Source organism: Cannabis sativa, chromosome X (assembly GCF_029168945.1).
Source record: "Cannabis sativa cultivar Pink pepper isolate KNU-18-1 chromosome X, ASM2916894v1, whole genome shotgun sequence".
Taxonomy (NCBI): domain Eukaryota; kingdom Viridiplantae; phylum Streptophyta; class Magnoliopsida; order Rosales; family Cannabaceae; genus Cannabis; species Cannabis sativa.
In genome coordinates, this window is record NC_083610.1 from 79,813,687 (window position 1) to 79,885,775 (window position 72,089).

Sequence of the window (72,089 nt, forward strand, 5' to 3'; positions counted from 1 at the left end):
GTCCTCAACAAAGTTGTAATTTTTCTAGATAACTCGAAAATGATCTAACGAACGAGATTCAAAGTCTTAAAATTAACGATTTTTACCAAGAATCAATTTTCACTATCAGGTCATCATAAATCATCATTAATGGCCAAGATCAGCGCAAAATAATTTTTCATATTTTTCATATTTTTTGTATTTTTAATTTTTATTTTAATAGAATCTCATTCCCTATAAAAGGAGAGCTCTTCTAGCTCATTTTTCACATTCTTCGAAGTCCCTTAAGGTCAGAGCTTCTCTCTCTCTCTCCTTTCTCTCTCTAGAATTTCGAGCCCCACGCTTAGCCAATTCTTTGTAATTCTCACAAGGAGTGAACTATTATAAATTTATTGTGTCTCTCTTATATATCCTTAACTCTCAATACATTCTCTCCAATCTAACAAGAGAGTATGGCTAGATATCTATGTCCAGATTTATTCGTCAATAAAAACAAAAACAAAAAAGATAAGACAAAAAGATGAAATTGAGATGAAGCCAAAATGGGCAATTCAAATACCGCTAAGCATTTCCAATATCTCTTTTAAATAGATATTTTTTTAAAAAAAAAATTAAAGAATAAATGAGCAAATACTCCTTCCAACAAATTATGTATGTTCATTCTCTATTTTAAGGTATTTTTATATTAATCAAAATATATTATTTAAATGATATAGAAAAGATATAAAGAAAAGATAAAGAAGCTAATTGATGGTGTGATGTAAAAATTTGATGTAAAATAGAAAAAATAGCATTGATATATTTTAGAATTTAAAAGATAAAGTAGAAAAATTATTGGAAGTGTTTTTATATATATACTACTAGGCTTTGAATTCTTTTTTTACTTTGAAAAAAAAAATCTATATTATTAAAATTTTCTTCAATTTTAAAAAAATTAATAATATTATTGGTAAAATCTACAAGTATTTTTTCACCACTTTTTTTCCCTTAATGATATTTTAACACATGTTTTACTTGCTGCCAAATAATCAAAAACAAAACATGTTTTACTATTTTATTGATATTGTTACTGACATGATAGGATTAGGAGTGTTCATAAAATATTAAATTTAAAATAATTAATTTAATCTTTACTTTTGTGAATTAAATTGAATTAAATTTGAGTTATAATACAAATTAGATTAGATTCAAAATATAAAATTTACATTTAGCACGAATTAAATATACAATGAGTAAAATAATGCGAATTGAATCGAATGAATAATCCTAGATAGAATGAATGGAAGAAGCCTTTAATGTCTCATTATTAGCAGTGGCGGACCCAGAATTTAATTTGAGGGTGGGCGTAAATTTTTTTCATGTATAAAAATATTCCAAAAAAATAAGTAAATATAAAGAAAAACACAATTCAATATTTCAATTCTCAACTAAAAAGATATTACATATCAAGCACTAAAAATCTTCTAATAGGAAAAAAAAAAAAAAAACAATCTAAAACGATCTTCAAAATATATAACATACTCAATATCCTAAAACTTTAGCAAATATATCAATTTTTGAGCTCATATCTTTAGACTTGTCATCGACGAGTTTTTATATTTTAAAAACGACGAATAATAAGCTCGTTGTCAATAACATTGAATATATTCTTTTTAAAATATACTGTCAAAGTATCATTCAACTATTGATCTCCTATTCTGTTGCGCATTTGTTGTGGGCAACTAAAATAATTAAAAGATTTTTTTTAATTAAGATGTAAAAGAAATATTTTTTTTCAGCATGGGCTTAAGCCCACACTGGTCTTTCATTGGGTCCGCCAGTGCTTATCACCACCGCAAGTTATGAGGAGTACCCAAAAATACATGTCGAAATATTTTTTTCATAGTGGTGTTTGTTGTACTTACGACATTATTCTTATAAATTTTTGAAATTTTTTGAATAATTTACAGTATCGAAAAGACGTTTGAAGTTTCTTGAACACTCGTGCTAAACTAAAATTAATATCTGAAATTTTATTTTCAGTACTGTAAATTATTCAAAATTTTAAAAATTTACAAAAATAATACTATAATTATAGTTTGCTTTCAAAAAAATATTCTAATAACTTTAAATATAAAAATGAATTAAAATATTATAAAAGGAGATTTTAATTAAATAAAGTTTTCAGCTCACATACAAGTAAATATATGTTAAAAAAGAAAAGGTAGGCTCTTGTGAAAAGATGTAAAGACAAATTAAGACAAGTTTATGGTGTACAGTTGGATGGGTGGTGTTCTTTTTAGAATACCACGTATTCAAAAAGAAAAATTGGGGGGTTTAGGCTTTAGCCACGTATAACAGGGCTCAATGCACTGCATTATCAAAAGAGTGCTGTTACTACCGTTTTTTAATAAAATTACATATCCAAATAATAATGAATAATTTGGATGCATTTTGCCAGGCAGGTACTACTCCTTCATTCCAAGATTAGTGTCCACCTGCAGCATTTGGACAACGTTTGCAGTTAGAACGTTTTACTATCTTCTATAAAACAAAACAATTTTATATATAATATATGAATATATGAATAACTTCAAGTTTTGTCTTAACACTACTATCAATGTATGTTCAAAATGCATTATTAATTCAATTTGAACATGTTATATATATATATGTTAGGTGATTGTTACGTGCCAAGCCACGCAGTGTTAGTTTTATTTAATATTTTAGTTTTTTATTTTAATTAATAATTAAAATAGTATAATTATTTGAACAATTTGTTTTATAAAAATAAAATATGTGTCAGTATATTTAGTAAGTAAAACATAGTTGTGTTATAATAATGTATGTTATTAATAGTAAAATGTACATTAATCTTCTAATTGAAAAAAAGTTCTATTATCTCATTTCATATATAATAATAGCTACACAACTATATATTTATAGACTTTTACATTCTTTGCAAATTACTAATAAGTTTCAATAATATTTTCATATTCTAATATTTTTCAACCTTCTCCTCTCGGTGGTAAAATTAAAAATAAAACTAAAAATAAGCACAAACATATAAGGTAAATATTCATATAAAGTCTCACATTTATATTATCTTTTCTAGACATTTTATCTATATTTTTCTTTTTTAAAAGATAAATAAAAAAAATTATTAATATTCTCTCGATATAGGTTTGTTAGAGAGAGATGGGGTAAGATGATTTTTTTAATTTAAAAAGAGATTATTAATATTTAAAAGATTGTTTAATTTTTTGAGTTTAATTATTGGGTTTATTTATTAACGGGAGATCGATCAAACATAATCGTTAAATTTAACAGAATATTCTTCTATTTTTTAAGTATATTCTGTTAAACCAAAAAATACCGTTAAATAGGCACTTTTAATATATAAAGATATATATATGTTATGAGTTTGATTTCCCCAGCTCCTATCAAAATCATATGATCATACATACAATCGCATGGGACAAAGTAATAACTAGCTAGGTGATCCTAAAAGGTTGTGGCTACTCAAAAGTGGTGTATTAATTAAACATGAAGAAATTTTCAACATACTCTCTCAGCTAGCTCCTATTTTACATACATGCTTAAAATGCTAAGGATAAAACATCATGTGCAATTTTCAAAAGCATACCATGTTTAATTGTTTACCCAACTAAACAACAAACAACAAACATTTATTGAATATAATAAATGCTTAGAAAATTAAGTCCGATGCCTGCAAAATGATCAACATATTATTAACTAACAATCGAGGAATTTCTACATGATTTCAGTACAGAAAATAAAAATACGATAAGTACATATTGATATGTCATCATATTTTCAACAGGGATAGCAAAATATCTATTTCAAAAACATTGCAATAATATAGTGCAGTAAAAGGATTATATACTAATATATATTAAGTTAATATTACGTGCAATATTAATTATATTCTTAATTTTTATTTTAATTATGTATATTTTTAATTGTATAATTAGTTTTTTTTAATGTTAAATCAATAAACAACTTTATAACACTATTTTTATTAAAAATATTTAATTTAAGTGATATTTATAAAAAAGAATATAATAATATTTAAAATTTATTATTAATTATAATTATAGTTTAATCATAATGCTTTTAATTTTATAATACTTTTTATTTTTATAGAAATATCACTTTTTTTAAATAATAAAAAGATATTTTTTTAGTAATTGCAAAATGTAACATTACAATAGTGATTTTTTAAAAAACATAAACATTTTTTCTATTTTATTGTTTAAAAATAAAATAATAAAGATATATTTTTTAATATATGTTGATTGGGTAAAAAAATTAATAAAAATATATATTTTAGATATGTGCAATAAGTTGACAACAATGAGTAGATGATGAGATTTCTAATTGTAATGGAGATAATGCTATGAAGGTGATGAACTCTATATGATTTGTGTGCTTATTAACTTTTGATTAATGACTGCTTAAGCTTGATTTTTAAAATTTAGCACGTTAATTAAATCATCATATTTTCTAGTATTTGAAAGATGAATGCATGTATTTGACTGTTGATATTTGATCTCAATCACTCTAGAACTTATTTGAAAATTATTTAAGGCGAATTTGATAAATTACACATGATTTTGAGATATGATGTAAGCAATTTTTTTGGATCGATTGAGCTTTTTAAGCCTACCCTATTTGTGAATTCTCTAGTTTTACCCAATTTAAGCCTAAATATTGAAATCTTATTTTTCTTTTGATCTTATAAAATAACCTTTTGAGCTATAAATAAATCCTTTTTCCTCCTTTTATACACAATAGTATATTGATATTTATGTTTGTCTAAAGGTGTGAGAGTTTTGTTGAGAAAAATATATTAATGAGTATGTATAAGCAGCGAAAAAGAATACTATTCCCTCAAAATAAATATTTGTAAGTTGCAAGTATTTTGCAAAAAGAATGAGAAATATGTTGAGAAATATGTTGAGAAATATATGAATACTTGCAAAAATTTAAGTGTGGAAGAATAGTAAATTTTATTCTGAAATGGGAAAAATACAAGGTTGAATTATTGTGGGAAATGATTGGGGAATACAAATAAAAATTATTTGAAAGAATATTGTATATGTATGCTATGGTTTGATTTGAGTCTAAATTAACCTTCTCATCTCTACCTTTCACCCTAGCTTACATTATAAGTTTATAAAGTCTATTGTTATTGAGATTGTGTGTAATTACATTAGTGGAAAATGATTCCATAATTAAGCTTGTGACGTAGATTTTTATTGAAATACGCATTTTTTTGAGATAAACATTGATTGTTGGCATGCGTGAATTGATTTGAATGTTAGTAATATGATAATTTGATTGAGCACACATACACAAAAAAATTGAGCTTGAAAAATTATTATGTTGAGTTAAAACTCTAAAGATTGTAGAGTTAAGAATCTTCATAGTATTATTTGACTAACTAAATTTTGTGACTAAAATTATTGTCAGCGAAACTATATATTATTTGATTATTTATTTGTTTGGTCGGTTTATTTGTATGTTAAGTTTAATTAGTATTTTGTTAAGGGACTAGCAAAATCTAAGTGTGGGGGAATTTGATAAGAGCATTTTAGGTTCTAAAATTGTTAAATTTTCCATATTTAAAGGGTGTTGTTTCTTGACATTTTTAATATTTTTCATATTGTTTTATAAATTTTTTGGGTTTTGAAGGTAAATTGAATTTTATGAGTAAAAGTTAGTGGATTTGTTGGTTTTATGACTAGGTGATGTTGGAGGATGACAAGACTCACCAAATAATATTTTCCTAGTGCTCGTTTTGTACGCAGGATTAGACTGGATTAGACATGCTAATTTGTCTAGTCTAGTGTTTGGACATGTTGGAAGTCTGGATAACTAATCCAACTAATCTCATTTGTTTGGGATTATTTATCCCATCTAACAGGTGGGATAAATAATCCCATAAAAGTGAGATTTTTTTTTATTATTTTAATTTTGTTAATATATTTTAAATTTAATAAGAATTCTAACGAAAGAATTATTACAAATTTATTTATAGATTTTTTTATCAAAAACTTATTTATGAAAATTAGTGAAAATGTATAATTTTGAATTATCATACATAAGCTTTCAAAATTTAAAATAAAATTAATTAAACAATTGCTACTTAAATTAATTATAGAAGAATAATATGATAATAAAATTATATATTCTTTTTAAATTACTAAAAAATTTATATTATCAATTTAGAAAACTAATATTTGTATTAAATTAGTTAAATTATTATTTAGCATAAATAAATATATATTATTGTAATTATTTATTAAATATAAATATGATAAATTATTTTATTATATATTTATGATATATATTTAATATATTATTTTATTTTATAATTTAATTATTTTTGCTATTTCTTTTTATTTTTTTGATGGGAATTATTTATTTTTATTTTAATATAAGTTTTTTTAAAAATAAAATAAATAAAATAGTCAAGTCTAAACCAAACACATGATTACTTTTAACATAATCCAATCTTGTCCTGTTCAGTCCAATCCAATCCTTTTATGTCCAATCCAGTGTTCCAAACGGGCCCCTAGAGTTTTGAAAATCTATGAAGACCCAAAACTCGAGATTTTTGCAGCAGCGAAGGCTGGAGTTTTGTTGCAGCAAGAAAATAAGAAGCTCCCTGACAGGGGTTATGGCCGCGACGAATGGAGAAGCTCGTCGCGGTGAGAGTGTGATTCCTTTTTTTTTTTTTCAAACTTATTTTTTAATCAAATATTTTTGAGGGAATATATATAGGACCTTTAGGGTTCAATTTTTAGCACCTTTGAATTGTGTTTTTGAGAGAAAACCCAAATAGAAAGAAAGAAGAAGAAGGAGATTACGACACCAATAGTTCTACATCATTGTTCCTTTTCTTCTCCTTAATCTCATACTTTTTATTATGATTTATATTATAATGTCTAGTTCAGATTAGTTTCTTTTTAGTTAAGGGTTATATTAAAACCCAAGACATGAATTTTTAATTTCTACGATTAATGTTAATTTTTTAGTTTCTATTATATCAAATTACTTCTATTCTTCTATTTTCAATTGTCATGATTATTACTTTAATTTTGTTTAGATGATCACTAAATTAAGTTTTATTTTAATCTATTATCATCTTAGTATTGATATTCACCTAATAGTCAAAGGTTTAAGTGTTTGTGATAAATTATAATTTTTAATATTGTCAAATATATTTTTAAGAGAAATTTGCGGCATAAATACTCATTTTGTTCATTTTGTTGCTAATATGTACCCAATTTTTAAAAATTGCGGCATTAATACTCAAAATCTCACTTCTTAAACTCTGCCGTTGGTACCACTTAACAGAGTTACTACTAAAGACACGTGTAGTGTCCTGATAATTCTTCCTTTTCTTTTTACCTAATTAATCAAGTAAATACATAAAACTAATTAAAATAAAAATAAACAAATTAATAATCATTTAAAACATATATTATCAAAAAAAAAACCTAAATTAGTAAATCTAAAAGCACTGTTCTAGCCACCCTCCCACGCACTCCTTCACTACCACCACATGAGAGATCAGAATTGCATTTCACACCTTCTTTCTTCTTAAACCCAGTTTCCAAGCGAACACCTTCCAATCGCCCATCACTATCACACCACACGAAAGACCTTGGGAGAGCCATCAATGGAGGAGGATGATTACTGTGGTATGGGTTCATAATCCATCAATTAGCCCTCTCTGCACCTCACACAACATTCCATGTCCACCCATTCAAAGAAATCACACACCCCTCAACTTGAAATTACAACATAAAATCCCAAAAATCAACATAAATGAATTAGTGCAAATCACATCCCCTCCAAAAGCCTCTATTTTAGAAAAAAAAGAAGACAAACTCCCTTTGCTACACCATACCACCTCTTCCTTTTACTTTCCTTTTTTTTTTCAACTTATAAATGGCGTTTCAAGCTGCTCATCACTCGTTATCGTCGGAAAGGATTACATTTCTGGGTTTAAGGTGTGATTACTTAGGTACAATGGGTTTAGGGAGAGAGATGTTGCGATTGGGTTTCTTCTCCTTTTTGGTGGTGCGAATAGCTTGATCGATTCCCATGTGGTGGGGTGATGGTGGAGGAGTGTGTAGGTGGGTGGCTAGGTCAGATGCAATTAGATTTAGTGATTTATGTTTTTTTTTTATCATATATGTTTTAAATGATTATTGATTTGTTTATTTTTATTTTAATTAGTTTTATGTATTTTCTTCATTAATTAGGCGAAGAAAAAAAGAGTGGAATTATCAGGACAGTTACGTGTCCTTAGTAGTAACTCTGTTAAGTGGTACCAACGGCAGAGTTTAAGAAGTGAGATTTTGAGTATTAATGCCGCAATTTTTAAAAATTGGGTACTTATTAGCAACAAAAATGAATAAAATGGGTATTTATGCCGCAAATTTCCCTATTTTTAATTGTGATGAAGAATAGAAACTAAGCTAAATGAATTATATGCTTCATTAATTTATTGTCTAGATTAATCTATCTCCATTGAATGTAATGCTTTATCTAAGTTAAATAAATTGTATGTTTCATATATTTACTATTTAGGTAAAAAAATTAATTATTGAGCGCTTCGCCTTGGTTAATTACAATAAGGAGATTGAGATAATTGACTGCTTCATCGTTATTTGCAGGATTAATAATTTAATTAGAATAATGCAGAATTGTTTTTTTGTTGTAAAAATGGTTTCATAAGATAGAGAATGGTTTCATAAGTTGTAAAAATGTAGAATTGTTTTTTTGTTGAGGTCTTTATATGTAAAGGCGCTCTTTCATTGTAATTGTCTTGAAATAGTTTGTGGATCAATAATAATCTTGCTGATTTATCAAAAAAAAAAAAAAATAATAATTAGAATACTAAAATAACATTCATTATTAGGAACTAAAGATAATTGTTGAGGGTAGAGATTAACCTTTAATTATTCATTGAATATCGTAGTATCACATTTTATTTGCTTTCTAATTTATGTTATTTAATTTTCATAATTAAAACTCTTTTTTTAATTCCTGTCTTTAATTTTTGAATAATCAAATAAGTATAGTCCTCGTGGGATCGATCCTTACTTACTATTATATTGAAATAACTAGAAGTATTGGAATCAAAATAATTAGTAAATTTGATACGGCATACAACACGCATCAATTATCTCAAATTTCACACAAGATGACGTGACACCTCACAAGGTAACACATGGAAAATATGTTAAAACCTGATTGGAGCATATCTCTCAAATAAGCTGACCAAATTCATCCTAAAGTTGGATTTATCCAAGTAAAGCTATCCTGCAATTAGAGGTGTTTGCGGTGCGGCTTGTAATATTTTTCTCAAACCAAACTGCATATGCGGTTTTTGTAATTTCTTAAACCACAACCACACTACGAGATCTTAAAACTGTAAAAACCACACTGCAAAAATATTATATGGTGCAGTGCGTTTGAGCGGTTTACACTATCATCATTATCGAACATTATAATAAAAATTTAAAAATCAATCTATAAAATTTTAACAATACAAAAAAATATTATTAATATTTTAACATCAGAATATATATATATACTAATTATCAAGTCATTATATTGAATTGTCTCGAAAAAAATAATGTAATATATACTTATATTACATATATTTGTTCTTATATGAAAAAAAGAATAAAAATCATATTGTAAAAATTGGCAACTTTGTAATATATAGTGCCATGCGGTTTAAACCGCAATTATTAAATTCAAAACCACAAACTGCACCGCACCACGCGGTTTGAAAAAATTACAAACCACAACCGTATCGTAAAGAATTTCAAACCACATTTTTTACTCGGTGTGGACAATTTTATGAACACCCCTACCTGCAACCATTCTTTGAACGGAGCTAGTATCTCGTGATGTGTCGTGCAACTAAGCATGCCAGGTTGAATATATTGTCCGTATAGATAAATACGATGGGAAGAGATCTTCTTTAGATTCTTTCCTTAATTGCTTCTACGAAAATAGCAACTAGAATTTCTATTCATTCGAGATTAACTCGCCAGATCAAAATTCGTGAGATTACCAACCTAGCGTTGGAGCTAGAGCTAATTTTCAACTGATTCTACCAGAATGGGGAATTTGATTTACTACTTCTATTTTTCAAGGACTTAAATAGTGAAACCATTCACTATGAAAGGAACTGCTTTTTAAGCTCTTAATTAGCGATTACCCTGTAAAAATAATTGTACACTCTCGAGGCTATTAAGAAATTTATTTGGGCAGATCCTGTGATCTTAGTAGTTTTCTTTAAGTAATATAACTAAAAGAGGAATATCGTGTGTCGTTTTATTTTATCGTTTTTACTATTATTTTATTATTATTCTTGTCGCTTTAATTAACTCTATATCGTTGACTAGAAGGGAGATCAACAGGTAAAAATAAAAGTTTCAATGTATTTTTATAATTTTTTGGTGTATTATGTGAGAATTTGTATTTATTACTCGTAATGGTAGTAGAGTAGAATACCCGTCAATCACCGGCTAATTGAGAAGCCTTAATTAATAGATATGAGGGCGGCAACCGTTTGGCTTTTAAAGTAGGGAACTGTACGGGTTAGGATCCGATCCGGACAAGTCTACCCGTCATACTCATATCCCGGACCCTCTTTTTCCTCCTCTAACTCTTAACTTTCTCGGAAGAGAAAGAGCGAGAAAGAGCGAGAAAATTTGTCTATATCCATTACCCAGTTCAACACCTACTTCCTCCCTTCTACTCTACTCCCGCCCAATCCCTTTTTACTATCATTATGTCTTCGTTTTTCTAGGGCTGGGGTTTATACGAATTTTATGTTGCTCGCATCTTAATTCTCGAATCTTCGATCCCCAAATACCCTAGAATTCTCTGTAGCCCTGAAACTTTCATTTCAAATGGAGGAAGAGAAGCGCGGCGGTGAATCAATATGCAGGGTTTCGTCGTCTTTTTTCAAGTCCGGTGACCGTCAAATGTTCACGATGGAGCTTCGTCCTGGTGAGACTACTATAGTCTCGTGGAAGAAGCTCATGAAGGACGCTAATAAGGTCAATGGGTCTTCTTCTACTACCGTTCTCGAGCTTCCTGTCAATGCTCATCCCCGTCTCGAGTCTCGTATCGCTCCTGTGGCGGTGAGACATTATGATTCTATATTTGCGTCGTTTTAATTGATTTTTGGGTTGTTGTCAAGAACTGAATTCGCTTTTATTTTGTTTTTGTTAATATGTTTTGAATTTCATGTGTTGGGTTGGTATATGTTATTGTAGTTTTTCATTATAGTTCTCTACCGTTACGTGAAAAATGTTGTGAGAAAATCATTGGTGTGACTAACCATTAGTTTCGTTTATTTGAAGGACCAAATTTAGTCAGATGACGAAGGCTGATGATGTTTATCTTTCTTCACGTCTCACACTTTAAGTTTGACATGCCATTAAACTGAACAGTTCAATTCAATTGCTACAAACTAGATTTGTTTCCTTGGTTTTTTGTTACTTATGTAGTTTGACTATGTTTGAAATAACTAGCTAGAAAATTTATTGTGCACATTTTTGAAGAGGGCAAAGCTGTTCAACTTATGCTGATTTACACCATATGCTATTTACATTATGTTTTTTGTGGTCACTCTTTAAATCTATAATTATTTTGGGGGAAAATGAGCCATTTGGAATTTTCTTTGAGTTCTTAATTAATTATGAGTTTAGGTTTATGACATAATATGCTATTTCCCTTTCTGTGCATGCTAGTCAATCTGTAGTTTGTTTTCTTACTAATGACATGTTTATAGGTTGTAGCTGAAAATGTTAATTGCATGTGTTATGCATAATATTACTGCAATATTCATCACCTTAAAAAAGTTCTATTCCATCATATAACTATAAGCTTGTTTACTGAGCTGATTCATAGAGATTTGAAAAATCAAGCACAAAATGATTATTATTCATTAATTTTTAAATTTTGCTTCACTTTAGGCGCAACCGGATGGTGAAGAAGTTAAAGATGAGACTGCTCCCAGTCGTTTTAGTGCTGTTATTGAGAAGATTGAACGACTTTATATGGTATGTAATTTCATTGAAAAACTTGTCTTGCTAGCAACGTTTTCTTATATCACTATTTCTCACATCAAAATATTGTGTATGTTATGCTAATGCGTAATATAATTTATGTCAGGGGAAAGACAGTAGTGACGAGGAAGATCACAATGACATCCCTGATGATGATCAGTATGATACAGAAGACTCTTTCATCGATGATGCTGAGTTGGTTAGTCTACACATCTATTTTATCACATCTATATTGATTTTTTTTTCTTGCTGCACTAGCAACTTAATGTTGTAGCATATATTATTTTAACAACAACGATCTCTCATTTTATTTTGTTTTTGCAGGATGAATACTTTGAAGTTGATAATTCAGCCATAAAGCATGGCGGTTTTTTTGTTAACAGAGGACAATTAGAACGCATGTGAGTTTGTTTAAATTTTCTACTGTGTTGTGTCTTTCTTCTTCTTTATTTAAGTGGTTTTTTAGTTTCTTTGTGGCTATCTTATCTTCTAAACCTTAACAAACATTGCAGTTAAAAAAAAAACCTTAACAAACATTGAATATTCCTGTTTCTGTATGAAGGAATTGTTTTAGAAATTTTAAATCAATATTAATTGCTTGAATAATGAATATCTACCATTGTTTTATTTTTGTAAGAGTAGAATGATATAAATTTAGCCACACGATGACACAAGCACTAGAATTTTATGTAGACACTATCTAAATATCATGCACAAAACAAGCTAACAATTTTTAGGTCACTATAATATGTTTATATTTTATAATTTTTTAAGTAATTTCAGTAATTTCTGTTGTATGGATGTATAGATATTTTTTTTTTCTAAATGATGGAGAGAAATTGATTCCTTGGTATAATAACTAGTCAATGCTTTCGATATTTTCATTTGGACTTTTTTTCTTTCTTATTTTGTTCTCTTTTCTATGAAAAAGTGAATCCACTGCACTACCTAGCCAGCAACCAAAGAAAAGGCGAAGAAAGGATTTGGCAAAGGGTAATGGTGAAAATGATGATGGTTGTTTGCAAAATAAACATGCAAAACCAGGCAAAATGGCTAGTGGTAAGAATACATCAGCACTTGCAAAGACTTTGTCTACCACTACTCAAGCAGTAGCTGTATCCGGTGAAGATATACAATTTCAGAGTCAGTTGAATTCTACAGTAGTTTGCCCTAAGAAGAAATCTTCAGATTCAAAAACAATAATAGATCCTTCTGTTCTGAAAGTTTCAAATGGAGATGCTACTATGATATTAGCTGAGGTAAAGGATATTGAAAAGCAGAAGACAGGATCCCTCTTATCTAAAGATCCAAGTAGCAAGTTCAAAGAAATGGCTGTATCCTCTGATTCTTCACATTCTAAACATCATGATAAAAATGTCTATGTACAATCCAAATCCCAATCTGGGAGACCATCTAGTGGTGCTGATGAATTGGATTCATCAATTCGTGTGAGGGAAAAAAATGGCAACCGTGAACTTTCTGATGTTAACACCTTTGAGGGAAAGTACTCTGCACCAACAACTGTTAGTATTTCTTGTTCTCAATCTCTTTGTTAATTTCCATTGTTAAAGTAATGTGTAGTTCAAACCATTGATTCTGTACATCAGATGGAGTCATCAAATAGGTTGCAAGATACTGCAACTCTGAACATCAATTAGGTTATTAACAACCTGTGTTTCATCAAAAGATTACATTCTATAGGTTGCAAGATATTGCAACTCTGAACATTTAGCGCTTGTGAAGATGTAATAGACATAGTTTGTTAGTCTTCTGTCATTGTTGTTGAACAACTAATTTTCCTTCCCTTCCATTTATAACAAATGGTAAGCATTGTAATAAGCATCTCAAGTCAAATCAGTCACATAATATGTGAGAAGCTGCCTGTACCATGGAATTAAAAACTGTTAAACGTGGGCTTGAATTGCTTGTAACCAGCCACACAGCCATATATTTGCTTCAACCTTAGTCTTCTGGCTTGTTCCTATTTTCTTATGGCTTCTTGGTAAGATGTACGTTTCCGAAAGCAGTTTAGTTTATCGGGATAAATAAAGCATTATTTCTTGGTGTTATCTGAGAGTGAGTTGAGTGCCACAGAGAGGGAAGATAGCTTCCTTTATCCCCATAATTCTCTATGTATTACTATTTGGAATGTGTCTGAGTGTATTTGAGGATGAGCAGATAAGTTAATTATTGTGGAAAATTTGAAGGTTCTTGTTATGATCTCTGTATTTCATGGTTTTACAGAAATCTATGACAATTGTCTCATCTCATATGTTTTATCTATGATGCTTGATGAATCTTTTAATTTTGAATTTATTGATGCAGAAAACACCGCACATGCACAAAAAGGATGGTTCTAATGCAAGGCCGAAAGGTTCAATACTTGAAAAGGCTATAAGGGAGTTAGAGAAAATGGTTGCAGAATGTAAGTGTTAATGTTCTCCCAACATTTATTTTTATTTTGATGGTATATTGGGCTAGTTATTTTAGGATGATATTTCTTCTGGACTAGTATTTATGTACAATATTACAGCAAGGCCGCCTAATGTGGAAAATCAAGAGGCAGATAATTCGTCACAGGCTATTAAAAGGAGATTGCCTAGAGAAATAAAAATGAAGCTTGCCAAAGTTGCGAGATTAGCGGTACTTCAGAAAACTTGACTGAAATTGCACAATTGAGTTCTTCTATACTTCAATAAATTTTAACATTCCTAAATGAGACTCTCATAGTGGTCCTACACTTTTTAAAATTTCTAAAGGAATTTGCATTTTCATGCAGCAGGCTAGCCATGGAAAAGTTTCGAAAGAACTACTCAACCGCCTTATGAGTATTCTTGGTCACTTAATTCAACTGAGAACATTGAAGGTATGAAAGTATCATTAAGATGTACTTAACTGCCTTATGAGTATAATGGGCTGCTTACTTTCAATTGACTAGTATTTTCTTAGGGCTGCAATTATTATGTCACTTATCTTTCGGTAATGTAATTTTGCTGCAGAGAAATTTGAAAGTCATGATTAGCATGGGTTTGTCAGCTAAACAGGAGACAAATGATAGGTTTCAACGTGTAAAGAAGGAAGTCATAGAGATGCTTAAAGTGCGAGCACCCTCTATGGAGTCAAAGGTATGATTTCTACTTGTTAAAAGTGCTACATCATTTATTTTTGTTCTCTTTTCTAGTTTTTACTTCTTCTAGATATGAGAAACCTTTCACAATTCTTATCAAAAGCTAACTCTAGAAAGTTGACTTTGTATACATAATATGTATTTCAGGCCTTGGAGAAACAAGCTGGAGCATCAGACGATTTTCAAGAAATTCCTACTGAACAAAAAGAAGTTTCTAAAAGAAAGTATAGTATGGATGCTGCATTGGAGGACAAGATCTGTGATCTCTATGACCTTTATGTTGATGTACTGTTATGTGCTTGCAATGCTTGCTCTGATATTCTCTCTTTTGGAACTTCTTGTTGTTATATGTTATTCTTTGATCTTTATTGGTTTGATGGTTTCAGGGTCTGGATGATGACGCAGGTCCTCAAGTAAGAAGGCTGTACGCAGAGGTATTTCCTCGATGTTTTTTTTTCTTTTAATTTGTTTTACTTAGGGCTTTTGAGCACTTCCTAAGCTGTTTGATCATTAAAGCAGCCTAATCTATTCTTTTGTTTCTGAATGGTTTGCTTTTGAATTCCCAAATACAAATTTTAGGATCCTATGCTTCTTTATTCTTCTTCCCCTTTTATACATCTCGTCCCCTCTATTTATTTAAAGTAGATTTTGGAAGCTCTCAATTTTACCCAGGAAAAGCTGCGTCACACACTCTAGTTAATTTTCATGAATGTGGTGCTATAAAACTTTTCTTTCCATTTTTTGTAAAGGTTATCTGTGTGAAGAGCTTTGTATCAAACTTCTGTGGTTAGTCAAACTTCTTTCAACATCATGGAGCTTTCATAACATGTCCAATCTCATGTAAATACAGCTTGCAGAATTATGGCCTAATGGTTTCATGGACAACCATGGGATCAAGCGTGCAATATGCCGGGCAAAAGAGAGGCGAAGAGAACTATATGGCAGGAAAAAGGTATGTTCCTATCCTGTACACATTGAGTGTGTAGCATGCTGTGTCCTTTTTTGCGGAGTTAATTCTTGCTAGAAGCATTTTTTTTTTCTTTTGCCCTTTCTGATCTTGACACATTTAGAAGTCCTATTTTTAATACAATGAATCCCATTGTATTTATATGTTATGTATTCGTCTGCATTTCTTGACAATATAAGGTCTTAAATTTATTTCCAAGTTCCTAGTTCCTACCCATTTGAAGTCTTTTCTGTTAAATGGTTTGCATGGTAATTTAAGACTTCTACAACTTAAAAGAAAAAGAGAAAAAGGAAAAAACTGTTGCAGGTAATAAATTTTCCGTGACAGCTAAATTCTTGCTTGAAAGGAGTGTTTGTTTTTGTTAACAGGAACCTTAGTAGGGAAAGAAATTAGTTTGTTTTCTAGTACAACTGATTAATTCTAGTTTCTTGTATCTTTTGTAATAATATCTTTGTTCAGGATCAGGAGAAAATGAAGAGGAAAAAGATGTTAGCCTCTAAAACTGAGGAGGGTGTTCGAGTTGAGGGTGGTTCCATTTTGCAGCCTCAATACACACGAGAAAGTTCGGCTACTTTATCTGGTGGTCATTGTTCAGCAAACAAGTCAGTTCCTGCTTCAACAGTGGTCATGCAGCCACCCAGTCCAATAAATGTTCAGAGCTTCGACAAGGTTAAACAAGAAAAGTTCAAGGGAACTTCAAGCCACTCCCCAGAAGATGCTAGGGTGGGAGACAGTATAGTGGTGACAAAGAAGAAGGTGAGAAGAAAGCCAGAAGTAGAGTTGGATGAAACTCATCTCCGGTCAGAGGAAAGACAGAAGTCGCTTAAACAATCCGCAACTCCACCACTTAAACCAAACCTTCAGTCCACGGCCCTCTCAAGCCTCGAACAATCAAGCTGACATGATATTATTTCCACACTTAGAAAAGTAATTTTCATCATCAAAGCTCTTGTAAGAAAGTCTTCATTTTTTTTTGTTTCAGTAGTTCTCTCATGGGTTGGCTTCATTCTTTTGTGACCAACTTCTTGTTACCATTTTTGTAATTAAGTGTCGTTTCTTGCTACCTTTTCTATGGCTTAGATGTATGCGTTTATATAGAGTTATCAGAAAGCTGTACTGTAATTCCTTAATGCCTGGTGCAGTTTTATAAACTCTTCACTTAACATGTTTCTTTCTTCATTGGTGGTCACATCTTTCATTAAAGTAAAGTTGTGCCTTTTTCATTTTATTATTATTATTTCAAAAAATCCATAGTTCCTTGGTAAAAGAAAGTTTTGAGGATAGATTTCCTACTTGGTTTAGATAGTAATGTCCTTACATCAAGATCCACTAATGAAGCTTTTGTTAAGATCTTTTTTTTTGGTTGTATAAATGTATAAGTAAGATTTGTATAAATGTCTATTTTAAAATTAAGATATTGTTTTGATAGTGAAATGTGAAAGTGTGAAGTTGCACTCCTATACGAGAAAGTTAAAATATATTTGGTGTCTAAAATTAAAATGTATATATTTGAGACATGTTTGGTATTTTAAAATAAAGTGTAATTTAGATATGTTTTATCCATAGTGTTTAATTTTGATATGTTTGGTATCAAAATTAGTGAAATTTGAGTTGTGTAAAAATTAATCTTTTATGATTAAATTTTCAAAGCTTAAGTACTTAAGGAAGAAAGTGATTACAAAGTGAACACTATATTTTGGCATGATTCACGTATAATCAATAGTGAGAGGTTATAACAAATTGTTTAATTTCCGTACAAGATTAAAGTATGAATTTTCGAGAGATGAGATCTAAACTCTCTTAGTATTTTGCTCATTGATGGTAACCTATCTTAACACTACTAAAAATCTTATCTTAAGTTCAATACTTAATAACAAGCCAATAGAGTGAATGTGGTACTCAATTGTCCCATCTTTAGATGAGTACATGTGATGAAAATTGAGAGTTAAAATCGAAAGGTTTTTTTAATAGAGCTTAAGCTTAAGAAGTGTCTAAAGAGTGATGAGACACTAAAACTCTACCCATATGGACTAGAGGTGGTGTCGCCTTTTATGAGAATTTGGAGTATTTTCTACAGAGTCCATAAATTGGAATTTTGCACATGACTATTAACGATGCAAGAGTGAGACATGTGGTCTCAAATGAGCATTAGTAAGGGTGTGCGTGTTGTCACCGGATTGAACTAAAGGAATAGCGGTTCAATGCTACGACAACTAAAATTTTATCAACTTTGTGGTAATTAGGTAAAATTCAAGTCGAAAGACATCTTACCTAATGCACCTAAACAAGACTTCTTAAAAGTGTATATTTATTCAATCAAAGTGAGGAAATATTATATTTTGATATAATATTTGTTTGATTAAATAAATGTTATAAGTGTGTCACACATTTTAATCTAGTGGGGGATTGTTATATTATTTGATAATGTAATAAGTATAGATTAAAATGTGATAAATATATTATTATGTGAATAATATATATTAAGTGTATTATAAATAAATGTGTAACATATAATTTTAACCTATACTTTGTAACCTACATGTTGTAACTTGGAAAGGAGTTACAATTTATTGTCACTTAGTAACTCTTGTATTGATCACACATAATTAGTGTTATAAAAGGTTTATTTCACAATTTGATTTAAGGAATTCAAAACTATGATGATATAGTTGTTACAAAATAGATTAATACTCATTTATGTGAGAAAAATAAGGTGTGGTGTGTGAATTCTATGTGTGATCACCTCACACTATAAAAAAAGGTCTTTGATGCTCATTTGGATAGAGAATTTTTCTATCAAAAAAATAATTTGCTAGAAAACTCTAAGGTTTGATAATTCCCAAAATTATTTCCATGATAATTTTCTTAGTGCTTAGAGTTATGAAAAAATAAATGTGTAATACCTTGTTCAAATGATGATGATTCTCACTATTCTACTCTCAATGTTGTAAGTAAGTGATTTTCTTTTTCTTTTTCATATTATATAATATTATGTAGCCTAGGTCTCTTTTCCTTTTATATATATAAATATGTAATATAATTCTGTGTTGTAACATTTATATAATTATAATGTTTTAATCTTTCGTAATATATTAATTCCATTCATATATATAAATTCTCTAACAATAATATATATTGTGACAGTGATTATTTTAAAATAGGTGTGCTTATTTAAGCTTGTAAAGTGATTTTATTAGGGAAATTTGATATTATATGCTTAAAATTAATTTATCCACTAAAAATATGGTAGCTTACACTATTTTTCTCATCTAATTTTACCCCTAAACAAATAAAAACCAAACATCTATCTCTCTATCTAGGATACTCACACCACATACACGCACACACTCTACCAGTCGGACGACCCATCACCGGAGCTAATGTTGTTCGGCCTCCTTACATTTCAAAAAAACTTCTCTCGTTTTTTGCGTTTTTTTCTTCTAGTTTACTAGTTTTTTGTGATATTTTGCGATATTTAACGATGTTATTTGCAATGATAGAACAAATCTGAGGTCAGAGATGAAGTTTAGTGATGATTTGCGATATTTAGCGATGTTTCGCGATGACGTTTCCGATGTGTTTTGCGACATCTAGCGATATTTTGCGACATCGTTAAAAATTAGAAAAAAAATGCACAAAATAAGCATTGTTTTGAACTGGAGACATTTAGAGATGTTTCAAGATTTCGCGATGTTTCGCGACATCGTCAAAAACCAGAAAAAAAATGCAGAAAACAAGCGCTAGATGGGTCAGAAACCAGAAAAAAATGCTGTGGTCGTGGGTTGTCTTGGGTGCTTCTCGTGGGTCGTCGCGAGTCGTCATGAGTCTTCTCGGTCGTGGGTCGTCTTGGTCGGTCGGAGCTCGTGAACAGTCGGGGCTTGAAAGGTTTGGGGCTGGATGGGAATAACAGAGAGAGAGAGAGGGGGGAAGTTAGACAGAGAGAGAGAGTGGGAGAAGAGAGCTTTTGAATTATAAGGGTAATTTTGGGATTTTAAGATGTTTGGAGAATATTTAGAGTATTTATTTAAAGATAGTATATTAAAAGAATAGTCTAAATTTCTAAGAATATTTTAACAAATTTTCCTTTTATTATTATTATTTTCCTAAAACAAAGTCCTTTATTGAAAAACCAAGCTCAAAACATGTTAGCAAAACCGCTCAAACCGCCCGCACCGCAAAAAAAATGCGGTTTGAAATTCTTCGCGGTGCGGTTACGGTTTGAATTTTTCCCAAACCGCGCGGTGCGGTGCGGTTTGCGGTTTGGAATTATTAAACCGCGATTCAAACCGCACCGCACCGCATGTTTTAAAATTTTAATTGTTATATTTATTTAATTAAGCCCATACATTGAGCCCAACCCAAGCCCATAAATCTTAGGACAAAATCCATAACTCTTTACAAACCATCTCTTCTTAGCAACAAACCCAAGCCCATACATGTGTATTAAAATTTGGAGTTAGAAGTTTGTGTTTGTACATTTATATTGTTGTTGGAATTTAATTAGTTTCAAGTTTATTATTTTGATTTAGGTGTGTTGTTGAAACTTTAAAAAGATTATTAACTTATTGTTGTTGTTATAACTTTTATTAGTCTCAAGTTTGTTGTATTTTCTTAAGTGTTTTGGAATAATTATATTAATGATAGTTTAATTATTTTGTGATGACTTCAAAAAAAAAATTGTGATAGTTCAAACCGCATAAACCGCAGAAACCGCACCGCACCGCATCATTTTTTGCGGTGCGGTTTTTGCGGTTTTTTAGTATCGCGGTGCGGGTGCGGTTTGGAAAATTAGAAAAACCGCATGTGCGGATTAGTTTGAAAAAATGGTTAAAAACCGCACCACCCGCACCGCGAACACCCCTATTAGCAACAACGAGTTTAGAGTTATAGAAGGAAAACTTGCCAAAGCATCTGTAGCCCCATTCTCAAACCGAGGGATCCATCGGAAAACACCACCTACAGAATCCAAAAGATCAAAGAGGATCAATGTCCACACCCCAGATTTCGACGCAATGTGAAAGGAACACAAGATTACAGAACTTCTTGTCTCATAACACTAATACTTGCTCTAATCTCAGCTTCCAATGTAGAAGAGGCCAAACAACTCTCAGTTTGAATGCCTAAAAAAAAGCATCGACAACCACCACTCCAGCTGTCCTCCTTACCGTTGCCACTTGATCACGATCCAACAAAGACACCGATAGCTTAGCTTCTTCTTTGAAAACATTAGCAAACTGTTTCATAGACAATCACGCCAATTTCCCTTGTGTACTTTATTTCTATTTTCAAATAGTTATAATCTTAACATTTTTAAATATATATATTTTTTTAAAAAAATAAAAATAAAAAATGGTCGGTCCACCCACGGCCACGGGTACCACCGAAGAAATTAAAGAAAAGGAAAAAAAGAAAAGCAAGTGCTTTAGAGAGTGTTCCCGCGCTTTCTTCTTGGTCGCTAACCCTCGTTCCGGTCGACCAGTCGTCAGTTACTGATAAAAATCTCCAAACCAAAGCAGCTTCATAGGAGAACTGAAGATGTTGAAGGCGAAGACGTTTTACGGAGCCAACGTTTTCATGTCGCCCAAACTCGTGCCTCCTGAAATCTTCGATGCTCTTCACGATGCTCTCAAGAACAATGGTGCCGAGGTCTTCCTTTCCTCCGATCTTTCTCGTTCCGGCCCTGACGATTTTCACATCATCTCTTCTCCCGATCATGTTAAGAAGCTTCCTAACTTTTACCTCCAAATTTCGTTTCTTTTTGCCTTTTTTTTTTGCTCTCTGATTTCTCTCTTGGAATTAATATTTTACAGGAGAAGTTTGAAGATCTCAGAGCCAAAGGTTATAATTTAATCGGTAAGGTTTCGAAATTTGTTTGTGCTCACTCTTTGTTTACTTTATTTATTTCCTTAAATGCTTATCTTATTTTGAAGCAGTGACTGGCTTTCCAATTTGAGTGTTTTGGATCATATAGCCATGTTGTGTGACTTTATACTTGAAATGACATAGTAATAGAGCTACATGAGTTTGTTCTATTCAATCTTTGATACTCATTGTCTAGGAGGTCAAGATTATTTATCAGTTTATTTTTCTAATTGTATTGTTGGGCAGGTCCGCAATGTGTATTTTCGTGTGCGGAAGAGCATAGAGCTCTTCCGAAACAAGGGTTCACCTGTTGCCTTGCAATGGATGGTGTCAAAGTTCTCGCCTCTGGTTTTGACGCGAATGAAAAGGTAAAGATATGCTTGTTTTAACATCTAAACCGCTCCCTACAAGATGGTGTAAATATATTTCAGTTTTCATTACTTTTGCATTGACCTAAGTTATTGTTTATAGTTGTGAATACATGTGAGTTTCCTGTTACATTTCCCATCCTTCATTATCTGAGAGGTTGTTATTACCTGAAATTATAATTACAACAGATGTGCATAAGCATACAGCGTAATATTTTAATCCAAGAGTATAGGTTCTTAGGGATTTTATATTACTTACTCAACCTTCTTTATTTATTCTGCTGTTTAATAACTTTTCATTGCAGGGTAAGATGGAAAAGTTGGTAACAGCAATGGGGGGAGTATTCCATTCTAAAGCATCTTTGGACGTTAGCTTTGTCATTGCAAAGAATGTTCTGGCTTCGAAATACAAGGTTGGTTAACTTTAAGTGCATGTTTTTCTTTAAGAAGTTTACAATGTTCCTGGTTAACATTTATACCATAACAATATACTGTTGTGTAAGGCTCTAAGAAATTTGTTTCATAATAGAATTACAAGGTAGGAAATATTTTCTTGCTTTTCTTGTAGTTCATTTTAGACTTTGTAGTTGAGAATAAATTGCTTACTCTATAAATTTGTTCATGTTAGAAAATATTCAAAAGACGATTAGCCAATGCAAGTCTTTTATATCCTTTTGCATTATAAATAATTGGACATCGAAGAGGAAGCTAGTATGAGGCAACCATTTTTGAGGTGGTTGGTGAGTTTTATATTTGTGTTACATGTTTTTCATTATGAAATGGAAACGATGAACATCTTGAAGTTTGTTGATTAGTGAACATTTAAAATTCATATGAAAGAAAAGATAAAGCATAAAAAAAAATCAAAACAAATGGGAAAGTGCAAACCAAGACCTAAAAACCTCAAGTGTTCTCAAGACAGGAAAATATAGTAGATCCTTATTGTTATAGAATAGTGGATATCTTATTAGTAGGTGTTTTGACTTATCTTTCCCGGTCTATGCAGTGGGCTGTACACATCTTGAAGAAACCAATTGTTACAGTGGATTGGTTGTATCAGTGCTGGAATGAGCATCGAATTGTTCCCCAGGAATCATTTAGACTCCTCCCTTTTTCTGGATTGAATATTTGTGTCACCGGGATTCCAGGAGGTATTTAAACTATGCTTTCTGGTCAGTGTGTCGTGTTGCAGTGTGTATGTGTGTGTGCTGCTAAGTGGGTGTACCTAACCTTTTTAGATTTGTGTAGAGAATGGAAAACTATTGTATAGGGGTTGTAGATGGTTGTACCTAACCTTTTTTTCTGAGGCAAAGTGGGTGTACTTTGGCCTAGAAGTCATGTTTTGTTAATAATTGTAACCATGGTTTTCTCCCACCACAAGGGAGGCTTCTAATATTTATCGGGATGGATCCTGTCAATGACAAAAGGATCCTCTCTTTTTCAAAAAAAATGTGTGTGTGCTGCTAAGTTGTATTGTTTTTTCAGATGAAAGGAAGAAAATGGAAAAAGTTATTATACAACAGGGTGGGAAATATTCTGCTGAACTTACCAAGAAGTGCACGCACCTAATTTGTGATATATCCTTTTGTTGCTCCCTTTGAGAAGTGGTTTTAAATACATGCAAATTTTCTAAATCTGTTATGATTTAATGTACACCCAATTGTATGTGATTTAACTATGGGCTGCACAGATCTGTTTTCTGTTTGTTTCTGTATGTTTTCTTTTTTAGATTATTATTCAAGTAACCGACAAAGTGCAATAAGATTCTCGTCAAATTTTGTATTTCTGTACGATGACTTGTGTGATTATTATTATTATTATTAATATTATTCTACAAAGTAGTTATGAAATCTAATCCTGGCGCTCTTACTTGATGTCATGTTTGCTCATCTTGTAATTGTGTTTTCTTCATTATTACTTTATGATCACTTCTCTTTAGCACCTATTTTCTCTTTGAGCTATCTCTTATGAATATATTCAAGCATACATGGATTTGTACTCTTGACTGTTTGTAAGCTCCTGAAGGCGACAAATATAAGGTGGCCCGGAGATGGGGCCACATTCATGTTATTACTCGGAAGTGGTTTGATCAGTCTGTAGTCAGAAGAGGTAATCCTTGCTATATATTTTGATAGAATTTGAATTCACATGTTTTGGATAATTAATCTATGTACTTATTTTTACGAGATTTTATTATTTGCATCTGACGTTAGATATGTTTTCTTTCTCCTGGTGATTAGCACGTCTAAATGAGGAGTCCTATCCTGTTCAGGGTGTTTCTGTATCTTCAAATAAAGGTATAAGAGGTGTAAAAGTGCAGCTTAGCCATAGCAAGGATATTAGCAATTTGCAATCTGCACCATCATCAGTGGCTACGGACTCCAATTCGTCAGTGATTCTTAGTGCTGGGTTTATGGATCCAGATGTAGAAGCTACCCTCTCACAAAGGATGTGCTCTAAATTCCCTGTTGCTCCAGTCAATGTAAAACAGAGTGACAGTGAACAACCTAGTTTGCATTCTCAAATAAGTGAAATAAATACGATAAACCTTGATGATTGTGTAGCCAATGATTCTCAATCTGATGACAGTGAGCTCTACTTGTCTGAGTGTAGAATATTACTTGTTGGTTTTGAAGCTTCAGAAATGCGCAAACTAGTTAATATGATTCGAAGAGGAGGGGGCTCACGATATGCTATATTCGATGATAAATTGACACATGTAGTGGTTGGATTCCCTTCGGAGATGTAAGTTTTCTTATGCTACCTTTCTGTGTGTTTGTCTTGTTGGGCGCTATTTCCTTTGGTGCTAGTACAAGAACATAGCATATCGTGAAGGTTTGTGTAACTTATTTATTTTTTAATTATCCTTACAAGCTTATGCAATTTCCCAGTGAAAAGAAGGAGGCAAGGAGTCTTGCAGCTTTTGGTACCATTCAGGTGGTTAGGACCACCTGGCTCGAAGATTGTGATCGTAAGAAAAAAGAGGTCCATGTTGAGCAAAGACATATTGCACACGATTTACTTTTTCCTAAAGGTTTGTTAATTATTTTGTAAAAGTCCTTCCTCTTGTATTGCTGGTTTGTGAAGTTTTGTAGACTGCTATTGGTGTTGGGGTTTCAATGATCAGTATGCTCGTTCTGATATGTCTATTATGCTTGTTTCTCTATTCTCTAATTACAGTCCCCGGTTTTATGGCTCTTAAATTTTCTTGAAGGAGCAATTACAGGATTGACCAGTCTAAATCAAGCTAGAGTCTCTGCTGTTCATCCGATCATGCCATCTAATCCTTTATCTGGTAGCATAAGAGGTGGAATTGGAATGCCATTACCATTGGGCGGAAGCAAAGGAAAAAAACCAGAAATCAACACGACTGATGTCAACATTATGGCAACTGCAGCAAAATCATCGCAGCAGAGTAACGTTACTGCTGTCAATAAAAAAAGTAAGGGTCGAGTAAGTGATAAGAATAAAGCTCCAAAGAGAGTGCAACTTGGTTCAAGCACTCAAAACGGAAAAACTTCAAATGTATTTTCTGGTAAAATATTCGGATTCTCAAGTTCCTTTCCTGAAGAGCGGGTAAGTGTTTTACATTCATATGTATCATATGGGACAATGTTTGGGGTTTTGTTTTAAATAATATCTACCAAGTGATTCTGGAATTTTCTTTCCAGAAAGGTGAAATTGTTCAATGGATAAAACAAGGAGGAGGTGAGGTAGTTGATGCTTTTCTGAAGCAGAGTGTAAACTTCACAGTTGAGTGTCATGGTGTGATACCAAAGTTAGTTTATGCTTCCCAAACTACATGTGTATCAAGCCACTGGATCCGCTCGTGTTTAGAGGTGTGATGCATAATTTTAAATATGCCTTTTTACTAAAATCTACTGCTGGTTCAATCTGTTTTTCTGGGGATAATATCTTGATGAAGGTGGTCTTTGGGTCTTTATATGTTACTCTTTGAATGCAATGGAGAGAGGATATTTGCTTCATGTTTGTAAAAGTTGTCACCTGAGCACTGACTTGTATCTGGTGTATTATTATTTTTTATCTTTTTTTTATGACAAACAAGCTTGCTGTTTTTTTTGTTAGATTATTTAGTAAGATATGATTGGCAAGTGGATGGATTGTGGGTTGTGATAGTCGTAGTTCATGTTTAACCAATTACGATGCTTTATTTTGTCGGGCAGTGAGTATGACAAAAGTAGGAATGAAGAGGACAACCACATTGATTGTACAGGCCATTTTTCTCAACTAATTGTTAATATGGTATCGCACAAATATTTGTTTCAAAATCAAACAAGACTTTAGTGCTACTTTTTATCCCAATAAAATTATTTCTAAATATGACTTTGACCAGTATTGATGGTCTACCATCTAATCCAAGGGCTTAATTCTTTAAATTAGCAGTACATGCCATTTTATGTTGTCATTTAGGGTCTTCTTATTGTCCCTAATCACACTTGGCTGAGAAAATAATGTAATCTAGTAAGTGTTTTGTTCAGTTTTTTTAGCTTACACTTTTGTTGTCTTTGTGGAGATACTTTATCCTCCTTTTTTTGGATTCCGTTCTCTATTTAATAAAATGTTTAAGAAATTGGATTAGTTTGTTATTAGTGAATATCAACGGGCAATCCAATCTTTACATTTATCATTCTGATAATCTGAATTGTTTTATGATATATATTTGGAAGCTGATTGTGTGAAAATGTTGCTTTTGAAGGATGGGTGCTTGCTTAATGTTAATGATCACATTCTATATTCTCCACTTCCCTGCTGGATTCCTTTCCCTGGATTTGAAAATTTTCGGTTTTGTGTTTCACAATATGAAGAGAAAGATCGGCTGCTTTTGAGAAATTTATGCTTTGTTCTTGGAACCAAATTAGTAGAGAGATTGACAAATAAGGTCACTCATCTCATTTGCAAGTTTGCAAGTGGACCAAAGTATGAGGCTGCTTGTAAATGGGGGATACATACAATTACCTCTGATTGGATTTATGATTGTGTCAAGCAGGTATTGTTTCGTACTATGGATACATACAATTACCTCTGATTGGATTTGTGATTGTGTCAAGCAGACATTCTTTTGTTTTTGTTGACATACTGAAATAATTATGCTTAAGTCTGCACTTTTTGACAGAACAAACTGGTTCCTCTTAATCAATTTTCTCCAAAAGAAATTACCGCTGAAGACCAAGAGGCTGGATTGTGCACTGTGAGCCAGTTTCCTACACAAGCTGTTCGAATGATTTCTGGAGACATTCCATCCCCGTTTCCAAGTCAATTGGAAGAGACTAAAACATCATTAACTGGAATTATTGGTAGTAGAACCAAAAGTTTTAGAGAAGGAGCTAAACATACAAGTGCATTGTATAAAAAGGCAAGGCTTTTGGAAGATGATGGTCAAAGGGATCTGCTTTCTTCTGCGGTACATCCAAGTGTTTCCATCACGAATGCTAATTCCATCAGAGATGATGTGTCCAAGGATACCGATGAAGTGTCTCATGTTGTTCCTGATGTAGCTTCTGCAATTGAGGACTTGTTAGAGCAGACTAGTAAGGTAAGTACACTGGCTATTCCTTAATTGCTTTTCTGAAACGAGTTTATTTGTCTTCTGATTTATGTCCATCTTTTCTTTTGCACAGATTCATGATCAGAAGTCACCAGGGAGTACTGGTTGCGATGAAAGTGTATTCTTGTGTCCTTTTTTTGCTACCTTTTTCTATTTTCTATTTATTATTGTTTTCCACATTAGCTGTATTCCTTGATTATATAACAGCTTTTACCATCCAATTGCTCAACTCTCGGTCAAGACCATTCAGATACACATTCCATCGTTGGCTTATCTAAACACTGGTTAAACAGGTGGTTGCATCTTATTTACGTTTGCTACATGTGTTACCTTTATAGGATGATTAAGGAAGATAAAGAGGTAGAATGTTTTACTTGGTGTTGAATTGTCTAATTAGATGGATATTCTGTTCCTTTAAGGAAAACTGCAGATCTACTTAAAAAGTGTCAATAATCAAATCACTCTCCCACCCAGTTCACCTATTTATGTACAGATATACGTCTACATACATGTACATAAATAAATATTTTTAGCAACCACAAAGGCAATTGTTTTGTAGCTAAAGTAACTGCATATATAATTTTAGTTATCACTCGAACTTGTTTTTTCTTTTTTTGAGGTAGAAGATTTTTCATCAACCACAGATGGGTGATTTACTGAACTTCTGTATAGCCTTATGCTGTGTGGATTGCATATAAATGAATTTGCAAAATTTACCTTATTTGGCTAAGATGTTTGAGATCATTTATAGGAGTAAAGATGACAACCACAATTCTTTTGGAGATGGAAACATGGGCATGCATGATGGATTTAGTGAAACACAGACCGATTCCCAGGTTTAATCCTTTACTCATTGCAATTTTTTTGGCTGTTTGCACTGAACTACAGATTTGTAGTGTTTAATCTGTATATGACGCGGATGCAATTTCTTGCCTATTTTGTTCGCATGAGGTTTTCCATCTCATTCTTAGTACTTAATGCTGCAAATGCAGGTTGTTGGTTATGAAGAAGATTTGTCAGGCAGGCAAATGCTTATTGACAGGGTGCGTACCCGGAGTAATATGACTTAGGATAGTTGTATAGTTCTTGTAAAAACGACCAAAGAAAGAAAATTGCCGTTAATTTTGGCAGTAATTACAAGAGAATTATCTAATGTCTGGCATTTGATTCAAGTTTTTTCTTCTTTATATGGAAGAGTTGACAAAGTGGAGAAATGGCTTTGTTCTGTATTCACTGTACGTCAAAGAGTTTCAGACATAAGAGAAGATATCCAATCCGATTTAAGCTGCATTTCTTGTAAGACATGGTGAAAAAGCATCTCATTATTTCCTGGCTATTCAAAAGGGAAATTTGAGTTTCTATGCATTTTTTATACCTAAATTAATTATCTAAACTAATACTTATAACTCTTTAAAAAATAGGACTACTTTTACCTAAACCCCAAAATACCCCCCTCATTATTCTCAACCATTTCTCTCTCTTCCTCCTTTCTCTCTCAAATCAAACCCACCAAAACACACTGCCGATCCACCTCCCTTCCACCCAAAACCAACCATCGCAGAACGGCGAATGCCACCTCCGACCGAGACGCCGACGGAGAGCCAACCGAACCCACACCTCCACCACCTCCGACCCTCTCTGAAATCTGAAGAAAAAAAAAAAAAAATTCTGAAACTTTTTTTTTTTTTTTTCCTGCGATTTGAGAGAGGGAAGAAGACAAAGGTCCGATGGTCGGACCTTGGGGGTCCGATGGTCGGACCCATCGGACCCCCAAGGTCCGACCATCGGACCTTTGAATTTTTTTTTTTTTTTTTTTTTTTTTCTGCGATTTTGGAGAGAGAGGAAGAAAGGGTCCGATGGTCGGACCTTCGGGTCCGATGGGTCCGATGGTCGGACCCATCGGACCAGAAGGTCCGACCGACTTTAATTTTTTTTTTTTTTTTTTTTTTTCCTGCGATTTGAGAGAGAGGGGAAGAGAGAGGTCCGATGGTCGGACCTTGGGGTCCGATGGGTCCGAGTGGTCGGACCCCATCGGACCCCATGGTCCGACCATCGGACCTGGGGTGTGGGATTATTGGGACCGGCTAGATAGAGAGAGAAAGAGAGATAGTTTTAGTTTGGGGGTATTTTTGGGGTTTTGAAAAAAAAGGTATAGTTTTTTTAGGGTTTTAATTATTGGTTTATAAATCAAATTTTTTGATTTTCTAAGCATAGAAAATCAAATTTCCCATTCAAAATTATAAAGCTAAATCTGCTGCTTTCCATCCCTAGGCTGTAAGGTAAGATACTAATTGGGAAATTGGAAGGTTGCCTAAGGCCACTAGAGGACAGTGCATGAGTCCTCTATTTCGCTGTGCATTATCATAGCCAAATTGAAAAGAAAAAAAAAATTGTTTGCATTTATTTTTTCCAATGCTAGTTTTAAAGTTTAATGTCACCACTTAGATTTTACTTCGATTCTCTAATGTGTTGCATGTTTTGTTTTAAACCTTTATTTTGGCTAATTTTTTGGAGCAGTATTATAGTTTGGCTAGGCGTGTCTCTCCATGCTAGATAATGATTAATGAGCTTATTGGATGGAATAAATTCCCTATGTGTATATTTCTGTTTACAATTATATGTAAAATTAAATCACTTTGTAAAAAAAATAGATTTTACATTTGTATTTGTGTCTAATTATAGAACATTGCATGCCCAAAAGAAAAAAAAAACAAAAAAAGCTAAGAAAATAGGTGAGATATTTAATTATTTGTATTGTTCCAACAATTGAAATGGCTCATATTATTTTGTTCAAACTACAAGATAACATTATTTGATTTGATCTTTGAAAAAGTAAAAACAGAGATTTGAATATTTGATTGGGTTTTTTTTTTAATTTGTATTATTATAGAAATATTATTGAAAAGTATGGGCCTCTTAAATTGATCCTATCCTAATATCCAGTTGATGGCCCACACTAGCTCGTAGCAACAGCCGCAATAGCAGTACACATACCTGTCGTGACTCGAGAAAAGAGGGGCTTTGATTTTGCGTTTTATGTCTTCCTTTCCCGGTCCGGATGGTGTGGTGTTAATCGAATTCCAGAAGATTAGAGTCAAGACACAACACAAGAACTTTCATTTAATTTGTGTGAAAATTAAAATATTTGTGGCCAAAAATTTAAAATAAAAGGAAACAATTCACTAACTACTCAGTACTGGTTTATGCTGGGGTAATTAGTTAACGCTTTTTTAAATTAAATAATAAATTTTTGCTTGGACCTTAGCATTTCTCAGGAAAAAAAGGTCCCTCTCAATTCCGTTTTTATTGTTTTTGGAAAATACTGGCTCTTATTATCCACGCTTTTATTTTCTCGCCATCCAAACAACTATTTACAAAAACAGCGTGGGAAAAAGAAAATTCCGAATGGTGGCGGCATGTTGTCTTGTATGCCACTTGGCCGTCGTCGTCGATATGAATCGGTGTCGTTCGGCTACTGGAGTATCGTCGCCGTCATCTTCTCATCTATGTCCCTTTAAGACTACTCAATTCATTGCCAGCCCCAGAGTTGTCGGCTTCGGTTTCCGATTCGAGTTCCGCCGGAAGGAGCGGTTTCAGAGGCGCCTCAAGTTCGTCGTTAGTGCTGAGCTTTCGAAGTCGTTCTCTCTCAGTCTAGGCTTGGATTCTCAGGTCTCGACTTCTTATTGCTACTTACTACTTCTTTTGATCCATCTTTTTATAGTTCTTTTTTCGATTTGAATTTTTGTCCGCAAGCTCAAATTTAGTGATTGTCGATCTGAATTACTGGGTTAGAAATTAGGAAACACATTTTTTCTTCTTCTTTAAAACTGATTTGAATTAGACTTGTACTTGTACAAGTCTGCTCGATGCGTAGACCGTGTAGGTTTATACATAGACACACACACACACACACACATATTTATGGATGAGCAACGGCCTGATTATCTTCTTTGTTCATATTATCTTGTAGCATGTAGCTGTAACTGAGGTGATTTTTGTGTTGATTTTAGAATATAGCGTTTAATAAGCTGTTTTCATGGTATTTTGTTAACTTTCCCATATATTTGGATTTTGGACTAACTTCTCGATAATTGTTCTTCCAAAGTCAACTGTTTTGGATTAAACTTATTTTTTCAGGAGAAACAGTGGTGCAGTTATGCCTATCATTGATTAACGCTGTTGTTTTTTTCTGTATTTGAAGGTCCTCCAGCCTCATGAACCAACCCAATTGCCTTGGGTTGGTCCTGTTCCAGGGGATATTGCAGAAATTGAGGCATATTGTAGAATCTTCAGGGCTGCGGAATGGCTTCATGCTGCATTAATGGATACATTATGCAATCCTTTAACTGGTGAATGTTATGTTTCATATGATCTCGTCTCAGATGAAAAGCCGTTATTGGAGGATAAAATTGTTTCAGTGCTTGGTTGTATGGTGTCCCTCCTGAACGAAGGAAGGGAGGATATTCTTTCTGGAAGATCTTCTGTAGCGAACTCCTTTCGTATGGTAGATGTTAGTGCAGTTGAGGATAAGCTTCCTCCGCTTGCCATTTTTAGGAGTGAGATGAAAAGGTGCTGTGAGAGCTTGCATGTCGCCCTTGAGAACTATTTAATGCCTGGTGATGATAGAAGCTTAGATGTTTGGAGGAAACTTCAGAGACTAAAGAACGTGTGTTATGATGTTGGCTTTTCCCGTGGAGAGGATTATCCTGACCATTCTCTGTTTGCAAACTGGACTCCTGTTTATCTATCCACTTCTAGAGAAGACATTGGATACAAAGATTCGGATGTGGCTTTTTGGAGGGGTGGTCAGGTTACAGAAGAAGGTCTGAAGTGGCTAATGAAGAAAGGATACAAAACCATAATTGATCTTAGAGCTGAGAATGTGAAGGATAACTTTTATCAAGAGGCCGTAGACAATGCTATTGCATCAGGGGAAATTTCATTAGTCAAAATTCCAGTTGAAGTTGGGACTGCACCTTCGAAGGAGCAAGTTGAGAAGTTTGCAATGTTGGTTTCAGATTCCAGCAAAAGGCCTATATATCTCCATAGTAAAGAAGGAGTTCAGAGAACTTCTGCAATGGTCTCCAGATGGAGGCAGTACATGACTCGCTATGTTTTGCCACTTGACTCCAGTCAACCAACTGCTTCCAACAATGCAATGTTACAAGTTAATAATGAAATAACAGAAAAGCAGAAGCCTATCTTGGGAAAGAAACTTGAAGATACTTCAAATAATAGTTTGAATGGTGTAAACCGTGCAGATGCTTTAGCCTATAGTGATGAAAGGAATGGAAGCTCCAATGAGGTTTGCAGTGACCTTATTTCTATTCAAGGTATGGAGCTGGTAGATACTTGCATTGGTGAAGAAGGATCTTTGGCTGACTTCTCCACTGAAATTGACCCGTTGAATGCCCAGGTTCCTCCTGGAAATTTTATCTCCAAAAAGGAAATGTCCATGTTTTTTCGGAGCAAAAGGGTATCCCCTCCTACTTATAATAACTACCAGTTGAAAACGTTACCTGTTTCAGACTATATGTATACTGAAGAAATGCAGAGAGGTGATACTCTTGGTAATGAGCAAGTGCATGGACTTCAAGAAACAGGAAGTTCTAATGGATCATGTAATGAAAATGGTCTTTCTCTAAAGTCTAAAAACCCAGTTTCTAGCAATGGTAGACATATGACTGGTGATGGTTTCGTTTCTAGTGGTCCAACCGTGAATGGATTTGGTGACAGCAACAGGAACTTAGCTGTGGAGAAGAAATTATCTGCTACTATAAGTAACAAGAATAATGATTATCCCAAACCTCAATCAGAAACCAAAGGTCATGGTGGTACTAGTGATGATGAAATAAGTTTGGTTGAAGGAGATATGTGTGCTTCTACAACTGGAGTTGTAAGGGTGCAGTCAAGAAAGAAAGCTGAAATGTTCTTGGTTCGTACAGATGGATTCTCTTGTACTAGAGAAAAGGTGACAGAGGCATCCTTAGCCTTCACGCATCCAAGCACACAGCAACAAATGCTTATGTGGAAAACTACACCAAAGACTGTGTTATTGTTGAAGAAGCTGGGACCAGAACTCATGGAAGAAGCTAAAGAGGTACCATCTGAAAAATTAGGCAATTAATTCCAACATACTGCTTCTGATGCTAACAACTAAAGTGATAACATGGTTTGGAACTAGAATTCTGTTAATGATATTGTCTTAAACTCTTGATGATGCGCTAGCTATGAGCACTAAAGCACTTTACACATTTATATGTCTATAGATCCCTTGCTTGCGTTGATTACCATATGCTGGTCCTGATTTTTAGGCATGCACCCACTTTTGATTAATACTTTGTGTTGGGGGAGAGTGGGTAAGGACAACAATGGAGGGAAAAAAACACAATGTAGCAATTAAACTCAACACACAAAGAGGCTTGAACAAGTTGAGAAACTTTGTTCAAATTCTTTATTTCAAACCATTAGGAAAAATAGCTTGAGGATTCTACAAAGAAGAAGTGAGAATTATGATATAACAAGCTTATGAATTCTTCAAGCAAGCAATTTCTTGGAGAAAATAGTTGATCTTTGAGAGCTAGTGAGGGTATAGGGAAACAGTGAAAAAAGTGTGATCAGTCCCTTTGAACCTGCCGAAACCCTTTAAATAGTGTTACACCAATCTAGGTGAATCCCACTTGTTTCTCATCCAAAAAACAATGTTAGAGCCAAAATTCAAGGAAGAGGCGACACGTCGCCATTATAAATGGTGATGCGTTGCACCTTGCAATTGCATGATGCCAAGTGATGCGTCGTCTGCTAGATGGTAACACGTCATGGTGGCACATCACCTCCTATGCCTTCAAGTGGGAGGCCATGCGTTGCCTAAAGGCAGACGACGCATCACCACTCAACTAGATTTATGACTACTTTTATGCCTAAATCATTTAAAAAATTCTCAAATTGCTGAACTTGTTTAGATGTATTTAAATACCATATTGATCTAAACTTAATTTAGTCGTATTTTGATGCTAATCACGATATCTCAAAATTAACACCTACTTGTGTAATCTTCCAAATCCTTACACCTACTTTGGTATTGCTATTATTTTATGTTTTTTCACTCATAACATTTCCCTACTTGGTTAAATACAATCTCACTCTCCATCATATAAACAATGTAGGTGAATAAAGTAAAATATCTTTTGATTTTAATTTTAATTTTACCTTAGTAAAAGTTTTATAGAATTCCATTGAGATTTTAGGTTGCATATGATATATCGTTGAACCAATTATTTCTTATGATGAACATGAAACCGGTAACGCATAACTCAGTTCCACTTGATCCACCCAATGTTTCCACTTTTCTTATTTAATACTATTATGACCTTGTTCTCACACATTCCAAAGATATCCCGAGAGAAATTTCAGAACTCCCATGAGAAACGACACCACCTCTAAGTTTATATGAGTGAAACTCTTCCAGCATCTTTATTTCTTTTGAGATCACTTCACTTAAAAGTTTGTAGCTTCACCCTTTATCAGTCACAACTAGCATTATCCATCACATATGGGATTCACTTTGAACTAGTTCCTTGACTATTCACTTACCAATTGAATATTAGATTGGTTTTATACTAGTTTTGAGTTGGGTTACTGTCATTAGTGAGTCTCTTACTTAGGAGTGTCCTATCTATCCAAATATTGAATTTACAAAATCTTTCATAAGAGGTTTGATTAAGGGATCCACTAAAATCTAACTAGATCTGATTTGAGCGAAATGATTTATGGGGGAAAAGGCAAGTTTATGGTATGTGATAATTTTTATTAAATGCAAGGGGTACTTTTGGCTATCTTGATCCAGAGTACATATCTACAAGGACTTTTACCAAGAAAAGTGAGGTGTACAGCTTTGGAGTTCTGCTTTTCGAATTTATAGCTGGCAGAACTCCTCAACAGGGACTCATGGAATATGTCGAGCTTTCTGCAATGAACACAGAGGGGAAAGTAGGATGGGAGGAGATTGTGGATTCTCGTCTTGACGGGAAGTTCGATGCAGAAGGGCTTAATGAAATGGCAGCACTTGGATACAAATGTATCAATCCTATTCCGAAAAAAAGACCTTCCATGAGAGACATTGGGCATTTCTTATCAAGGATACTCAAGCTGAGACACGACAAGAGGCACCATAAGTCCTTATCAGCCATGACAAATGAAGTTACCATTGATGTGGACGGACCAGAAACCAACTCGCACATCCTGATCATAGAAGAGAAGAGTCTGTGGAGAGTACAATTGATTATGAAGTTTAGAAATGATGGGATTCTTTTTCTCACTATTATTATTGTTATTATTATTATTATTATAATTTTTTTGGGGGGTGGGGGGTGGGGGTGTTCATTTGGTTTTTCTTTTGATACATGTGCAGTCCAGAAAGAAGTAGAGGGAGTTTGAGATTCAGATTGAGTGACATAGGATTCAGATAACAAGCTTTTCTTGTTAAGTTTCTGTTTGCTAGAGTAATAGATAACAGAGTTTGTAAATTGAATGCTTCATACTGAGGAATGGAAATTAAAGGAAAAATTACCCTTAAAAAGAAAAAAACCTTTACATAGATTGAGTACAAATCATATAACTACTAAGGAAACTCACTAATTACTCTTAGAAATTAGGCATATACAAAATTAAAGGAAATATTCAGTTTCCTTTATGGGAATGATATCAAATAATTTGAACAATTCATCTTGAATCAGTTCTCACATAATCATGCCTTAGATGTATATGTCTAGACTTACCAATATAATATATACACACACACTCTCACACACACTATAGGTTCTATCTAAGGTGACTTCACCATCAAAATGTTGGTGATTGTCGATACTTTATTTGTGGAAATTGAGATATCCAACATGAGATCCCTAAAATCGTTTCCTAGTATTGCTAGTGCTATAAAATGGTTGAGTGTGATATGTTTGCTTCTGAGAACCCAAAGAGACAGCCCCACCATTAAGAGTAGAAACCTAACTAGTGGAAAATAGAGCATCTCCCACTCCCAAATTCTCAATATCTATCTTGCGTCTGATTAGCCTTCAAGTATCTTAGGACACTGAAATTTCTTACTATCTTTTTTCCCTGTCAATGCAATCCAAATCTCTTCAACCAATTTGGTGTTGGTGTAGGGATCATAGAGCCTATCCGAAAGTGCATTGAAATTGTGACACCCACATAGGTTCATCCTCCTCCCTCTTTTCCCTTGCAAACAAAACTTGAGGAGTGTAATCTTTAGATGGTGAAGTGAAGACAATGATTTCGAATCTGGATCCAAGATGTAGGAGACCTTGAGCGTAGCAATGAGAAACTTGAACTTGTCGTGCTTTGCAATCTCAGAAAATTCATCCCTTTGAAGCAATCCAAACAAACAAGATATTAGCTTAGGAACTTGAGGGTTGTAAAAGATGAAGATTCTTCCTCCATTGAAGATTAGACATACATAAAACAAATAGAGAATTTGATTGTTGGGGGAGAGTGGGTTAAAACAACAATGGAGGAAAAAGAGAACACAATGTAACAAGTTGAGGAGTTTTGTCCAAATTGTCTATTTCAACCCCACTAAGGAAAATAGCTTGAGGGTTCTACAAAGAAGAAATAAGAAGTAAGATATAATAAGCCTACGAATTTTCCAAACAAGCCATTTCTTAGAGAAAATAGTGGATCTTTGAAAGGTAGAGAGAAGTTGGAGAGAGTGGAAAAGTGTAATCAATCCATTTGAACCCTAAAAAACCCTTTATATAGTGTTAGCACCGACTTAGGCAAATCCCCACTTGTTTTTGATTCAAAAAGTAACTTTGGAGCCAAAACGCATGAAACAAGGTGGTGGCATGTTGTCATCCTGTATAGCGCTAGGTGGCGTGTCGCTTGCTAGGTGGTGACACACTCGCCAACTGCATCGATTTGTTGCCTGGTATTGCCACATGACTTGAATTATGACAATGTTCATGTCCAAATCATTTCTAAAATTTCCAAATTGCTTCTAACATGTTTGAATTTGTATAAATACCTCGTTGTGTTAATCTAACTCAATTTGGTAATATTTCGATGCTAATAGCAAAACCTCTAAATTCGAATCTACTTGTGTGTAATCTTCTCAAAACTATACACCTACTTGTGTATTGTTTTAATTTTATATTTAACCAATCACGCACAAATTCAGTTGACATTTTCTTTAGATAAGTATCATCGTTTTAGTTTTTTTTTTTTGATAATTTTCATCGTTTTAGTTGCATTCAGAGAAAAGATATCTTATCATAATTACTTAAGTTCATTAAGATCATACGTTGTTATTGTATTTCTGCAGATATTTTGTCTGATAGAAATATTTACAGTTTTTTAACCTGTCTGGTTTATGCTATCTGAGACTTAAATTTTGCTTTATGCTATGTGAAGGTTGCATCGTACCTGTATTACCAAGAGAATATGAATGTTCTTGTAGAACCTGATGTGCACGATATATTTGCAAGAATCCCAGGATTTGGATTTGTCCAGACCTTTTATAGCCAAGATACCAGGTATTAACTTGTGTCCAAAGTGCAATAATACTGAATTTTTGTTTGTTCGTATACCTTAATTGTAACCCAGTGACCTTTTTGGATGCTTATAATTTTAGTGATCTGCATGAGAGGGTCGACTTTGTGGCATGCTTGGGAGGAGATGGGGTTATACTCCATGCATCAAATCTATTTAGAGGAGCTGTTCCTCCGGTTGTATCTTTTAATCTTGGTTCCCTTGGATTTCTGACTTCTCATACTGTAAGATTCTTACAAATGAAAAGAGGAAAAGGAAAAAAAAATCTCAACATTTTCTTTAAAGTGACTAATTTGTGTCCTTAGAAGTGGCAGTCTTCTGACTTCTTCTATGGCTTCTTTTGCAGTTTGATGACTTTAGGCAGGATTTAAAGCAGGTAATCCATGGAAATAACACACGAGATGGTGTATATATAACTCTCAGAATGCGTCTCCGTTGTGAAATTTTCCGAAATGGTAAAGCAATGCCTGGAAAAATATTTGATGTCTTAAATGAGGTTGTAATTGATCGGGGTTCTAATCCGTACCTTTCTAAGATTGAGTGTTATGAACATGACCGGCTCATAACAAAGGTGAGGTTAGTGAATAGTTTGCTTTAACATGACAGAATTCTATTGCAAAAGATTCAAAATCGTTTTTAGTATATGCTAGCACCTATTAGTTTAGCTAAATCCCAATAATGTAGAAACTTAGGTGACGTTTGGTTGGAGATAATGAAATGGAAAATAAATCATTTTTATTCAATTCTTTTGTTTGGTTGTATTTTAAAGTATTAGAATGTCATTCTAATGGAATGACTTTTCTATCATTTTGGTAGAATGACTATTCTATTTTGAAATGGAAGGAATGGCAATTCCATTGCAATATGAGAAAAAATTTAACAATTTTTTTATACATTTTAAATTTAATTGCATTATTATTCCTATTTCGGTTCCCAATCCTGTTCCTATGTTATCATTCCTTCAAATCAAACACTACCTTAATGTGTCAGAAAGGAAGCTCTCTTGTATGAAATTTCTACGCATTCTAATTGATGTATGCCATGTTTCAGGTGCAAGGTGACGGTGTGATAGTAGCCACACCAACTGGTAGTACTGCATACTCTACTGCTGCAGGAGGTTCAATGGTAAGGAAGCATAAGGAGATGAGAAATTCTTTGTGCTTTATGATGGGGATTGGGTTTTAATATTATTTATAAAAGCGAAAAATAGAACAGCTGTCAAAATTTGCTATGTGAAATACTCGATTTGATGTTATGAGTTCTTGGTAGTTGCTTATTTGTGCCTACATAATTAACTACTTTATGCATATCTGATGATGGAGATATCTATTTGTAGGTGCATCCAAATGTTCCTTGCATGTTGTTTACGCCGATCTGCCCCCATTCTCTCTCATTTAGACCAGTTATACTTCCAGATTCTGCAAGGCTTCTATTGAAGGTGAATACATTGCATGAATTGTATCTAGCAAGCAGTAAATATAGTTAAATTTTGGATATTGTTCTGTTTGAGTTGTTGACCACAAAAAGAAAGTTGAGTTTTAAGGGAGAAGCTTAGAAAAAGAAATTGTTGTTTGGACAGATTCCAGATGATGCTAGAAGCAATGCATGGGTTTCTTTTGATGGGAAAAGAAGGCAACAACTTTCAAGAGGAGACTCCGTACGAATATATATGAGCCAGCACCCACTTCCTACTGTTAACAAATTTGACCAAACTGGTGATTGGTTTCATAGCTTGATTCGTTGCCTAAATTGGAATGAAAGGCTTGATCAAAAGGCTCTTTGAGGTCTCTTAATATTAAGGTGAATTGAAAATGAAACTCATTCCACTCTTCTCCCTTTGGCCTAATAATATTCATGTATATTACTACTGTACATATTGTATATTATGTTTGGACTACAGTCCTCCAAACAAACAATAACTTAAAATAGAAAATATATATGGGCTATTTACAAAAAGATGCCATGGCCCATTTCTTAATTACAAATGTAATTGTTATTGTATACCTTTCTTATGGCTATGTAGCAATAAAAACTGTTCTACTTCTAAAGAAAGATCTTTTAAGTCACTAATGATTCTGTCTAGTTTTTTCTTTCTTTCTTTCTACAGATGGGTCTATTGGCACTTTTTAATTAGTTCTAGTTTGATAAATTAATACCAATATTCTTATTAGTTTTCCATCTAGTAATATACTATTTTTAAGACTTAATTTTTGAGAATTTTACACAAAATACTAGATTTATCAAAAAATGTATAAATGGAAGAAAAAAATCATTATATTATCGAATTGCTTTCTTCATTTGTACAACTTCTTCTTCGTATGCTCATAGTCGATGGAACTCAGAAGCAGCAATTTATATGCCTGACCCTAGCCACTCAAACCTAGAAGGCAGGAAAATCAACATGGCTTATCAGCTATTCAAATGGAACCGTCGCGAAAAACATTGATCCAGGTTTCTGAAGATTAAGCTGAATTTCTGCCTGAAAGCAAATAAAAATAAAATGAAAAAGAGACTTAACATTACTAGAGAATGCATGTCTCGATTCTGAGTTCTTGGATAGAACTATCACTTAGAAAAACAGAGTATCGAAATGAAAGTGTATTGAATCTTTATTGAATATGTTTTGTATTTACACTGCATATATTAGTCCTAATGAACTTATTGACATAACTAGAAAAAACTAAGTTCTTTATATACTAGGAGCTTTAGTCGGTACAAAGTGTAAGATGTCAACTTGATCCTAATACTAAGATAGTTAAGAATAACTGTCAACTCTCAACAGAATTAACAACCATCTCACACTATCTTACTCCTCTCTGTGTATTTTTTGAACACATATTTACTTGTTAAGGAATCTCTCTAAATGGAAAATAAAAGATACAATGAATGGCTTTTCAAGCCTTAGTAGTACAAATTAATATAGGGAAAAATATTCAAAGATGGGTCTGGGCTACATTTATAAAAGGGGTACAATTACCAGAAATGTGTGATTTTTACTATTTCGATTAAAATAATTTTTAGTGCTAGAAAATTACTTTTTGTCTCAACGTGTCAAATAGAAAAGTGATGTAGAACAGTCTTAGTTTTGTCCTTGTAAAATTTCAAAATTTTTCGAGATGTGTAGGGTAAGTTTTTAAGAGAACAAGGGTTAGATTTTAACAAAACACTAACGAGTATAAGAAATGTGAGATCTCCACTATTTCGATTAAAATGATTGTTAGTGCATGAAAACTACTTTTTCTCTCAACGTGTCCAATAGAAAAGTGATGCACAATGGTCTTGGCTTTGTCCCTGTGAAATTTCACTATTTTACGAGATGTGTAGGGTTAGATTTTAACAGAACAATAACGAGTGTAAGAGTAAGGAAAAAACTTGTTAAAATTTAACCTGAAAAGAAGAATATTGTCAATTTTTTAATTAAGGGGCCATTTTAACAAAATTTAACGTGAAACCAATCTTCATATTCACGTCTTAGTAGTACGAATTCATTGTGACTAGTGGAAAAAAATATTCTGAGATGGGTACAGGCCACATTTCACAGAAAACTAAAGAGCGTCCAATAGAAAAGTGATGCAAAATGGTATTGGCTTTGTCCCTGTGAAATTTCACTATTTTTTGAGATGTGTAGGGTTAGATTTTAACTAACACTAACGAGTGTAAGAGTAAGGAAAAAATTTATTAAAATTTAATCTGAAAAGAAGAATATTTTCAATTTTTGAATTAAGGGGCCATTTTAACCAAATTTAACGCAAAACTAATCTTCATATTCACGTCTTACTAGTACGAATGATTGTGACTAGTGTCAAAAAATATTCTGAGATGGGTCTAGGCCACATTTCACAAAGAGGTACCACTATTAGAAATGTGAGATTTTCACAATTTCGATTAAAATGATTGTTAGTGCATGAAAACTACTTTTTCTCTCAACGTCTCCAATATGAAAGTGATGCATAACGGTCTTGGCTTTATCCCCCTAAAATTTTACGATTTTTCGAGATGTGTAGGGTGAGATTTTAACAAAACACCAACGAGTATAAGAGTAAGGAAAAAACTTGTTAAAATTTATCGTGAAAAGAAGAATATTTTAAATTTTGAATTAGGGCAAATTTTAACCAAATTTAATGCGAAACCAATCTTTATATTCACATCTTAGTAGTACAAATTTATTGTGACTAGTGGCGAAAAATATTCTGAGATGGGTCCGGGCATTACTCTAAGAGACCCAAAGAGGACGACGTGCTTAGGCATCTTGCAGATGCAGAAGAGTGGAAGCAGTTTGTCAGACACCATTCATCCTTCGCACTTGAACCTAGAAATTTGAGGTTGGGTTTGGCCACTGATGGGTTCAATCTATTTGGTAACATGAGCAACTCTTACAGCATGTAGCCAGTGATCTTAGTCCCCCCCTTTGAAGTGAATGAAAGCGGAGTCATTGATGTTGTCTTTACTCATTCCAAGGCGTACTGCCCTAGGAAAGGTATGGATATTTTCATGAGACCATTGATTGATGAATTAAAAGAGTTGTGGGAGATAGGTGTCCAAGCTCGAGATGCTTACAACAGGACTGTATTTATATTGCGTGTTGCTATTTTCTGAACTATTAATGACTTCCCTGTGTATGCATTGATGTCTGGTTGGAGCACCAAAGGGTACAAGGCGTGCCCCACTTGTAACGAATACACTCCTTCCATTGGATTGCACAACAAGATTGATTATGTTGGGCATAGACGGTTTCTTGAAATGGACGACCCAAGGCAGAGAAGTAAAAAATACGATGGGGAATTTGAGAAAAGACCACCTCCTCCAGAATTATCAGGGGTTGATGTTTTAGCTTAGCTAGAGTATATACAATTTTGTTTGCCTAGTGAACACAAACAATTTGGTGGAGTCAAGCATAAATGTTCTGTTGATGAGCTAAATTGATCAAAGAAGAATATATTCTTTGACATAATGATTCACTTAGTGATGCATTTACCTAAAGAATCAATACTTGGGGGACCATTGCAGTATAGGTAGATGTATCCAATCGAACGAGCCATGTCTTTGTACAAATAATATGTCGAAAATCGTTCTCGACTAGAAAGATCTATTTGTGAAGCTTATGTGGTTAACGAGACATTAAGTTTTTATTCTATGCGGTCAAGATTATATTATTGTATTATTATTTATGATTTTTTTTGAGAGATGAAATTTTAATTTAAATCATATTATATTTAGAGCATTTAGTTCTTTCAATATTTTAAAACTTCTCCATTTAGATCACATTTGATGTAACTGCTCTTATAAAAACCGATAGCACAACCATTAATGGTCTAACATAAGAAGTCGAAAATTAGAGATGAAATAATGCACCGATTGAGAGATATTTTTAAATTTTCTTGGTATATTTTCAATTGATGTGAAGTTTGTTTTTAATTTTATTTCATTCATCAAAAATAATTATAATCGAGCACATTATTTAACATTATTAAGATTTGGTTTCAAGATTATATTAGAATATTTTATTTATGAAAATTATTTTCTAATTAAGGAAATGATTTTCTATTTAAGGAAATAAATAAATAATTGATTTTCTGATAAATGAATATTTTATATTCATTGAATCTGGACAAAATCAATTATGTAATATTCTATATATGGTCAGATTTCTATATTCATTACCTGATTTGATTTCCTGAATTAATTGTCAAAATATTCTGACAATTAATGTGGCGCGAATGCGATGGAGTATCTCACCTATAAATATAGGGTCTCGGTCCCAAGGCTCCTCACTCATTCATTCATAACGACAAATTCCATCTAAAGAGAGTTGAGAGAGCGAGGAAGCCCGATTACCCATGGTAGTCAATTTCCTTTGCAAATCAAAGCTTATGTGGGTTTGAAGCTCGAATTCAATTTGGGAGGTATTTCGATCCTTATTCATAGTGTATATATGTTTGATTAATTTCGCACTTAATACTTAAACATATACATTTCAGTTTATATATATAAATGTCTAACAGTTGGTATCAGAGCGGTTTTTATCTCTGCCTTGATTTTAGTTTGAGTTTCATATATATATATATATATATACTCGTATATACAGTGTTTATATATATATTTAATTCAGTGTTGATATATATATTTATTTTCGTTTGTGTATATATTTATATATTCATATTCATTCAATCCGATTATATATATACATATATATTTTCATACATATATACTTGTTTATTCATTCAGTTCATATATATATATATTCATATACATATATATATATATTTTCTTCATTTCATTACGTATATATGTTGTATATATATATATTATTTATATATCTAAATGCTATATACAAATATATACATATATACATTTCATGTTTATATATATACATACAGTATTTTTATTTTTCTGTATATATATATGTATATATATTGATATATATATTGTATATGTATTAATACATTCATATATTAATATAGATTGTTCTAAGCATGAAAATCCACTTTGAAAAAACAAAGAAATCTCAAAATTATTTTTCAGAAAATTTTGGTGATTTTTAAAGTCTTTGTTTTATGTATTTTCGATGCATAAAATCTATATGAATGTCTTAATTGTTGCATTTAGATTCATTTGGAATTGATTTCATGATTTTTGGAAGTTTAAGGAAATTTTATCATGTCGTTTATGGCAGTGTATTTTTCAAAAAAATAAAAAAAAAAGGGAAAAAATTTCGATTTTTTTTTTATATATTTTTTATTTATTTGGAAATATAAATTATTCTCCTATTATTAATTTAGTCAATAAATTACATTCATTAATTTCTATTTTTAATTTAATACATATATTTAGAATTAATATGTTATTTAGTATAAACTGAAAATGGAAATTTGTTTTAATATGGTAATTAATTATATGATTTATTTAGGCATGTAATAATTGTGCAATTTGTATAATTGTGCATTTAATTATTTATTACCAAATTTATGTAATTTATTGTTTAAATTAATAAAATTTGAAAAAAATGTTGCCATTAAGTATAGTCTTTAATTTTGCATTTAATTCATTCCATATAATTAATTGTACTAATTTGTATAATTACCTTATTTATACAAATTAATTATTAGTATAAATATTTAAGATATTATATGGTCATAAATGCATAATTAATTATATATTATGGAATTAAGCATTTAATTTATTATCATACAATAATTGTATTAATTTGTATTTATTTGGCAAATTTATGTTTAATGCAATTAATTTAGATTTGTATGATTTAAATGCTATACATAAATTCCTTTTATAGTGCTAGATATATTTAGAAATATTCAAACATTAAGATAGGTTGAATATTTTATATAGCACATTAAGTTTCATAAAACTTCATAAAATATTCATAAAACTTCCTAAAATGAATAAAATATGAATAAAATGTAAGTAATTTTGTGGTTTGACATAAGAAAACATGAATTTGGGACAAATGCTCATATCTAGAACGGTTTTTAATGATCTTCGGACGACCACACTAGGAGCATTAATCTCAGTGATTGTCTACTATGTTAATAACGAAATTACTTTTAGGTAGAGCCCAATACCTAATGTCAAAGTGAAAATATAATTTTATATAATTAGGGAGTAGCCACAACATCCTTATTTGTATAAAATTATATATTAATTAAAATTCACCTTAATGGACATAACTTGTAATTAATTATATAGGTATAATAATTTTACCCCAAAGGGATTTTATTATATTTGTATAATTAATTAGGATAATATGTTAAATTAAATTCTCTTAATTTACCCCACAGGGAGTTATGGGGATTTAATTTAATAGTGTTATCACAAATTTAATTAAAGATAGATAATAAACCTTCATTTTCCAAAACTAATTGTTTAATTAAATCTATCATAAAGTTCATCTAATTTTATTAAATTTAAAATTTAGCCCACAGGCAATTTTGGATTTAGTAAAATTTTAATCTTCAGTTTATACTTTGGTGTCTAGTGAACTACATAATTTTAAATAATTAGGGAGTAGCCACAGCATCCTTAATTATATAAAATTATATATATTAAGTGGATTAAGATCACATAATGGACATGAATTATGTGAATATAATAATCTTACCCTACAGGGATTTTATTATATTCACATGATTAATATGTTAAATTAAATTCTCTTAATTTATCCCACAGGAAATTATGTAGATTTAATTTAATAATTTTATCATAAAGTATAAAATTTTGAAACATTTATAAATAATTAAGTGTTTCATACCTTTCATTAAGATAGAAATATTAAACTTTAAGTTTTTCATAAATTGTGTAAATCTATCATAATCTACATCTAAATCTAATCTTATTAAATTAAAAATTTAGCCCACAGGCAATTTTTGTTTAATAAGATTTCATATTTAAGCATGTTTATTCATTGGTAAAAACATGATTCATTTAAACCTCAAAACTATATATGTAATTTTATTACATCACTATTCATAAATTTCTTCCATACCAGTAGAAATTTCTAAAAAATTTATTCTGATAACTTAATCTAAAATGTACAGTTTTTTACTGTATAATTAAGAAAAATAAATCACACTTTATTATCACCAATAAATTTTAATTTATTGTGTATGAATTCATTCTAATATAGTTAATGTGATTATTAACACATAGTGGATTATTTTAGATTGTTATTCCACATTCATAAATTTCTTGCAAGGTTTACAAATAAACTTAAGAAAGTCAGTAACTGTGAGCAAATCTTATCCACAGACAAGATAAGTTCTCACATTTAGAAGTTTAAGGAACAAGCAATATAGTAGTGGCTTTGTTTTAAAATTGGCAAAGACCTTTATGTTCCAAGATTCTATTGAAACTTGATTTAGACACATTAAGAGGTCTTTACTACAAATGATGTCACTCATAAAGATATGCAAGTTCAATCTGACAATAAGAAATGTGTCATTAATAAAGAATTCTTCTACATTATAGCACCAAAAATTATGGAACATATCTCCATAAATAGAATAAATGTTAGTAAATGGTGGGGATCTTCATTACACTAGATTTTACTAACTTTATTTAGAACTTGTGTGAATTTCATTAAGAATATGTATTCCAACAAGTCAAAATCGGTGCATACTAGAATTCTATCATATTAGAAATCATACAAGCCAATTAATTTTGAAGACATGGACTCAAATTTTGCATCTCTTTTTTAACGATTACTCACATAAATAATTTTTCTACAAAAGTATAGATTTATATGTTTCAAAGACATTTAAATCTTAAGTAGAGAAATGGTGCATTTTGCATATTAAGATAGTGAGATCAAATATAAAATGGAGAATACTACATTAAAATTCGTGAGTATGGATAAACTCCCAGTCTATTTGCAAAGTTTCTTTAAAAGCATGGGTTCATTGCCCGATACATATGCTTGGTACACCTAAATTATAGTGTGTAACAGATTTAAGAAACTAAGCATTTTTTGGACATGGGGTGGAGCCTACATAGCAAACTCCAAACCTTCCTAAATCTTTTTATATTGATACTCAACAATGGGGTGTACATATCGAATCGTGTTCTAACCAAAGTTGTTTCTCAAACATATTTTGAGTTGTGATAAGGTTGAAAACCGACTTGATGACATGTACACATTTTATAAATACCCATATATAGTTAGAGTACAATTGTCAAAGAAAAGATCTGGGCCCTAAACCATAAATGAGCATATTTCATTTGAAAAGCTATAAGGTTTAAGGGTTACATATTTTATTATCCATCTCACAACACTAGAATTGTGGAATTAAGAATTGACTTGATCCGGGGGAGTGATCAATCTAGGAACCTAGTTTTCGAGAAAGATCATTCATATTTTCTCAAACTTCCACCTCAAGTGTTAGATTAATTATGATTCACAACAACCCTTAAGATTACTGGTTATTGAGAATTCATAACTAATCATTAATAATATACAAGTCATTGGTAAAATTCTAATAAGTTATGTTATTTAGTAATTGCTTACAATTTCTAAAATAACATGCTATTGAACCATTTGCTCTTTTAAGAGTTTGTTGGTCCATCCTTAAGATGACTTATTAGAACAGTAACATCAATGTATTCTAGTGATCACATTTTGTACAATAAGAGTTCAACTACAATATTAATTTGAGACACAAATTAAATTATAGAATGATAAAGAATTGAAGTTGTAGTACAATATGCCATGAATGAAGAAATGAATATCTTAAATAGCAATAAAGTTTATCTTTAGTAAAGTTGTCTAATGGGGTGGAGAACATTAAATAAGCATAGGTTTTTTCACCAATAATATTCATTAGGCAACATTGAGAAACATAAAGATATAAAAGAATATTCATTGCTAAGAAGTTCATTTTGAACTAAGAATCAATAACAAATGAGATTTACATTCTCACTTGTTTTTATAAAAGATTCTATTATAGACCTTGGCATTTGTTGCTTGTTTCAATTCATTAATCAATTCCAAACAGTGAACTAGAGAAGAAGGTATACGAAATTTGCCATAAAGATTTTTCTCTAATAGTGGTGAACATATGCAAGCTTAAGATGTCTACCTATAGATTAAAACAAACATTTCACAAATTGGTATTATATCATCTTTTCCTTTAGGTTTGAAAAGAGAATTATGGAAATAATTATATACCAGAAGGTTAGTGGGAATAATATTTGTTTTATACGTAGACAATATGTTACTTGCAAATGATGATAAAAGTTTTCTATATAAGTTGAAATAATTCATATCTCAAATTATTATTTTGAGATAAGGAATATAAATAATATATATATTTTTAATTAATTAGAGAGTAGCCACAGCATCTCAGATTAAATAAAATTATGTATTATTCATCTGATATAACTTTTATCTTTAAGTGTGATAAATTCAACTCGAACCGGCATACGAAAAATGATGCGGAGTGAGAATAAATTAAGAACATTCATTTGCTTCTATTTTAGAAGCCTAATGTATGCCTAAGAGTCTGAATAAGACTTTGCATTACATTTGTTTCAGGATCGTTAAGTAGTATCAGAATAGCTAAAGTTAAGACCACTTTATTTTTCATACAAAGTGATGAGGTATCTTTAAGATACTAAAAATTATATTCATACATATTTTAAGATGAATTGACCATCTGGAAATATAGTTAACCAATTAGATTCTAACATACTTCACTGGTTGTATTTATTAACGTAAATCAATATTTTATTACGTCCTTAAGATTACCGAGTAAGTTATATTGTAGAGAATCTTGATTGTTATTTCAACTATAAGTCGATTCATTTATTGTTTTGAGGATACATCTCGTATGATGTATTATAGAGTTTCATAGTAGGCCTAGAGTTCGAATTACGGTTTCATTAGGCCATTAAGAAAATTTTGCGATAAATTCGGCTACAATATTTATGGCTAATAACTGCGAAACTTGGTCGAAGCTAGCATATCGACATTAAGTATTTAGCCATAAAAGGCGTGATAAGTGGTCATTAATCACGCAACCGAGATTAGGTGATCGCATAGATCCTTGACTAAAGGCATGCCGCAACACAAATTCAAGGATCATAAAGTAAATATGGGATTCAGTTAACCCATATGCAGTTTTTTTATTTCTACAGCCAAAAATTATTTAATGAAACTCTAATTTCGATATTTTCTCATATTTATGTGCACCTTAATTTCATTTGAGAAAATTATCGTAAGAGGACCTGAATAAACATAAGGGTTAGGGTTTATTCACTTAAGTACATTGCCACATAAAGTACATTGTTATATAATAAATATATCGTAATACATGGAAGATAATACTCGACTTATAATGAAGACATGTCGCTATGATTCGTATGTTTATTATATAATGAGGAACGTTGGGTTTGAATATTTTAGTTTAAATGCTGACCAAGTGGGAGAATATTAGAATATTTTATTTATGAAAATTATTTTCTAATTAAGGAAATGATTTTCTATTTAAGAAAATAAATAAATAATTGATTTTCTGATAAATGAATATTTTATATTCATTGAATCTGGACAAAATCAATTATGTAATATTCTATATGGTCGATTTACATATTCATTCACGATTTGATTTCTCTGAATTAATTGTCAAAATATTCGACAATTAATGTGGCGCAGATGCGATGGAGTATCTCACCTATAAATATAGGGTCTCGGTCCCAGAAGCTCCTCACTCATTACGTTCATAACGAGCCAAATTCCATCTAAAGAGAGTTGAGAGAGCGAGGAAGCCCGATTACCCATGGTAGTCAATTTCCTTTGCAAATCAAAGCTTATGTGGGTTTGAAGCTCAAGATTCAATGGCTGGAGGTATTTCGATCCTTATTCATAGTGTATATATGTTTGATTAATTTCGCACTTAATACTTAAACATATACATTTCAGTTTATATATATAAATGTCTAACAGATTAATGATGTATCTTTGAGGGTTGTCCTTAATTATATTATATACTGATATACCAGGCAATTAATCAAATAAAAACATTTATCTACTAACCAAACTCATTATTGCAACACAAACTGCCAAGATTTTATCATAATACAAATCTTTTTATATTACTTGTCTGTTTTACAAAGCAAATCTGAGCTGGAGAGTTAAGCATCTCAATTTTTACTATTAAGAGAAACAGAATCTGGTATGTAGTCTTTTTCTTTTCTTTAATTAAGAGAAGAAAAATAATTAATAACACCAAACCAGAAGAACCCCTCTCTAATCCCACACACACAAAAAAAAACCTTCATAAATTATATATAAATATATATATATATATAAATATATAGATAAAGTTTGATATTTAAAACATTGATTGATTTATATAAATAATAATATAGATTATAATTTTTTCCTTGTTATTATTATTTCTTACACTGCTCTCACTACAGCTTGGAATCTTGGTTCCTTGGGAAGGAACTTCTGCTTAGCATAAACTGACATGTAGTCACCAAACACAAACTTTGGATAAATCTGATCCAGGTGTTTGTGATCTTGATCTGCAGATTTCTCCACCAATAATAATTCAGGTGCTGGAGCAATGGTAGCCTTGAGTGATGGATTGTAAAAAGAAGCAATTGATCTTCTATTCCCACTAGTGCCAACCAAAACCCTGTGCCAAACACTCTTGTATCTACCATTGCTTAGAACCTCAATTTGGTCCCCTGTGTTGATGACAATAGCATTGGGAATTGGTTGAACATCAATCCACTTCCCATCTTTAAGGATTTGAAGGCCACCCACATTGTCATCTTGGAACAACAAGATCACACCGCCTGCATCGGTGTGAGCTCGGAGCCCATTCACTAGCTCTGGATGAGGACATGGAGGGTAGTGACTCACCTTTGTCCCGAAAAACGCTTCATTACCATTACTATTACCATTACCGTTATCTTCAACTCCACAGTTGAAGGCTGTCTTGATGTTTCCCTTTGGTAAACCCAAGTTCTCATCCATCACTTCCATGATCTTCTCTGCTAACTTCTTTAGCTCTGTCCTGTATTCACCCATTGTTTCCCTGCATGTACATGATACATCCCATTAACTAAATTACAAAAAGCTAATTAAGTTAATTCTGATTGATGATCAATAATAATTAATTACTTGAATCCAGGGGTGTTGGAAGGCCATTCAGCACCATCCATGAGAGTAAAAACATCTTCCCAATCAGCATCCTCTAATTTGTCCCCATTGTTCTTTTGACCCAACTCATTCAACAAATTCATAGCTGTTGACTTGTAGAACTTTTCTTCTCTTTCCATCTTAAAACACTCTTCACACACCCTCTTCACCCTTTCCAGCAGCACATCTGAAATTCCATGATTCACCAGCTGCATATATAATCATTAATTAATCATCATCAATTCATCATCATCATCATAGTCTAACATTTTTTTTATGCATAACTATAATATAAATTAATTTGTGTAGATAGAAGCTTCAATTACCTGAAAGAAACCCCATTCCTCACACCCATTGGCAATTTGAGCCAAAGTTTCAGCTCTGCTCTCTCCACTATTGAGCTTTGAGAAATCAATCACTGGAATTGCCATTTATAGATATATATATATATGTATTGAGCTAATTAATTTGTTTAAGAGAGAGAGAGAGAGAGTAGTAGTAATAGTAGTAGAGAATAGAAAAGATTAGATGGAGAGTGTGATTATGGAAAGAAAGATATGAATCTATTTATAGTAAAATTTTCCCACCAAATTGGGATGTCAACCCTTTAATTTGTTAAGTGTGATTTACTTTGTTTTCTTTCCCTTTTCCTTTTCTATGAAGTAGCCGTTAAGGTGTTGGACGGTGACACATTACAATTTTAAATTTATAATAAAAGGTCAATGCTTTTTGAGGTGCATTACTATTGGTAGCCCACAACAAAAGCATTCTCTTTCGAGATGACTCACCTCATAATTTTTCACTTAATTATTATATAATAAATAATATCTGTTATATACTTATTATTTATTACCATTTAACCCCCTTTTCCTAAGTAACTACTTATTTTATAGATTATCCCATATAATACATTAGATAACATTTTATCTTTGTTTGAATTTAAATTGAATATTATTATTATTATTTAATGTGGTGTTGAGACACTCTAATAGATTAATTAGGAATAAAATCCTTAAATTTGTAATAGCTAGATATTTCACTGAATAATACTATTTTATTATATATCATCTTAATATTAATTTTTATGTAGAAGTATTATTAGTACGAATTGCTAAACGATGAAATCAAAAGCATTTGGCAACATGGTATATGTGGGCTATTATATTATAGCTGAAATCAATTAATGGGTGATGAAATTATTATTTCACTAATATTAATGCCATATGCACATTACTTGATTCCAAGTAATGCATGATATTAAGTGTCATTCATGTGCAATATATTCGCCTCATTTTTCTTGCCCAAAGTTTCTTATTTATTAACTCAACATCTTCATCTTAAAAATTATAAAACAAGTAATTACTAGTATATTTTTACTATACTTTAAAACTCTGCCGACTATTTATAGTAATAGTAGTTCGACGAATCATTATCATCATCATCATCATGTTTGACTAATTTGTATATATAAATATATATTATATTATATACTTTGTACAGTCCATATTAATTGCTTTGACTTCGTACTGCAGATCCATCGATCGACATGCGTTTGATGACCAAGTACTGATTAAATGTATTAAACTTACTATACACTGATTTTTAGGCATATTTTAAGGATTTTTAGTCCATATTAAATGTATTAAACTCTTAATGATGTGGTAATAAGATAAATATTAACACACTTGAAAGTTACTACAGCCATTTCCAAAAAAAAAAGTCTTAATTAGTACAAAATTTAATTGAATTATTCTAGTGTAGGTCAAACTATATATATATGTCATGATTAAATAAATACATGGCATATATATATAAATAGGGATATGATTTTGTCCCGTGATTGTACTTTCACGGAATGCATTCCGTGATGTACGACAGCCGTCAGATGAAGGACTTATTTGATCTGACGGCTGAGATTGATTTAGGGGTAATTAAAGTTAAAAAGTAGAAACGTACCCTGATACTCATTTAATGTACCCCGAGACCCATCTAATGTACCACAGAATATATTCCGTGAAAGTACATCACGGGACAAAATCGTATCCCTATATAAATATATATATATATTATTATGTTGCCACCATTAAACAAATAAATAATAAGAAGGTAGTTGGCCATTGAGAATTACATATGGTAAGAGGGCCGGCATTACACAATGAGAAATGCTAAAGAGTTTTATATATTAATATTACTATTAGTCTAATTAAGTATTGAGTCATATATAGTTTAATATAATAATTTTTAAAAAGTATCGCTAACTAATCGTAACGTGATATGTCGAGAAAGTACTAAGCACCACTAATGCCTAATAGCAGTACTCTTACATAATATATACATGTATACGAGACACTTATTTATAAAAATAAGAAGTATATTCACTCAACTCAGCTGTACATGTTACGTTAACCAATATCCTTATCATATACATATCCTTTGGATTTTGATTCCAATTGTCCGAATGTGAGGGTACAACTCCAGGGAACAACCCCATTCATTGCTCTCCTTTGTAGTACTTCAAAATTATTGTCCAAAATTGCATGAGAGACAAATATATTAATCACATACATCTATTGAGGAGAAAGTGTATATACTAGTTATATATATATATATATATGCTTTTTTAATAATTTATCATGAAAAATATATCTTTATGAAAAATTGTGTTATTTATATGTCAATAATTTTTTTTTTTTTAATAATAGTAAAGAAAAAAAATTGTACATAATTTAAAATTTGATATAAGAGAAATATTGTACGTGATATATAGGATTATGTCCAGAAAATAAAATCAATTAGTAAAATATTAAAAATTACAAAAGCAATTTACTTAAACAAAATTAGCTAGATGCCCTTTAATAATTTGCTGCAATCCATTGCAATCCACCTCGCTAATATGATATCTGAAACACACCAATTAGTGAACTCCTTTCATCTATTGATGCGTGCTCAGTACTTCCTCCCGAAGTAAGGGTTTTGACAAATCTTCTCCCGAATTTATATATATATATATATATATATATATATATGTTCACTTCCTCTTGAAATGAGACTTAGAAAAGTCTTCTCCCGAAAACCCACACTTGTGTTGTGTTTTGTGCCCTAAATAAAACTCATTTCAATATAATCAGATTTACTAATTAATAAAGATCAGATTTCATTTTATGTTGCATGGTTCACACGATTTATTTCATGATTATAAATTCTATTAGATCCAAAACATATGTATTTGTTCATGATTATAGTGTTGTCAGCACAGTGGAATATAATCATGATTATATGTTCAAAAGTTTAATTCTCTGATTTGTCAATTCACTGGATTTAGACTGACATGATAATCAGTGATAGGTATACTTACACCTTGGATAAGTGTTATGTCCTTTCCAGGGCATTGGTAAAGTTTACCAGTATCGGATGTATGGAGTATACATTGGAAGGGACCGATATTGAACTTTGATTAGATATGATAAATTTACCGTAATATCTATCACATAGTTGGTCCTAGATCAAAAGATCTTAATCCTGACATGCTTAGGTTCGATCTCAGGAGTGCTATTCATGTTCTTTGATTTGTTAGTTAAGCCTACTTTTTGGTCAGGGTGATACGTACATTTTGGGAACATGGTAGTACAATTGAGTGAGAGCACTAAACATAGATATGGAATCTATAACTTCTATAGGTATTTAGAAGTGAAACGATGATTTCCTTCGAGCTTGACTGGATAGAGATAAATGATTGAGATCTCATTTTAGTGATTATATTATTTTACTAAAATATCATTTATAGGTGACCAAGTGTTTTAAGGATAAAATACATTGAAAGGGTGTAACGGTAATTTTATCCCTATGCAATGTAGATTATCTATAGAGGATCATTGATTATTGGGATTATAACAATGGATAATTAATAGCGTATCTATATCGTGGAACATATAAAGCGTTCTATATAACTGAGAGTGCAATTTCAAGTTCTATGAGTGGATGCAACAAGGAATTAATAAGTTAGTGAATTTACTTGGTAAGTTCTGGGTCTACTTATTGGAAGCTCGGTTATATAGGCCCATGGTCCCCATACTAGTTGAGACCATACTGCTTGTAAGACTCAGATAATTAATTTTAATTAATCAATTATAATTCTAAAATTAGACTATGTATAGTTTATGAATTTTCACTAAGCAAGGGCAAAATTGTGAAGAAAAGAGATTCTAGGTTTTATTTGTTAATTAAGAGACTTTGATTAGTCTAATTAATAGATATATTAAATGACAATATTATTTAATAATTAATTTTTAGTTATTAAATAATTAGAATTGGTATTTAAATGGTTAGAATTGGAAAAGTGATATTTTTGAGAAAATAAGGGAAAATTGTCAAAAGTGGAAAAATTCTCTAGTGGGGCCCATTAGTATGGCCGACCACTATAGATGGAATTTACACTTAATTTTTCTATTATTTTAATGCCTAATAATTCCTAACCTAAACCTAGGTGGTTACCTATAAATAGATAGTGATGGCTCACACTTAAAAGTTGATGAAATTTCTTGTCTTCAGAAAAGTTGAGCCTCCTATTCCATACCTATAGCCGAACCACCTTCCCTCTCTTTTCTTCTTCAAGTTTTCATACCTTGAGTGATAGAGTGAGTGCCCACACACATCAAGTGGTATCTCAATCATAGTGTGTAAGACTGTGAAGAATCGAATCAACAAGAAGGAGAATCAGGCTCAAGAAGGAGAGAAAGAGATCCAAGTTCAGATCTTGATAATGCTCTGCTACAGAAAGGAATCAAGGGCTAGAGATCTGAACGGAAGGAGTCATTATATTCCGCTGCAATCAATGTAAGGATTTCTTAAATCCTTATGTGTTTATTTCATTGTTTTAGAAATTCATATTAGGATGTTAATGAAACATACTTGTTAGTAAATCTAGATCCTGCTAAAATAATTCCAACAACTTGTTCAAAGCTTCTCTTCAACCTATTCTATGAACAACAAGACATCATTACAAGAAAACCAAAACCTAGTTGAATACTCTATGTATTTACAAAAGAAACACTCTTCTCACAAAACTAAGATATGAAAATATGAGTCTTGAAGAGATAAGTAACATTTTGCTTCTCTATAGGTCCTATTTATAGAACATAGAAACCCTAGAGACAACCACAAAAACGTTTTCAAAGCTGTACAAGACTTTCCTAAAAAAATCCCTAATTTGCAACATTAAATTCGAATTCTACTACAATAGATTAGTAAACTTTTTGAAAAGGACCAAGATCACGATTTGGTCTTCAATATCTGCTAAATAAAAATTATTTGATTTGTTATACACATAGCAAAACCGAAATTAACATTTAGCAGAAAGTGAAAGTTAAGTTTTCCAAAAATAGGCAACTTTCCATAAAGAGAATTCCTTCTCTTGTAAGACAAGCTTCCTAAACAAAAATAACAGCTGTAAATAAATATTTCCTTTAAAGGAAAAGAGCAATCAAAGCCACGAAATTAACACAAGAAAATTATTTTAATTGCAGAATAAATTAAATAATATTTTGATAACTAAATTGCTAAAAAATGATCTAACACTTTCAAAATAATTTATTTCATATTTTCAACACTATAAATTATATAAAATTATCATTTTATAAACAAATCAAAGCGTAGAATCCAAATAGTAAATAGTAAGAGATGTACATCAGTATTACAGTTGTTAGAGATGAAAATAGTCTTTGCTCGAGAGGTCTTCAACAGATTCTTTAACAGCCTCAGACCCGAGTTATTGGCGATAAGAAATGGGATTTAGTTGCCCGTAGACTTCAATCTAAAATCACTTCTCTTCTCTCTTCTTCAAGCATATACTTTGGTGACAACGTAGATGGTATTCTTTGGAGCATTAAAAATATCATGCCAAGACATTGCTTTATTGATTTTAAATTTATATTTTTAGAGAAGCTAATTTTGTTGCTTATTATCTAGCTAAGCATACTCAAAAAAATAAAGTTAGTGCTATTTGGAATAAGAATCTTCCTTTTGATCATGTAAGTTATGTTGGGATATATTATAGGATCGATTTTAGTTTCAAAATAGAATTACATATTATAACAAATAAAACATGTAATTACTCCTACACTACTACAAAAAGAGGCTTCAGTGACCTATAATGAGAGACTTTAAAACCTTCTGGTGAATTATCACTGCTCGTCACTAATGTGGGTGACTGAAAATGCAGTATTTAGTGACCTTTCAGTGTGGGTCACTAAACCCCTTAAGAGTTACTCAAAGCACGTCATGCCTTAAAGACTGCAAAAGTTGTAGCTACCCATGTTGCACGTCACTATATCCATTTTATTTTTTTAATATTCTTTTCCTAATATATATGTGTGTTGGGAATATTTTACCAGTATCAAGATTTACTAACAACTATGTTGATTCACATCCTAAATGTAACAATGAAATAAACACATAAGGGTTTAAGAAAATCTTACATTGATTGCAGCGAAATATAATGACTCCTTCTGTTCAAGATCTCTAGCCCTTGATTCCTTTCTGTAGCAGAGCATTATCAAGATCTAAACCTGGATCTCTTCCTCTCCTTCGGGTTTGGTTACCACCGTCTTACTCACTATAATTTAAGTACTTGACTTGCTATGTGTGGGCACGTCATTCATCACTAAGGCTTTCGAATATGGTGAACAATGAAGGAAGTGAAATATCTATAGAAGGAACTCTCTCATCTAACTTTGGTTGAATAGTCGGGTTCACATTAATTGGATGAGTGAGAGTACCATGTTCCTTTTATAGTGTTTCAACTAGGGCTTAGGGTTGAATTATATGGATTAAAAAAGAATATTGGGCAAAAAATCACTTGTTGGCCGATCACTTAAGTGGGCCAATCTCTAGTTAGATTTTTGCCACTTTATTTCAACCACTTATTCTTCTTTTCAATAATACCATATTTTCCAATTCAATCCTACAAATGTCAAAACTATTTATTTAATAATTATAATTAATTACTAAATAAAATTGCCATTTATGTAATTTATTAATTAGACTATACAAAGTCTCTTAATTAACAAATTGACCCCAAAACCTCTTTTCTTCACAATTAAGCCCTTGCTTAGTGAAAATTTTTAAATAAGACATAGTCTAATTTTAGAATTATAATTGATTAATTAAAATCAATTAACTGAGTCTACAAGCAGTATTATCTCAACTAGTAAGGAGACCATGGGCCTACATAACCGAGCTTTCAATAAGTAGAATCTAGAATTCACCAAGTAAATTCTCAACTTATTAATTCCTCATTGAACCACTATAGAACTTGGAATTGAATACACTCTCAGTTATATAAAACGCTCTATATGTACCACAATATAGATACGTTATGATTATCCATTGTTACAATCCTAATAGTCAAGGATCCTCTATAGATGATCTACCCTGAATAGGGATAAATTTACCGTTCTACCCTTCAATGTATTTTATCCTTAAAACACTTAGCAACCTATAAATGATACTTCAGTAAACTAATATAATTACTGAAATGAGATCTCAATCATTTATCTCTATTCAGCCAAGCTCGAAAGAAATCATCGTTTCACTTCTATGTCCAGATAGAAGCTATAGATTCCATATATATGATTAGGTCTCCCACTCAATTGTACTATCATGTTCCCAAAATGTACGTAACATCCAGACCAAAAGGTAGGCTTAACTAACAAATCAAAGAACACAAATAAAACTCTTGAGATCGAACCTAACCATGTCAGAATTAAGATCCATAGACCTAAGATCAACCATTGATATTGACTTAGAAAGATATAACGGTAAGTTTAGGATATCTTATCTAAGATTAATATTGGTCCCTTCCAATGTATACTCCATACATCCGATACTGGTAAACTTTGCTAATGTCCTGGAAAGGACATAACACTTGTCCAATGTGTAAGTATACCTATCGCTGGTTATCATGCCAGTCTAAATCCAATGAACAGAAAAATTAGGGAATTACACTTTTGAACATATAATCATGATTATATTCCACTGTACTGAAAACACTATAATCATGAACAAATACATATGCTCTCGACTTAATAGAATTTATACATTAAATATAATCATGAAATAAATCATGTGAACCATGCAACATAAAATGCAATTTCTGATCTTTATTAATTAGTAAATCTGATTATATTGAAATGGATTTTATTTAGGGCACAAAACCCAATAATGTGAATATCTAATTAAAATAAAATAAACATTAATCCATTTCTTTTATAAGAATTGATCACATTAAAACACATAAAAAATGAGTAACATAATGGTACAAAATAATTTTTACGGAGATTGAACAAATTCAAAAGTAGATCCCAATATTAAAAAAACAAATCCTACAAATTTGTGATTACAAAAGAACAAAAATTAAAATTACAAAACAAAATCCATTTAACTCTCAATTTTATGTTCATTGTTTCTTTACTTTACTTATTTTATTGTAAAAAAATAGCAGATCGTGGACATCAGAAAAAAAAAACCCAGGTTGCGACTCCAAGCCCCTGGTGCTGTCATCTTCTGCCTTCACTCCACTATTGTTGATCAACTTTACCAACGTTAAGCCGAGTTCCTCACAGAGCACCACACGCGCGGTTCCTTCATTAACCTCCCTTCCAGCTTCACGAAGCCCAACTCCGGTGACTTGTTTGTCCTCAAGCATTAACACCATCTACCCGTCTTAAATCGCACCTCTAATGGTCCGCTTATATATATTTCCCTGCAGAGAGAAAGAGAGAGAGAGAGAGAGAGAGAGAGAGAGAGAGAGAGAGAGAGAGAGAGAGAGAGAGAGAGAGAGAGAGAGAGAGAGAGAGAGAGAGAGAGAGAGAGAGAGAGAGAGAGAATAAATGCATATCTGGGTGAAGGAGGGCTGGTCATCGTGGAGCCTCTTGGCCGCTGTTTTTTGGAGATGGTAGTCAGCAGGGAGAAGAGGGAGAAGAAGAGAGGCGAGAAGAGGGAGAAGAATATGTGCGTCAGCTAGGATTTCTCATGTAAACCCTAATTATATATATTTTTATATTTTTTTATTTATTAAAGTATAATTACAAATGTGTATTTTTTTAAAATTTAGGATTATGATACAGTGACACGACAGGTGGGCCGGGAGATATTTAGCCAATCGCGTCTGGCGCGTCACTATAAACCAACATTTTTCAAATTAATAAAAATTATTAAAAAAATGGATTTTACTCTTTAGTGACTCTTTATGTTTTTAATGACGCACTTTACATGAGGCTAACACTGAATATTGAGAATTTGTGCGGGTCACTAAATAGTGTTACTAAAAGTTCAAATTATATTAGTGCTAGAATCATGTTTCTAATCGATAAAGTATAAAAAGAGACTGAATAGATATATTTATAATCACACAGTAAACTTAAATTAAAATATCTTTTTGATTTGACCATAGTTAAATAACTACTAAATAATTAATTAACTAAATTAAATATGTAAAATCACTTGTATGGCGGAATAACACTAAGTATTAGGTCAAAGTGATTTTTCCACCGTAACTTAAGCTCAATAGACTTAAATTAACATATCCCTTTTAATTATATCATAATTAACTTAATAATTTTATTATTTAAATTCTTATTAAAATTAAATTATTACAATTATAATTTGAACAATTTTATAAAAATTACACAAATAAGAAACAAAATACATGATTAGCTTATAAATACATTCCCCCAAGACACTAGTACATATATAGGAGTACTGTTCATGTATACAGTATATATATACACATATGATGATATATATATATAGATATATATGTATACATATAGTAGTGTGATTCCCTTCCTTCTCTCCCAAGAACTCTCTGTGTGTGTCTCTCTCACATGGTGCTGACTAATGGTGTCTCTCACAAGCCATCCAAAAGGTGACAAAAAACAAGGCCAGCAGGTTGCCTATACATTAATTATTTTGGTTTTTGGTCGTCGTCTTTCATTATCTCCTTAATTAGTTTCATCACCCTCCTAATTATAATATTAATTATAAATTTATTTTCAACCAAAAAATAATTATTTACTAGACAAACATAATATATTTTTATTTATGTCAATATTAATATATAAAGTCGTAGCTTAAATATTATATAATAAGCTATATATAGCTAGATATGTGTGGCATGATAGGGTATGAAGTCACTCATATTTTCAAAATATATATGTGTATGTAAAAGTACTAATAATGGTTACCGCAAAGTAATTAATTATTAATGGTTATATGTTTAATTCATTTTCAAGCAATCATATAGAAAATGATATATTCTTATAGATATTATTGCTTAGAAATGACAAAACAATTAATTGTTCTTTAACAAGTTGATATATAGATGATTTCATTTATTTACATATTATTATATATTATATTTAACGTTGCCCAATCTGTGTCAGCCAATGTAATATTTACTTAATCCACAAATTAAATAACAATTTTTTTTTTTGCTTATTATTAATTGAGTGTTTGATCTTTTCAATATATATATGATTATAAATAATTATGTCAACATCCATACAAAATAAATAAATAAATAAATAATGTCAACATTAATATATAACTAACTAAACTGTATTAAGGTTTCGTAGCCGTTCGGCATCTGTATTAATATTATTGTTTAGGTAATTACATCATTTTTTCCCTAAAAAAAACAGAAAGTTATATCATTTTTAATATAACATATTATATATTATAAATATATAGGATTTTTAAAATAGTTATTATTTTAATTTCATGTCTTTTTTAAAAGTTTTATTGAGATGTTAGACACTATTTATTTCTACATTGGTATGATATTGTCTGCTTTAAGTTTAAGTCCTCACAAATTTGTTTTTTGGCACCTTTCTAAAAGGTCTCATACCAATAGAGATATTGTCCATTCTTATATCCTTCTCATTACTAGCCATTGTATGACTTTAGTTGTCCATCCAATAATCATCCTCAAATAAAAGACCACCTCGCCTCCCGTTAAATGATCTTCCATCTGTCCACTCTCCACCAACTAGTGTACTTCCTTCAAATACGTTAAAGCACACACCTTGCATGGAGTACTACCACTATCTCAAGAGTTCTTACTCTTTCTCAAGCCAACTCCTCCAAAAAGCACATCACATGTCTAACTGAGCACATCCATAGATCTCATCGTGAGATTAACGAGGCTCATCTCATTTGTTTTACATTCTCAAGATTCATTCACATGACTAACTTTAGAATCCAATTCTGATACCACTATAGTAATTCTTCTACATACAAGACTTGAGAAATCAAGGTTAATCTAATATGATATCAAAAAAAAAAAACATAAACTGAAATGAATAACAAATGTAGAAAATAGAAAAGGAAGTTAAGAGAACAAGCAATTATCGTGATTCAGATCTCAATTTGAGTCCTACTTGAGCTCTCCCTTAAAGAGTTTTTGTTGTAATTAAGACACAAGCAAACTGTTAGTTTGCCACATCAGCAACTAACTTACCTAACCAACTGAATTCGGTTGGTCTCAAATCAGCTGCAACCTTCTTCTATAAAATGGACTCTAGTCTATTGTTTTAGGTACAATTTTGATGCATTGTTAAGTTGTCTAGTGAGAGAGTAATCTAGAGAGAAGAGACATACATTGAGAGAATTGATTGAGGGATGTTAAAGGGATTGTCCATTCTTGAAATGGCTTCCCTCAAGTGAGGAATTAATGTAACTGGTTTCTGGTTTATACCAGATTGATGTTTTCTGGTTTATGCATCTCTCTCTCTCATTGATTGTAATAAAAGACAATTCAGCAATAAAGATTCTTCTTCATTCAAATCTCTGCCTTATCAATTCTTGGTGAATTCGATTCATTCATTCTCATTTTTCAGTTCATTGTTAATTGATTGCTTTTAATCACTTGTTCTTGTTCTGTTATTACTTGAATTGTGTTGTCTTCTAGCTGTGTTCTTTCACAACAAATGGTATCAGAGCCAAGGTTGGCTTAATTAATTCAAGAACTGCTCGATTGAAACACAGAGAAACCAAGAATGTCAATGGCAAAATTTGAGATGGACAAGTTCACTGGTGAGAATGATTTCGGGTTATGGAGATTAAAAATGAGGGCCATGCTGGTACATCAAGGACTGTATGAAGCTCTTGATGCAGAAGCCATGAAAGCCATTGAAGATGAAAGGAAGAAGAAGGAGATACAAATCAAAGCACACAGTGCAATCTTGCTGAGTCTTGGGGATGAAGTTCTGAGGGAAGTCTCTGAAGAAGAGACTGCAGTTGGCCTTTGGGGTAAGTTGGCTAACATTTATCTTAAGAAATCTTTAGCTAATAAATTGTACCTAAAGAAAAGGCTCTATACTTTGAGAATGGATGAAAGTAAAGAGCTGAGGAAACATCTTGATGAATTCAATAGAATTATTCTTGAGTTGAATAATATTGGAGTCAAGATAGATGATGAGGATCAAGGTATAATTCTACTCTCTTCTCTCCCAAAATCTTTTGAACACTTTGTTGATACTATATTATATGGAAAGGAATCCCTAACCATGGCAGATGTCAAGTCTGCACTCAACTCAAAGGAGATTCAAAAGAAATCTGATGACAATACCGACATCAGTGGAGAAGGGCTGTTTACCAAAGGCAAACCAGACAGAAAGAATCATCACAACAAACAGAACTACAATCATCAAAACAAGTCAAAGTTCAAATCAGGAAAGAAATGTTTTTATTGTCAAAAAAAAGGACATTTCAGGAGTGAGTGCAGGGCACTCAAGGCTAAACTTGCCAAAGAAGAAGGCAAGAAGCAAGGAGAAGCTGACATTGCATGCCAAGATTATATGTCTGCTGATGTTCTAGTTGTCTCAAGCAGAGCATATGAAGAAGAGTGGATCTTGGACTCGGGGTGTTCCTTCCACATGTGTCCAAAAGCTGAAATGTTCAATGATCTCAAGGAGATCTCAGGGGGAACAGTGCTGTTAGGAAACAACAAAGCATGCAGTGTACTTGGTATTGGGTCTGTGATCATCAATATGTTTGATGGCATACCAAGAACACTTAAGAATGTCAGGTATGTACCTGATTTGAAAAGAAACCTACTGTCAATTGGTATGTTAGACAGTATTGGTTGCATCATCAAGGTGGAAAGTGGAATGCTTGTAATCTCTAAGAATTCCATACCTGTGATGAAAGGAGAATTAAAGAATGGCTTATATTCTTTAATTGGTAAAACCGTTATGGGAAATGTTGCACCAGCCATAACAGATCAAGAGATTGACAAGACCAGGCTATGGCACCTAAAGCTTGGCCATGTGAGTGAAAGGGGCCTGCAAGAACTCGAAAAACAGGGACTGTTGAAAGACAAGTTGAATGGCAAGCTAGGATTCTGTGAAGATTGTGTTTATGGGAAGTGTTGTAAGGCAAAATTCTCATCTGGTCTACACATCAGCAAGGAACCATTGAATTACATACACTCTGACTTATGGGGGCCATCTAGAATCAAGACACTGGGAGGAGCTAGTTACTTTCTCAGCATCATTGATGATTTTTCTAGGAAGGTATGGGTGTATCTACTAAATTCTAAAGATCATGCTTTCAATGCATTTGTCACTTGGAAAAGACTTGTTGAGAATCAAACTGGAAAGAAGCTAAAGAAACTCAGAACTGATAATGGTCTTGAGTTTTGCTCAAACCAATTTACTGAGTTTTGCAAGAGAGAAGGCATTGACAGACACAAGACAGTTCCCAAGAATCCCCAGCAAAATGGGTTAGCTGAAAGGATGAACAGGACACTGACTGAGAGGGTCAGATGTATGTTACATTGTGCTGGTCTTGAGAGACCCTTCTGGGGTGAAGCTGTGAAGACAGCAGGCTATCTCATCAACAGATGTCCTTCTGCAGCCATTGAGTTCAAGACCCCTCAAGAGAAATGGACAGGGCATCCACCAAGTTATGAACATCTTAAGGTGTTTGGATGTACTGCCTATGCTCACATAAGGCAAGACAAACTCCAACCAAGAGCCTTGAAGTGTCTATTTCTAGGATATCCAGATGGAGTGAAAGGCTACAAATTATGGTGTTTGGAACCAGGATACAAAAAATGTATTCTAAGCAGGGATGTTGTCTTTAGGGAAGAAGAAATGGCAATGAAATCTAAGACAGACACAAAACCAAATGAAAACTCTAGTGCTGAACCAGTTGGGTTTGAGGTGGATACAGACACTACAGATCATGTACCTGAAGAACGGAGTTGCGATCGGGCTCATTCGTAAGAACATATGGGAGTTGAAACGACATGAGTGTAGATGATTACCAACTCACTAGAGATAGAGAAAGAAGGGTTCATAGAGCCCCCGCAGATTTGGTTTTGCTGATTTCACAGCTTTTGCACTTGCAGCAGCAGAAAAGCTTGACAACTCAGAGCCTGAAACCTTTCAAGAAGCAATCACAGGCAAGGATAAAAAGAAATGGAACAAAGCTATTGATGATGAGATGCTATCCTTGAAGAAAAATAAGACCTGGATTGTTGTCAACAAACCAGAGGGTCAAAAGCTAGTAGGATGCAAATGGCTATTTAGACACAAAGAAGATGAAACTGGCAATGGTGAAGTGAGATACAAAGCAAGGCTTGTAGCCAAAGGCTTTACTCAAAAGGAGGGAACTGATTTTACTGAAATTTTTGCCCCAGTTGTGAAACAAACATCCATAAGGGTTATGATAGCAAAAGCAGCTAAGTTTGACCTTGAGATTGATCAAATGGATGTTAGAACTGCATTCCTACATGGCACACTTGATGAAAAGATTTACATGGCACAACCAGAGGGATTTGACAATGGGAATCCCAATCAAGTATGCCTTCTGCTCAAGTCTCTGTATGGTTTGAAACAGGCTCCTAGACAATGGAATTTGAGGTTTGATGAGTTCATGAAGGCCATTGGATTCAATCAAAGCAGGTATGACCCTTGTGTTTACTTTAATCAGCATGTCTATCTATTGTTGTATGTAGATGACATGCTATTAATTGGTAAAGACAGATCTGAGATAAACAAGATAAAAGAAAAGCTTAAAGAATTTGAATTCGAAATGAAAGATCTAGGATCAGCTAAAAAGATCCTTGGTATTGACATCAAAAGGAAAAGACCTCATTCTATTTTCTTATCTCAGAAAGGTTACCTACAGAAAGTTCTAACTAGGTTTGGAATGGAAAATGCCAAACCTGTTTCAACACCATTAGCACACCACTTCAGACTTTCAAGGGAACAATCACCAAAAACAGAGAGAGAAAGGGCTGACATGGATGGCATACCATATGCCAATGCTGTTGGCAGCTTAATGTATGCCATGGTCTATACCAGACCTGACATTGGATATGCTATGAGCATGGTGAGCAGATTTCTCTCTGATCCTGGACAGCAACACTGGTCTGCTCTTAAATGGACTCTAAGGTACATCAAAGGTACTCTAAACATGGGAATTATGTTTGGAAAAGAGTCATTCACCAAAGAAATTGCTACTGGTTGTGTGGACTCTGACTATGCTGGCTGCATTGACACAAGGAGGTCTCTTACAGGTTTTGTGTTTACTGTTTTTGGTGGCTGTGTAAGCTGGAAATCAACCTTGCAAAAGGTTGTAGCTCTATCTTCAACAGAAGCAGAGTATATGGCTGTCACTGAAGCAATCAAAGAGGCATTATGGTTGAAAGGATTCACTAATGAACTCGGACTCAACACTGATGACATGACTGTGCACTGTGACAACCAAAGTGCACTTCATCTCATGAAAAATCCTATGCATCATGAGAGATCTAAACACATCGACATAAGGCTGCATTTCATCAGAGACATTGTCACCAGCAACCAGGTACATGTCAAGAAAATAAGCACAGATCACAACCCTGCTGACATGCTTACAAAGTGTGTCACTTTGGACAAGTTTAGACACTGTCTTACCTTGCTCAACATTGAAGAATCTTAAAATCCCAAACTACAGTTCACTTGTGTCTTAATTAAGGTGGAAATTGTTGTAATTAAGACACAAGCAAACTGTTAGTTTGCCACATCAGCAACTAACTTACCTAACCAACTGAATTCGGTTGGTCTCAAATCAGCTGCAACCTTCTTCTATAAAATGGACTCTAGTCTATTGTTTTAGGTACAGTTTTGATGCATTGTTAAGTTGTCTAGTGAGAGAGTAATCTAGAGAGAAGAGACATACATTGAGAGAATTGATTGAGGGATGTTAAAGGGATTGTCCATTCTTGAAATGGCTTCCCTCAAGTGAGGAATTAATGTAACTGGTTTCTGGTTTATACCAGATTGATGTTTTCTGGTTTATGCATCTCTCTCTCTCATTGATTGTAATAAAAGACAATTCAGCAATAAAGATTCTTCTTCATTCAAATCTCTGCCTTATCAATTCTTGGTGAATTCGATTCATTCATTCTCATTTTTCAGTTCATTGTTAATTGATTGCTTTTAATCACTTGTTCTTGTTCTGTTATTACTTGAATTGTGTTGTCTTCTAGCTGTGTTCTTTCACAACAGTTTTCTCCATTATAATCAAGTTGATTATAATCTCCGGTGGTTGTAGTGTACACCTCTTGAAACAATTCAGAAAGAAATCCCCAAGAACTCCTACACTTGAGCTCACAAAGTCATACAATGGTTGTTACAATTTCTCACTCTCATACACTATTCTAATCTCTATGTTTGCTCTAATCTTTATAATGAATAAATTAGAACTATATATGTAGTTACAATATGATCTAACTGACTGAAAAGAGAGACAACGTGTAAAATTACCTAAAATCAATTTATAATTAACTTAACAGAAAATTAATTAGTCAAAGATTTTGGGCAGATTTATTGTTATGTTTGAAATTATAGTATTGGAATCTTAAAGTTGTGCTTTCATGGGTATGATTTAGTTCTGGGTATTTTAGGCAGATTTGATATTCATACATTAAAATTATAATGTGATGATTAGGTCTGAAAGTTTTATTATGCTCTGATGACAATGATTTGGTTTAGGCTATAAATGAGCAATTTAGGCAGATTTATTTGCTATTCTTCTTTTTCGTTTGTGGGTTTTGTTGATTACTAAGAAATTTGATATGTTGAAGGGATACAGCAAGATTGGCTCTGTCCTTTAGCTTAAAATGGTTTATGGGCTACTAGAGAAATGAGATTTAACCAAGCATTCTTGTGACATGTCTATATTGTGATAGTAATCACTTCTTATTTCACTATTATCTTATGTTGATCGGATTGAAGCATAATGGGAGTTTGCTTAAAATGAGATAATCCGGATAAATTAGAGAGAACATGAAAGAGATTATAAAAGATAGGATAATATAGGAATGTTAATTATCGTTTCTATTATGTCCTTTTACTTAAAAGGCTTAGAAAGAAATATGAATGCATATGATCACTTAGATTTTTCTTGTAGATAGAGAGTTAAGTTTTAGGAGTTTACTAATAAACAACAACAACAACAACTATTCTCAAGGCTGCGATGATGCTTGCAATTTTCCCACCCAATTTTTCTTTACATATAGATTGGAACTTTATTCAGTATATACTTTGAGTTAATTACATGTACTAATAATTCAAATTCATTCACTTGGGCATTTACTTTTTTCATGAAATCCAAGATTGCTTTCCATATAATTACATTAGAACTGCTATATAGAGATTCGTATTCAATTTCTACATTGCAAAATTTGTCCATTTTATTTCAACAAGTTTTAACTACAGTAGCAGGTGTGTTAGGGTTGGAGAATAGTTGGTAATTATTAAGGTCTCCTTCTCTATCTTAATGTCTCTCTCTATTTATGTATCTTGTTAATTTTTCTACTTTGTGATTTGTATTATTACAAAATTTACATAAAAAAGTTATCTTAATTATAAAAGTAATTTAGTTGCAGTGAGAGCTTTGAACTCTATTTATGTTGGTTCTTTCTATTTTTTTGGGTTATGGTGGTATGTCGGTAGTGCTTTTTGTATAGATTAATAATGTACAACTATGAATTTGTGTATATTTTCGTATAAATATAATTTTTTGTCTAATATTTTGATTACTAGTATAAAAATGGTGATGGTGGTGGTGGTACGGTGGCTCAGTTTTTTTTTTATTATTATTATTATCATTATTTTTACTGCAAAAAAAAAAAATGTCGGTGCATTACTATTTGCTTTGGTTATGAACTGAAGCAAAAACCTTCTTTATTTGCTTCAATTCATAACCGAAGCAAAAAATCAATTAGCGTCATTTCATAACCGAAGCAAAAAAATTACTATTTGCGTCTACGGCTATAACGTCGGTTACACCAACTGAAGCAAATTCTTTATATGTCACTTAAAACCTGAAGTAAAAATCCCTTTTTGTAGTAGTGCCAGTCCAATGTTAAGCAGGTTAAAACAATGTTAGAATCTTCTTATGGAGAGAGCTTTGGTCCCTGCATCAGTAGGATTCTTCTCATTGGGCACTTTTTCAAGCTCTATTTCTCCTTCTTCTATCTTGTCTCTGACCCAAAGACATCCTTATGTCAATATGTTTTAATCTTTAAGTCATGGTAGACAAGGTTTTTGCTCAAGTGTATTACAGATTGACTATCTGAATACATAATTGCCTTGCCTTTCATCAAACTCAGTTCTTTTAAAATTCATTTGATCTTGAAAAACCGTGTTTTTGTAAATGTCAGTTGTATATAAGAAAATATAAAAACTGTAAGCGTTTGCGACGGCTAGAAAGTAATTTCTACAAAGAAACGAACGAGCGAATATAAAATATTTTGCAGAAAAATAAATAACTTGACACAAGAGATTTATACGTAGTATCAGTGTTCTCACGAACACTCCTAGTCCACGGGGCCACGCCCAGAGAATGAAATCAATTAATAAAGTATCAAAATTACAAAGACAATTGACTTAAACAAGTTCAGACTCCCTCTAAAGTATTGTCGCAATCCTTTGTAATCCACTTTATGAATCTGACTTCTTGAAACACCTTCAAGCCCGAACTCCCTTCGTCTTTGAAGTGTGAGTGCTTACTTCCTCCCGAAGTAAGGCTTCAACAAGTCTTCTCCGGAAGACCAAGTGCTTACTTCCTCCCGAATACCAATCTCTTGTTCAGTCAAGTAGTTCTTCACAACCTCTAGGACAGAGTAAGAACAGAAATAGAACAACTAGAACCTAGATGAACAACTAGGCTCTCACAAAACAAAGAAACACTCTCTTCTCTCAAAAGATAAATGCAAAAAATGAATAATGGAAGAGGTAATTCGAATGGTTGCTCTCTAGGCTCTATTTATAGAACATAGAATCCAAAGAGGCAACCAGAAGTTCGAATCTACAGCTGTACAAAAACTTTCCTAAAAAAACACGATCTGTTATAACAGAATCGGATGCTGACGCAACAGATCACACCAGAATCGGGAAACTTTCTAAAATCGGGTCCGATCTTCTATCAATGCTTGATTCCTGCCAAAAACAGATTAGATATTCTGATTGTATCAAGATACAATCGAAATCAATAAGGAAAAGGCAATAAACAAAGTTTCCCTAAAATAGACAACTTTCCAAAAGAGAATTCCTTCTCTTTTAAGAAGTTTTCAACAAAGGAAAGTTCAGTTGAAAGTGCAACTTTCCAAACAAGGAAAAGAGCAACTACAATCCAAATTTATAAGGTAAGAAATCGAATATGAATGCACAACAATCTTACCATAAAAGGAAAAATTATTATGTCAACTATTTATTTGAATACTAATTATTGGTGATTAATTAACTATTTATTTGGACTTTAATAAGAATAAATAGTATTTTAGTAAATTTTACGTAAAAATGTGTTGTATGAATTCATGTTTTACGTTAA

General features: G+C 32.2%; 4 protein-coding genes and 1 long non-coding RNA gene across 8 annotated transcripts; 3 read left to right on the plus strand and 2 right to left on the minus strand.

The window, feature by feature from the left end:
• The first annotated feature begins 10,591 nt into the window (after positions 1 to 10,591).
• On the plus strand, positions 10,592 to 17,365 carry LOC115699443 (ubinuclein-1). 2 transcript variants are annotated; one of them, XM_030626860.2, is made up of 13 exons: positions 10,592 to 11,162; positions 12,000 to 12,086; positions 12,199 to 12,291; positions 12,417 to 12,493; positions 13,024 to 13,615; positions 14,418 to 14,517; positions 14,626 to 14,735; positions 14,872 to 14,958; positions 15,092 to 15,217; positions 15,367 to 15,504; positions 15,606 to 15,653; positions 16,070 to 16,171; positions 16,646 to 17,365. In XM_030626860.2, the coding sequence occupies exons 1-13, from the start codon at positions 10,929 to 10,931 to the stop codon at positions 17,084 to 17,086; spliced, it is 2,235 nt and encodes a 744-aa protein (XP_030482720.1). In that variant the 5' UTR covers positions 10,592 to 10,928; the 3' UTR covers positions 17,087 to 17,365. The 2 variants fall into 2 exon arrangements, with proteins under 2 accessions (XP_030482720.1, XP_030482725.1); XM_030626865.2 differs by having other exon boundaries at positions 14,875 to 14,958.
• Positions 17,366 to 21,165: 3,800 nt separating this feature from the next.
• Positions 21,166 to 29,362, plus strand: LOC115699428 (uncharacterized). Of its 2 annotated transcripts, XM_030626829.2 has the most exons (17): positions 21,166 to 21,901; positions 21,997 to 22,039; positions 22,295 to 22,416; positions 22,722 to 22,829; positions 23,423 to 23,567; positions 23,902 to 23,993; positions 24,432 to 24,525; positions 24,657 to 25,161; positions 25,308 to 25,450; positions 25,631 to 25,992; positions 26,088 to 26,255; positions 27,134 to 27,424; positions 27,551 to 27,970; positions 28,056 to 28,100; positions 28,190 to 28,275; positions 28,734 to 28,818; positions 28,975 to 29,362. In XM_030626829.2, the coding sequence occupies exons 1-17, from the start codon at positions 21,722 to 21,724 to the stop codon at positions 29,050 to 29,052; spliced, it is 2,967 nt and encodes a 988-aa protein (XP_030482689.1). In that variant the 5' UTR covers positions 21,166 to 21,721; the 3' UTR covers positions 29,053 to 29,362. The 2 variants fall into 2 exon arrangements, with proteins under 2 accessions (XP_030482689.1, XP_030482708.1); XM_030626848.2 differs by lacking the exons at positions 21,166 to 21,901; positions 21,997 to 22,039; positions 22,295 to 22,416 and adding an exon at positions 23,045 to 23,156.
• A 542-nt stretch (positions 29,363 to 29,904) lies between these two features.
• On the minus strand, positions 29,905 to 30,568 carry LOC133032506 (uncharacterized). The gene is made up of 2 exons (XR_009685137.1): positions 30,020 to 30,568; positions 29,905 to 29,978 (listed from the first exon to the last, which is right to left on the minus strand). It is a non-coding gene; the product is annotated as an uncharacterized LOC133032506 (long non-coding RNA).
• Positions 30,569 to 30,827: 259 nt separating this feature from the next.
• LOC115699417 (NAD kinase 2, chloroplastic) lies at positions 30,828 to 40,614 on the plus strand. 2 transcript variants are annotated; one of them, XM_030626814.2, is made up of 8 exons: positions 30,828 to 31,651; positions 32,184 to 34,082; positions 38,411 to 38,532; positions 38,631 to 38,772; positions 38,895 to 39,119; positions 39,599 to 39,673; positions 39,885 to 39,986; positions 40,128 to 40,614. In XM_030626814.2, exons 1-8 carry the CDS (start codon positions 31,388 to 31,390, stop codon positions 40,329 to 40,331), a joined length of 3,033 nt encoding a protein of 1,010 aa, XP_030482674.1. In that variant the 5' UTR covers positions 30,828 to 31,387; the 3' UTR covers positions 40,332 to 40,614. The 2 variants fall into 2 exon arrangements, 1 of the variants encoding a protein (XP_030482674.1); XR_004008353.2 differs by lacking the exon at positions 40,128 to 40,614 and having other exon boundaries at positions 30,981 to 31,651; positions 38,895 to 39,124.
• A 10,772-nt stretch (positions 40,615 to 51,386) lies between these two features.
• On the minus strand, positions 51,387 to 52,820 carry LOC115699408 (1-aminocyclopropane-1-carboxylate oxidase 5). Its single transcript, XM_030626802.2, has 3 exons — positions 52,532 to 52,820; positions 52,188 to 52,414; positions 51,387 to 52,101 (listed from the first exon to the last, which is right to left on the minus strand). The coding sequence occupies exons 1-3, from the start codon at positions 52,634 to 52,636 to the stop codon at positions 51,456 to 51,458; spliced, it is 978 nt and encodes a 325-aa protein (XP_030482662.1). The 5' UTR covers positions 52,637 to 52,820; the 3' UTR covers positions 51,387 to 51,455.
• Positions 52,821 to 72,089: the final 19,269 nt, after the last annotated feature.

What these genes read in the sequence shown, in the direction of transcription:
- LOC115699417 (XM_030626814.2), top strand. Translation starts at nt 31,388, where the DNA reads ATGGTGGCGGCATGTTGTCTTGTATGCCACTTGGCCGTCGTCGTCGAT. An exon ending in TCATGGAAGAAGCTAAAGAG is followed by an intron (nt 34,083 to 38,410) that starts GTACCATCTGAA and finishes TGCTATGTGAAG; the next exon opens with GTTGCATCGTACCTGTATTA. An exon ending in CTGCAAGGCTTCTATTGAAG is followed by an intron (nt 39,987 to 40,127) that starts GTGAATACATTG and finishes TTGTTTGGACAG; the next exon opens with ATTCCAGATGATGCTAGAAG.
- LOC115699443 (XM_030626860.2), top strand. Translation starts at nt 10,929, where the DNA reads ATGGAGGAAGAGAAGCGCGGCGGTGAATCAATATGCAGGGTTTCGTCG. An exon ending in TCATCGATGATGCTGAGTTG is followed by an intron (nt 12,292 to 12,416) that starts GTTAGTCTACAC and finishes TTGTTTTTGCAG; the next exon opens with GATGAATACTTTGAAGTTGA. An exon ending in AGTACTCTGCACCAACAACT is followed by an intron (nt 13,616 to 14,417) that starts GTTAGTATTTCT and finishes TTATTGATGCAG; the next exon opens with AAAACACCGCACATGCACAA.
- LOC115699408 (XM_030626802.2), bottom strand. Translation starts at nt 52,636, where the DNA reads ATGGCAATTCCAGTGATTGATTTCTCAAAGCTCAATAGTGGAGAGAGC. An exon ending in AGGAATGGGGTTTCTTTCAG is followed by an intron (nt 52,415 to 52,531) that starts GTAATTGAAGCT and finishes TTATATATGCAG; the next exon opens with CTGGTGAATCATGGAATTTC. An exon ending in TCCAACACCCCTGGATTCAA is followed by an intron (nt 52,102 to 52,187) that starts GTAATTAATTAT and finishes ATGTACATGCAG; the next exon opens with GGAAACAATGGGTGAATACA.
- LOC115699428 (XM_030626829.2), top strand. Translation starts at nt 21,722, where the DNA reads ATGTTGAAGGCGAAGACGTTTTACGGAGCCAACGTTTTCATGTCGCCC. An exon ending in GTTGGATTCCCTTCGGAGAT is followed by an intron (nt 25,162 to 25,307) that starts GTAAGTTTTCTT and finishes GCAATTTCCCAG; the next exon opens with TGAAAAGAAGGAGGCAAGGA. An exon ending in GGATCCGCTCGTGTTTAGAG is followed by an intron (nt 26,256 to 27,133) that starts GTGTGATGCATA and finishes TTGCTTTTGAAG; the next exon opens with GATGGGTGCTTGCTTAATGT.